This window comes from Aythya ferina (assembly GCF_964211825.1).
Source record: "Aythya ferina genome assembly, chromosome: Z".
Classification (NCBI taxonomy): domain Eukaryota; kingdom Metazoa; phylum Chordata; class Aves; order Anseriformes; family Anatidae; genus Aythya; species Aythya ferina.
In genome coordinates this window covers 4,593,613-4,665,701 of record NC_140299.1, presented here as the reverse complement: position 1 = coordinate 4,665,701, position 72,089 = coordinate 4,593,613, and positions in this window count along the sequence as shown.

The window sequence follows — 72,089 nt, the reverse complement described above, 5'->3', positions numbered from 1 at the left end:
CATTATTTATTCTATTTATGGTGAACTTGTATCTTATTACACTCTCTGAAACACTTCACATGAAGCTAAAAGAGCAATTAATGGTTTCCACATTGGCAACTTCATGCATGCAATGATAATGTGCTTCCAGCAGCTTAAAAATATGTTCTATAAATTAAGCATATATTTAATAGGTGTAAAATTGCTGTAGCGAGGTGGGGGTTGGTCTGTTCTCCCACGTGCCTGGTGACAGGACGAGGGGGAATGGGCTTAAGTTGAGCCAGGGGAGTTTTAGGTTAGATGTTAGGAAGAACTTCTTCACTGAAAGGGTTGTGAGGCATTGGAACAGGCTGCCCAGGGAAGTGGTGGAGTCACCATCCCTGGAAGTCTTCAAAAGACGTTTAGATGTAGAGCTTAGGGATATGGTTTAGTGGGGACTGCTAGCGTTAGGTCAGAGGTTGGACTCGATGATCTTGAGGTCTCTTCCAACCTAGAAATTCTGTGAAATTCTGTGAAAATAGGCAGAGAGAGTAGCTCTCGCTTTCTAGAAGTAAAAGGATAATTAGCATTTTAGCAAGATAAGATTAGGTGATTAAGTAACTGAAATGTGTCAAAACCTTACCTTCTCCTTTTTACAGAAAGTTCTGTTCATAGAAAGTTTTCCCCCACTGCAAATAGGGAAAGCCAAAGCAATTGGCACAGGAAAGCACCTGCAGTTAAGCTGAAATGCAGTTCTTTGTGAAAAAGGAAACCTATTACCAGAAAAAGATTTATTTGACTTAAATATTTTTTAACTCTCTCTGTGTTACCTCTATTTTTTTTTTTTTTTTTTTTTTTTTTGAGGAAATAAGGATAACAAGTTCTATGAATATATATGTAAAAGGAAAAAAAAAAAATCTATGGTCTTTAAAACAGATTTTATAGCATCAACCTGTATCAATAACTCAGAAATTTTACATTTAACAAACCTTCCTTTTTTTGCAACGTGTACAAAATCTGAAAACTTGATATTTCTCCCAGGTTCTGTCATGTTCAGAAACTCATGAGAAAGCAAACAAAACCAGCCAAACAAAGTAAACGAAGGATTTCACCAAATTCCTCATTTTAAATAATTAAAATACTCCTAAAACATGGGAAACCTTCAATCAGATTCCATTCAATACTTCACTTACAGGCCACTGAGAACTTACATTTCACTTGCTAATAGTTCTACCCAACACTGTACTCTAAGCACCTCCACATTATTTATTTTTCTTTATAAACCAGATCTTTATTAATACTAAGTAATTTTATTTTTTATTTACTTATTTATAGGAAATTAAATGATAACAAATAAACTTTATCTGTTTATGGCATCATGGAATACTGAGGTTACAACTATTCTGAGATTACTAATTAAGTCCCAACCTGGGATGTCTACTAATTAACTTTCTAAATATATCGAGCTACATTCATTTCTCAGACACCTGCATTGATTAGATTCAAAGGAAATGCATTTTCTCCATTGATACAGCTACAACTGTAAAGAATACTAGTGGTATGGATGATTCACTTAATTTCATTGGTAACCTCCAAGTAACATCATCTATGGATCCCTGTGAGTGAATTTATTTGCAACTGGTCCTACTGAAAGCAGGGAATAGAAGTTTATATACCAGAAGCCCTAAAAAAGCAATGTGTTAGGGTGAATGACTTATTGTCAATAGACTAACCAGTGACCTTTAATGGACAGACCAGGACAGCTGGCCCAGGATGGCCAAAGGGATGCCTTGTGCCATGTGGAATCATGCTCAGCAATGGCAGTTGGGGAAAAGAAGAAAAGTGGGTGACATTTGAAGTGATGGTGTTTGTCTTCCCAAGAAACCATTATAAGTGATGAGCCCTGCTTTCTTGGGAGTGGCTGAATTGAAGTAGTGAATGCATTCACTGTTTTGTTTTACATGAGTGCATGGCTTTTGCTTTATCTGGTAGACTGACTGTATCTCAGCCCATGAGTTCTCACACTCTTACCCTTCTGATTCTCTGCCCCATCCAACCTAGGGAGAGTGTATGAGTGTCTGGGTTGTGCTTGGCTGCCTGCTGGGTACAGGTGTATATATGCATTTTCAACATTTATTTTTTTCACTGAAGAGCTAAATTTTCTTGGGAAGGAGAGGGGGTCGTGCAAAGAAATGGATGACATAACATCTTACATGCCTTTTTTTTATTATTATTATTTTTTTATTTTTTTTCATTTTTTTCTATAGAAAAAGACATGAACCTTGTACATGACATTTAAATAAAACTTTATTTCCTTCCACAAAGGCTTTTATCTTCTTGTCTGCTAACTGCAATGGAGGGTGTGTCTTTGTGTGCATGAATGTAAGAGAGACTGAGAGAGAGTCAGAGAGATACATGAGCAAGAAACTTGTTTTATCATACATACCCTGAACCTTATTTTACAATTCACTGATTATTAAATCAGGTCAAGGAATGCATTATTTATTACTTTTCACTTGTTTGCACATACAATTTTCTAATACTACATTCAATTTACATTAGCTTTCCTTTATTTTTTAAACAAAAGCAATTACATTAATGAGTTAATCATCAGATCATATGTTATGATGTAATCTTTTTCCCTTCTGCTCCCATTTGCACCGTAATGCAAGAAATAGAAGAAAATGCCACATCATTTTAATTTCATTATCCTCTAAGCTCTGTGTGGGTGGAACTTTCTGAGTTGGCAAGGGGAAAATAATCACAGTTAGTTGTTCTCAGCATGACAATAACTATATTATCCAGGGTAAAATGAACCTACTTTTTTTTTTTTTTTTTTTTTTAAGAAAGAAAGATTTTTTTTTTTTTTTTTTTTAAAAAAAGGAAAAGGGCAAAGGAAAGAAAGAGATGGGAAAAAGGCACAGAAAATCCAAATGGATGAATAAATAGATTAAAAAATAATAATAATAATAATAATAATAATAATAAATTCTTCCAGTTTCTTCCATAAGGTATAATCTTACTATCCACATGATCTTCTAACATTGTTGGTGAGCCTATATTTTATTATCTGCAGATGTATATTCTTTCAGATTATCAGGAAATTCACAAGTACAATGTTACTTCTCTTCTCTTCTCTTCTCTTCTCTTCTCTTCTCTTCTCTTCTCTTCTCTTCTCTTCTCTTCTCTTCTCTTCTCTTCTCTTCTCTTCTCTTCTCTTCTCTTCTCTTCTCTTCTCTTCTCTTCTCTTCTCTTCTCTTCTCTTCTCTTCTCTTCTCTTCTCTTCTCTTCTCTTCTCTTCTCATTCTATTATTTCTATTTCTATTTTCTTTTAATTCTCTTTCTTTTCTTCCTACTTCTATTCCATTTCTGTTGTATAAAAATCTGACTTACATTTGCCTGTAATTTTCTATTTCATCCAATTGGATAGATCCTGCTCTTTCCAAGGGCTATAAACATAACATAGCACTCTGGAGAACCTTTTGTATATATATTTTTATGTTTTAGTCTCTATGGATATAAACCAACTTTCTGGTGTTACTGTGCTCTCTTTTGATTGAAGCCAAGACTAATTAAGTTAGTTATATAATTATTATTCTAAAGACTCTTCTTGTATGCCTCATCTGTCTTTATGTTGCTGAAAAAGACATATTCTTGTCTACACTTTTGCTGCCTGAGCAAATATAAACGTGCTCCTTAGGTCAGCTAACACTGAGTACAATTTTTCTAAGTTAATGAGTGTAGGAAAAAAAAAAAAAAAAAAAAAGTCCTGACAGAATCTGCCTACATATTCCCTAGCCCTCCCAATAAAATGCATAGATTTCTCAGGGTCTCCTTCATTAACACTGGAAATCTGAATATAAACATTATCATCTGCTGTGATATAGCATTTGTATTCTGTCTTGGTGAACACTGGCTTGGGACAGAGCCATATTAATACCTGCTAGGGGCACGGGTTGGATTCTGCTGTGTTTCCTGAGGTTCTACATAAGATAAACTCAACTATGCTGACTTTAGCTATCGCTATCAGCTATAACTCCTTCCTAACTTAATTTAATTTTGTGTAAAGTAACTGCAACAAGAACTTATGACTATTGACCTTCACGAACACAATAAATCACAGAATCACAGAATCGAGTAGGTTGGAAGAGACCTACAAGATCACCTAGTCCAATCTCTGACCTAACACTAACAAGTCCCACACTAAATCATATCACTAAGCTCTACATCTAAACGTCTTTTAAAGACCTCCAGGGATGGTGACTCCACCACTTCCCTGGGCAGCCCGTTCCAATGCATAACAACCCCTCCTGTAAAGAAGTTCTTCCTAACATCCAACCTAAAACTCCCCTGGTGCAACTTAAGCCCATTCCCCCTCGTCCTGTCACCAGGCACATGGGAGAACAGGCCAACCCCCACCTCACTACAGCCTCCTTTAAGGTACCTATAGAGAGTAACAAGGTAGCTCCTGAGCCGCCTTTTCTCTAGGCTGAAGAAGCCCAGCTCCCTCAACTGCTCCTCGTAAGACGTTTTCTCCAGGCCCCTCACCAGCTTCGTCGCCCTTCTCTGGACTCACCTGAGCACCTCCATGTCTTTCTTGTAGCGAGGGGCCCAAAACTGAACACAGTACTCAAGGTTTGGCCTCACCAGAGCCGAGTACAGGGGGACAATCACTTCCCTAGACCTTCTGGGCGCACTGCTTCTTATGCAAGCCAGGATGCTGTTGGCCTTCTTGGCCACCCGAGAACACTGCTGTCTCATATTCAGCCAACTACCAACCAATACTCCCAGGTCCTTGCCCACCAGACAGCTTTCCAACCACTCATCTCCCAGCCTGTAGCTCTGCTTGGGGTTATTGCGCCCCAGGTGGAGGACCCGGCACTTGGCCTTGTTAAACTTCATACAGTTGACCTCAGCCCATCGGTCCATCCTATCCAGATCCTCCTGCAGAGCCTTCCTACCCTCGAGCAGATCGACATACGCACCTAACTTGGTGTCATCTGCAAAATTACTGAGGGTTCACTTGATGCCCTCATCCAGATCATCAATAAATATATTAAAGAGGACCAGCACCAGTACTGAGCCCTGGGGGACACCACTAGTGATCAGCCTCCAACTGGCTTTGACTCCATTCACCACAACTCTTTGGGCCCAGCTATGCAACCAGTTTCCAACCCAATGAAGCATACGCCAGTCTAAGCCACGAGCAGACAGTTTCTTGAGGAGAATGTTGTGGGAAATGGTGTCAAAAGCCTTTCTGAAATCAAGGTAGACCACATCCACAGCCTTTCCCTCATCCACCAAGCACATCACTTTGTCATAGAAGGAGATCAGGTTCGTCAAGCAGGATCTGCCTTTCATAAACCCATGCTGACTGGGCCTGATCGCCTGCTTGCCCTGCAAGTGCCGTGTGATGACACTCAAGATCATCTGCTCCATGAGCTTCCCTAGTGCTGAGGTCAAACTGACAGGCCTGTAGTTTCCCAGGTCTGCCCTCCAGCCCTTCTTGTAGATGGGCGTCACATTTGCTAGCCGTCAATTGACTAGGACCTCCCCCGATAGCCAGGACTGCTGAAAAATGTTGGAGAGGGGCTTGGCCAGGTCCTCCGCCAGTTCTCTAAGTATCCTCAGGTGGATCCAATCTGTACCCATTGACTTGTGTACATCCAAGCGCCATAGCAGGTTGCCAACAATTTCCTAGTAGATTATGATGGCCACATTCTGTTCCCTATCCCCTTCCACCACCTCAGAGTACTGGGTATCCAGATAAGAAATGCTCTTGCCACAAAAGACTGAGGCAAAGAAGTCATTAAGCACCTCAGCCTTTTCCTCATCTTTTGTAACTAAGTTCTGCCCCACATCCAGTAAAGGATGGAGATTCTCCTTAGTCCTCCTTTTTGTCTTGATGTATTTATAAAAACATTTTTTTTTATCTTTAACTGCAGTAGTCAGTTTGAGCTCCAGATGTGCTTTGGCCTTCCTAATTTTGTCCCTGCACAGCCTTGCAACATCGTTATAGTCCTTCCGAGTGGCCCACCCTCTTTTCCAAAGATTGTGAACCCTCTTTTTTCTCCTAAGCTCAAGCCACAATTCCCTGTTGAGCCAGGCCAGTCTTCTTCCATGCCAGCTCATCTTTGGGCATGTGGGGACAGACCGGTCCTGTGTGGTCATTGAGATTTCCTTCTTGAAGAGTGCTCAGCCTTCTTGGACTCCTCTGCCTTTCAGAACCACCTCCCAAGGGAGTCGGCCAACCAGTGTCCTGAGCAGCTCAAAGTCAGCCCTCCAGAAGTCCAATATAGCATTTTTACTGGTCCCCTTCCTGGCCTTGCCAAGAATAGAGATCTCCACCATTTCATGGTCACTCTGCCCAAGACAGCTCCCGACAATCACATCCTCCACCAGTCCTTCTCTGTTTGTGAAGAGAAGGTCTAGCGGGGCACCACCCCTGGTAGGTTCACTAACCAGCTGAGTCAGGAAGCTATCTTCCACGCTCTCCAGAAACCTCCTAGACTGCTTTCTCTGGGCTGTGTTGTATTTCCAGTATATGTCAGGGAAGTTGAAGTCCACCATGAGAATTCGCGCTGATGATTTCGCAACTTCTGTCAGCTGCCTGTAGAACTCCTCATCAGTCTCATCCTGGTTCGGCGGTCCATAACAGACCCCAACCAGGATGCTTGCCTTGTTGGCCTTCCTGCTGATCCTAACCCAAAGGGACTCAACCTGGTCATTCCCAGCCTCGAGTTCCACAATATCAAAAGACTCTCTAATACAGAGAGCCACACCACCACCCCTTCTGTGCTGCCTGTCCCTTCTGAAGAGCTTATAGCCAGCAATTGCAGCACTCCAGTCACGAGAGTGGTCCCACCACATCTCCATGATTGCAACCAAGTCGTAGCCTGCCTGCTGCACGATGGCTTCCAGCTCCTGTTTGTTACCCATGCTGCGTGCATTAGTGTAGATGCACTTCAGCTGGGCCATTGCCTTATCCCCCGGCCTTGCCATTGTTCCCCCTGGCACACCTCCAACAAGCCTTGTTTCAGCCCCATCCCCCTTCTTACCTAGTTTAAAGCTCTCTCAATGAGCCCCGCCAGCTCCTGACCCAGGATCCGTTTTCCCCTTAGACATAGGGACCCATCTGTGGCCACCAGGCTGGGTGCCGAGTAAAGCGCCCCATGGTCAAAAGAACACAAAATTTCTGTGCTGGCACCAGCCTCTGAGCCACGTGTTTATCAGGTGGGCTTTCCGTGTCCTCTCTGTACCCCTCCCTGCCACTGTAGGGAGAGGCAAAAACACCACCTGTACTCCCACTCCCTCCACTAATCGTCCCAGCGAATTAGAAATGTCTAAATTAGAGGTATCTAAACAAATTAAATATCTACTTTTACCATGAGAACTGCAAAGTCTAATAAAGAAAAGATTAAAGTTCTTCATTAATTATCAGAGTCCATGCACAGAAAAGAGACAATAGCAAGATCTTCATTGGTTTTGTTAGGCAAGAAAGTACTGTTTTGTGGGCATTAACAATGTATTATCACCACTGGTCACTAAGACATTAAAATTGACATAAATTGATAGCATTCTTGTTGCCATCTGATTGTACAAGAATTAAAATGAAGGTAGCTCTACATGTCAGACTTAGCCAAACTTCTGACAGGATCCAATAAAAGGTACTGGAAAGAGGAAGAATAGTGTAACTTCATAGCAGTGTTACAATCAAAATACTCTCCTATGTTACAGAAAAATGCATTTGCTTCAATTCAGTACTCCCTTTACAAGATCATTTGTTATTGTCAGTAGAATTAAACCTAAACACAGAGACACAAATAACATAGACTAAAAGGTCTCTCTGGAGTCAGTCCTAGTTTCCTGGAGTTATAAATAGAAATAAATAAATAAATAAATAAAGCTAGTATATCTCAGTCTATTTCATTGACAAGCTTTTGAAGTAATCCAAATTTTTTTTTCAACTGCCAATGTTAGTTCATTTACTACTGAAATATTTGTTCTTGTAGTCACACTGATCTTTAGTTATAAAGCTGAGATCTCACCTGAGCTTTACCCTTGTAATCCATTTTCAGCTTCTTCATTAGCTAAACAAGCCACGTTATTTTATTTTGCTCTGTCTAGATGGACTTCTCTCTCTGACCTTCTGTTCCTGTCTTTCCTGGACAGGGATGTACAGAGTGTACAGGAGCAGGACTTAGCAGTACTTTTTGCAGAGGAAGTAAACCTTTCCTCTTTCACTGGAAAGGCATCACTTGAGATAACAAACAACATTAAGTGAGATTAATGTCTTTACTGAATGAAGGCAGAAATACTTTCTGTTTAAATTAAAATAATAACCATTGTCCTTAATACTAATATACTTAATACTAATATATTGATCATTCTGGCTGAAGTTGCAGAGAAAGTTAAAAAAATAAAGCCTCAAAATGATGGCAGATGTCCATCATATACCCCCTTTACAGGGGTCCATTTCTAGCCCTGAATTATTAATTAACTTCATTAACATGTTTGAAGAGGTGCAAATGTTTTAATGAATAATTAATAAATAAATAAGAGTTAACAGATACAAGAATTGTAAAGAAGAGAAAACATTAACTAAAAGCTGTGATAGGTGTACACTATTTATACAGGGAAATAAATAGCCTTCACAAAATAGACCCACTAAACTACTTTCAGGAAAGGAGCCCAGGGCCCCAGAACTGAGAAATACATTTTCAAGTAAATGCTATGTTTCCCTCTGCATTTATTGTTATTAAAGTGGAGAAGAGCTTCCCATACATCCTGATTACCTTTCAGCTGTGTCAATTCTACCTATGCTTTCTATCAGAAAATCCTTCAGAGATATCTTCATGTAGCTTCTGTATAACTTTCACTGTTGATGGTAGCCTTACTTAGAAGTTAAAAAAGCAGAAAATAACCTCTGAAAGACTTAAAGCACTACCTAAAGGTAGTGGAATCTACAAATACATTTACTTGTATAAAGTAGTCATATAATAATAATAATAATAATAATAATAATAATAATAATAATAATAATAATAATAATAATAATAAATAAGTTAAGAAATTTTAGCCAGCATCCTTATCTTAACTGCAACTCCAGAATACCACATCTCTAGCTTAAACCGAAAAATCCTCAGAGACCTTGCTTTGACAGGCCAATCACTCCTACTTAGCTTTGCAAGGCAACCAGGACATCAAGGAGCAGTTTAAAGAACTTTTACAAACCACCAGTTAGGTGTTGGCATCTTCAGGCAATTCGATTGCCTGCCGGCAGTATAAAATTCAAGTCACCATTTATTTGTTCCTCCTTTTTTTTTTTTAATTCTTTTTTTTTTCTCCCCCACAATGGAGGCTGAGTAGTACCTATACTTCAGTACTTTTCCTTCTGTCTTAAAGAGAATGTCTGTCCTCTTTACAGCTACATCTGAACCTACCAGGGGTGGTGCCCCGCTAGACCTTCTCTTCACAAACAGAGAAGGACTGGTGGAGGATGTGATTGTCGGGAGCTGTCTTGGGCAGAGTGACCACGAAATGGTGGAGATCTCTATTCTTGGCAAGGCCAGGAAGGGGACCAGTAAAAATGCTATATTGGACTTCTGGAGGGCTGACTTTGAGCTGTTCAGGACACTGGTTGGCCGACTCCCTTGGGAGGTGGTTCTGAAAGGCAGAGGAGTCCAAGAAGGCTGAGCATTCTTCAAGAAGGAAATCTCAATGACCACACAGGACCGGTCCGTCCCCACATGCCCAAAGACGAGCTGGCATGGAAGAAGACCGGCCTGGCTGAATTGTGGCTTGATCTTAGGAGAAAAAAGAGGGTTTATAATCTTTGGAAAAGTGGGCAGGCCACTAGGGAGGACTATAATGATGTAGCGAGGCAGTGCAGGGACAAAATTAGGAAGGCCAAAGCTCATCTGGAGCTCAATCTGGCTACTGCTGTTAAAGATAACAAAAAAACGTTTTTATAAATACATCAAGACAAAAAGGAGGACTAAGGAGAATCTCCATCCTTTACTGGATGCAGGGGGAAACTTAGTTACAAAAGATGAGGAAAAGGCTGAGGTGCTTAATGCCTTCTTTGCCTCGGTCTTTAGCGGCAATACCGGTTGTTCTCTGGATACCCAGAACCCTGAGCTGGTGGAAGGGGATGGGGAGCACAATGTGGCCCTCACTATCCACGAAGAACTGGTTGGTGACCTGCTATGGCACTTGGATGTGCACAAATAGATGGGGCCAGATGGGATCCACCCAAGGGTACTGAGAGAACTGGCAGAGGAGCTGGCCAAGCCCACTATCCATCATTTATCAACAGTCCTGGCTATCGGGGGAGGTCCTAGTCAATTGATGACTAGCAAATGTGACGCCCATCTACAAGAAGGGCTGGAGGGCAGACCCGGGAAACTATAGACCTGTAAGTTTGACCTCAGTACCAGGGAAGCTCATGGAGCAGATGATCTTGAGTGTCATCACACGGCACTTGCAGGGCAAGCAGGCGATCAGGCCCAGTCAGCATGGGTTTATGAAAGGCAGATCCTGCTTGACGAACCTGATCTCCTTCTACAACAAAGTGATGTGCTTGGTGGATGAGGGAAAGGCTGTGGATGTGGTCTACCTTGATTTCAGAAAGGCTTTTGACACCATTTCCCACAACATTCTCCTCAAGAAACTGTCTACTCGTGGCTTAGACTGGCGTATGCTTCATTGGGTTAGAAACTGGCTAGATAGCCGGGCCCAAAGAGTCATGGTAAATGGAGTCAAGTCCAGTTGGAGGCCAGTCACTAGTGGCGTCCCCCAGGGCTCGGTGCTGGGGCCGGTCCTCTTTAATATCAATAAAATATTAATTTAATTCTCTTTAATATTAATAAAATCAATGATCTGGATGAGGGCATTGAGTGCACCCTCAGTAATTTTGCAGATGACACTAAGCTAGGTGCGTGTGTCGATCTGCTCAAGGGTAGGAAAGCTCTGCAGGAGGATCTGGATAGGATGGACCGATGGGCTGAGGTCAACTGCATGAAGTTCAACAAGGCCAAGTGCCGGGTCCTGCACCTGGGGTGCAATAACCCCAAGCAGAGCTACAGGCTGGGAGATGAGTGGTTGGAGAGCTGCCAGGCAGAGAAGGACCTGGGAGTGATGGTGGATAGTCAGCTGAATATGAGCCAGCAGTGTGCTCAGGTGGCCAAGAAGGCCAACAGCATCCTGACTTGCATAAGAAACAGTGTGACCAGCAGGGCTAGGGAGGTGATTGTCCCCCTGTACTCAGCTCTGTTGAGGCTGCACCTCAAGTACTGTGTTCAGTTTTGGGCCCCTCGCTACAAGAAGGACATCGAGGTGCTTGAGCGGGTGCAGAGAAGGGCGACGAAGCTGGTGAGGGGCCTGGAGAACAAGTCCTATGAGGAGCGGCTGAGGGAGCTGGGCTTGTTCAGCCTGGAGAAAAGGAGACTCAGGGATGACCTTATTGCTATCTACAGATACCTTAAAGGAGGCTGTAGTGAGGTGGGGGTTGGCCTGTTCTCCCACATGCCTGGTGACAGGACGAGGGGGAATGGGCTAAAGTTGCACAAGGGGAGTTCTAGGTCAGATGTTAGGAAGAACTTCTTTACAGAAAGGGTTGTTAGACACTGGAACCGGCTGCCCAGGGAAGTGGTGGAGTCACCATCCCTGGAAGTCTTTAAAAGATGTTTAGATGTAGAGCTTAGGGATATGGTTTAGTGGGGACTGTTACCGTTAGGTCAGAGGTTGGACTCGATGATCTTGAGGTCTCTTCCAACCTAGAAATTCTGTGATTCTGTGATTCTGTGATTTGATAGGTGGGATCTCTATATCCATCCAACTTTTAGTTACTACCTTCTAAGTGTTCTTTGTGGTATTAGGTTTAACACCAAAGTATCAATACAACCAGATTTTGTATTTTTATTTTTTTATTTATTTTTATTTATTTATTTCATACCTATTACAATTATTAACTTTATTTATTGCTAGAATTGCTGGCAGGTGATTGAAAGAAATTGAAATAGTGACAAAGGATTGACTAGAGCATCATAATTAGGTTCAGAATATCTCTCAAACCTACTGAATTACTTGTCTCTTTAAACAAGCTCTTTTGCTATTTTAACAAATAAGAAATATGTCTAAATCTTCTTTATCTTATGGTTAACAACAACTGTAAAATCTTTGTAAATCTTATAAAATCTTTGATCTGATAGCAGTAGCAGAGCAAGTGCTTGCACATAACTCAGAATTAATGCTTATACTACTTTAATACAATTAATTACTTAGCAATTTGCTACATATTAGTATTTTTTCTATCAAAATATGTCAAACTTGAGAAAAAATAAATAAAATTAAGGAAAGTCTTTTCATACATCATGGCCTCATAGAAGGAAATAGGAGTGTTGTTCTTGCCTGTTGCATTAGGACTGTGTGTATTTTGAATGTTTATGTTCTCTTTCTGTATCCCCCTCTAAATAAATAAATAAATTAATTAATTAATTAATATATTTGCTTTACTTATAATAACCTCTAGGAATATAAACAATTATATTAATGATGTATAAAAAAAGGTTTACAGGCCCACTAAAGGAATCTTACAAATGAAAGATAAAACCTTATAGTATTAGAAAGTGATTAAAGAACCTTAGACCTCTGATGTTTTGAATAATAAATAGATTTCTTGCAATACCAAGATCCTTAGAAGAAAGGTTTCTACTTAATGGCTTTTCTTAGATGAGATGCAAATTTTTTGAATACGCTTTTAGCATATCTAATTTCAGCCTGTACTGAATGTTAACTTTAGCTGGAATATTAACTTTCCCTACAGCAGTCCATACAGAGCTGTACTCTGCAGTTGTAGCTGGAACAGCAGTGTTATCACAGCAGTGTTGTGTCTACTGCTGAGCAGCAGTGGCACAGCATCGGGCCTTTCTCTAACCCTCCTAGGGGGTGGGAAAAAAGTGAGGAGAGAAACATCACTAGGGCAGCTGATCTAAACCAACCAAAGGGATATTCCATATCATGTGATGTCACACTCAGCAATAAAAGGTGGAAACAGGAAGAAGAGGGGAGGGGTGGGCTCTTGTTGTGAAAACATCAGTCCTCCTCCTGAACACCGGCTACGTGCGTTGAGGCCCTACTTCAAGGATGTGGTCAATCATTGCTCATTTGCGGGAAGTAGAGAGTAATTTCTTTCCTCTGCACTTCCACATAGTCTTCATTTATTTTATTTTTTTGTTTTCCTCCCTTCTTTTTATTTTCCCTTTCCCCCTCCCTTTTCCCCTTTCCCCCTCCCTTTTCCCCTTTCCCTTTTTATTTCCCTTTAGTTAAATTGTTTAGTTCATAATAATCTTTATTTAATTATTATTATTATTTCCCTTTAATTAAATTATCCTTATCTCAACCCGTGAGTTGTTCTTTGCTTTACTTCTCCCTCTCCTCATCTAAAAAGAGGGGGAGTGAGAGAGCAGTTGTGGGGTTTAGCTGCCCAGCACAGTAAAACCACCACACAGGCTTAGCAAGAAGAATCAAAAAGTTTCTTGACCACAGCTCCCCCTTCCTAATAGAAAACAGTCTAAACTGACATTTGTTAAACTCATTCCAGGTATTCCTCTGTTATTCTTAAGGTACTAGTTAACATCCTTACATTTAAACCTCTGCTTGTATTTGAATGATTTTGCATATTCGTTCAAATATATTGTTTTTGCATAATAATTTTGATTTGAATGATTTTGCATAATAATTAATTTAGAGCTCTTAAATAATGTGAGACCAGATTAGACTGAAGATGGGTCTTTTCTTGGACATTTAGGAGATGCTTTTCCAAATACCTTTGTTTTTAAAAGATCTGTGTCCTTCCACACTGCTGTTTATTTATTTATTACATTTTTTTTCCTCTCTCCTGTATCCTATTCACTAATTCCTTGGTAGATTAAATTTTACAAGTGAAAATCTCTCTCTGAGATGTATTTGCATATTAATATAAGTTGAGAAACACTAGTCTGTTAGCTGTCAGTTTTGGTCCATTAACCATGTTATGCCTCATCTGCTTTAGGTAGATTAATGCTTCATACATTATTAAAAAGGTAATATTTTATTGTTGGGGAAAAAAAATAGAAGACTTTTTCCTTGACCCAACATACTTTCTATACATGTTTCTATGCCTTTATATCAACAAAACATTTTCCATGATTTGGGTTTCAAAGTGTGACATTGGAAAACTGACTGAAGATAGGAAAATTTTTGATGGCCCTTAGAGGGCAAATCTTCCAGCGTATTTTAAGATCTAAAAGTTTAACCAAGAATGTTTTCTTCACCTCTTAACATTTTGGACCCTGAAAATGGGAACTGAAATAACTGAGCATTGTGATGAATGCTTCCAAACTTTCCTCATCGTTCTAGAAGCCTGTCTCTTTCCAGAATATAAAGAAGAATCTTGACAACCATAATGACTAAAACACATCCTTATTTTCATGAAATTAGCCATTGATTCTTTTGTGACTTTGATTTAATTTGTCACCCATTTCTTATTTCATATGAAATATAGTGCCAAGGCTAGTAGATGTGATATATTCAATAAAAATCTCCTGACATGTGTATATCATTAAATTAAAATGTGGCACTTCGTCATTTTTAAATCATTTTAGTTCTAATGTAAATACATTTGTGGAAGGTTTGTTGGATAACCATAGCCATCACTCTTTATTTTTATCAGCCTATACCTCAAAATATTTGTGGTATCAGATATTTCAATTTGAGTTGTGTATTCTGCAATTTCAACAGTTGTGAAGCAGTTAATGACTTGTTGCATCAGTTACAGCATGGTTTAGATATTTTAGGCAGAACAGTTTTAGGCAGAACAGAACTTAAGTCTTATACCGATTTCTACCCTCATCCCCACCCCTTTTTCTTCATCATTTAAACAGATTATTTGACCTATGTAGGTCTTTTAAAAAGAGCTAAGTATTGCCTAAATGAAACTATAACATGCTGTATTTACTTTAAATGTAACATATACTGAATAATGAGATTGACTTCCTGATTTATCACCTAATTTAGAATTAACATCCATGTCCATTCTCCTGAGCAGCATATAGGTAGGTTCCTAGTTAACTACATTTTGTCTGCCAGTCTTCTAGGCAATGCTAGACAATATGCAGCTAGCTGCCTAATAGAAGGATGCAGAAAAGGAGGCAGACTCTTCTCAGGGGCAGACAATGTTATGTAGGAGAGAATGGACTCAAGTTGGAAAGTTGGAAAATGGGCAAATTCATTTTTTTATTATTATTATATTTTTTTTTAATAAAAAAAAAAGAGGGTGGTTAAATATTCCATCAAGGACTTAGGCTATGGAATCTCCATCTTTGAAGATAAAAACTTGATCTAAGAAGTCCACTGTAATCCTATGTTGAGCAGCAGATTGGGGCTGATAACTTTTGGAGGCCTCTTCCAGCCTGCAGGATTGTATGATGCTGTACTGGAGATTGTCAGATGCTGAGAGGGCATGCCAGAGAAATGTTCACATCTAGACATGTAGTGTTCATAGACTTACAGTACTTTTTCTACTAACCACTTGAATTAAGATTATTATGACATAACTTTTAATGTCTATTTGTCTTGTGTTGCCTTTGACCTAGCAGTTCAGGTTTCATTCCTGTACATGTCTTTTTTATTGAACGTCTTAGAAAAGAGTATACATCCTGACATATATTTAAAAGGAAGATATTCAAGATCAAGGGGTTACAACTTAAATTCAAAGCTGTTTCAAAATAATAAACATGATGATGAATATATATTTTTGACAAAAACAAACAACCACAGTGACTTTACTGTGAGATACTTCTCAGAGTTTTTTTTATTGTATATAAATACTTTTACATCTGTGGCACTTTAATAATTTTGTAAATACCTATGATTTTATATTTTATATTCATACACACAGGTACACTTTAATAGCCTGAGGGATTTCAAAGTCATACCTCATTTAACAATGGACATTTCTTACTTGTTCTCATTTGTTTACCTGGAGCCTTCCCAAGACAATCGACACAATTACACCTATGGAAAAACATATATGCATATTCCAGTCCAATTGCTTCAGTCCATTATGATTTAGAAAAACTAAAACAGTTACATGGAAAACTGTAGAGAGAAACTGTGTAGCAAACGACTTCACTTTCTGCTTGATATCACATTGAAAAAGGAATTTATTCAAGAACATTTAACATGTATGTTTACTCATACATTTAACATGTATGTTAAATTCTCCCATCTTGTTAAGAATAACATTCAAAGGCTGTACTGGGTCTCATCTAAGGAGGGGGAGTGAGAGAGCGGTTGTGGTGTTCAGCTGCCCAGCACGGTAAAACCACCACAAAGACTAAGAAAATTGCATGTGATATGTGGATATTCCCATGCCTCTTAAGCCACTACAAATAGAGGTATAGAAAACTGTAGTTGAACAGGTAGAAAAGCTTGGGGGATACTTGCCTCTAATTGAACACAGAACCATTTCAAGATATAGTAATCCAGACTTATATTTCATAGTCCTAAAAGCATGCATTTCATCTAATTCTAATAAAAGGTCATAAACAATATCTGGAACAGAAGTCAGATTTTAAATCTGGGACATACAAAAATACCTGGATTATAGTTATTTTTTGTCTGTGTTTCTCTTGTATGCAACTTGAAGTGAGGATTCCCCATCACCTTCCAATATAAGTAATGATGTATTTCTGATTTGTTTTGTTTTTCTGTTGTCTGCTCAAGTTTCAAAGTATGCAATTATTTATAGTATTATTAAATCTTTTATTTATTTGCACTTGTGCTCATATTTCTACCTTTACCAACATTTTATTGGATATCAGCAGGTCTTATAAATGACAGGACATTAATAAGGTGAGATAGTGTTATAAGGAGTTAAATATTCCATCCCTACCTAGGGAAAACATGCACTGATTTAAGTTTCAATGTTTTTTATTTTTTCCAGATGTTGTAATAATTATAAAGACTATTCACAGAACCCAGTGTTTTTAAATAAACTGCTTGATGTTTTGCAGTTAATTGCAAAACATAGACATTCACAAATGTATCTAATGACTCAGGTTGAGAGTGAAATATTTTAGACCGGCCAGTGGGTATCATGAATCTGAACATCTTTACAAATCAAAAGTAATTTTTGCACACCAGATAATAAACCTTGACCAGGGATTACATATAACTGGTTAACTTTTCACTTATTCCTAGCTCCATCACAAGCTGACAGATCCTTTCCATCATCTCTACACCATCTCTAATTTTGTATGATGATGTTCTGAAATTTCTTACATAGTGAATATGGTCTTTCAAGCAAAAATAAATAAAAGTGTAAATATGACCCTGGTCTGCTCCATTGCAGACTCTCATCAAGTCTGTGAGCTGGTGGGATATCATGTTAAGGAAACATAATATGTCCTTTTGCATGATTTTCCCATAAAGTTTATCTGAATGGTGGGTGAGCTGATCTTTTATCCTGGTTTAAGACTAAATTGTCAGTGCAAAGACAGAATGGATACTAAAATGCTTTTGTTAGATATTGACAAATTATTAGAGAGAAGAATAATGTCCAAAGCACTCTGCCAGGATCCAGTGAGGTGGTGGCCACGGTTCTCTCCACTCCATGCATGCATTAGAAAAGGTTTTCTTGACTGGACCACCAGGACTACATTTACTCTTCCAGACAGCTGAAAATTTTCTGAGAGAGAGAATATGAGGTGTCATCTCCAGATTTACTACAGAAGGCAGAGGTCAGAATAAAAAAAAAAAATAAAAACAGAATAATTAAGGTTGGAAAAGACCTCCAAGACCATCTGGTCCAACCATCACCCTACCACCAATGTCACCACTAAACCATGTCCCTAAGCACCAGGCCCAACCTTTCCTTGAACACCCCCAGGGACGGTGACTCCACCACCTCCCTGGGCAACCCGCCCCAGTGCCTGACTGCTCTTGCTGAGAATAAACGTCTCCTCATTTCCAACCTGAACCCCCCTAGTGCAACTTGAGGCCATTCCCTCTAGTCCTATCACTGGTTACCTGTGAGAAGAATCACAGAATCACAGAATTTCATTCTGTCATTCTAAAAGAATTTTAAATTATATTAAAGCTACTGTTTTAGATTGTATGCTATGATGAAAGACAATGTTTTTCAATAATATGTTTCTTTTGTTTCTTTATTTCCATGCTCTCCAGTTAAATTCCCTTGATTCCTGACTTACCACACATGCAACCTTCAAGCATATCAGTAATTCTGTGACTGCTTCTGAGGCACAAACATCTAATTTCCTTTCAAGGCATATATGTATATATCAAAACAGGAACTTCAGCTACTTTTAATACTTGTTTATAGACTTGTTTATAGACTGGTATAAGACAGATAATACTATGAAGACAGATAATACCTTTAAGAAGGGGTAACATTACAGAGAAATAAATGATGCTGGATGCTGGTATGTACTGTTTATTATTATTATTATTATTATTATTATTATTATTATTATTATTATTATTATTATTATTATTAAATATATTTTTTAGGGCAGTTGGGAGTGCTTGGATACATCCATTGCCACTGTGATTGACTCCAGTGATGAGTGAGCAAAGTTCAGTGTTGAACAGAGTGATGCTTCTGGAAGAATTGGGATTAATAAAGAAAATTGGATGGAGCACTCCATGGACTATTGTTTTGAAGGTTGTGGACCAGCACTACAGGTAATGGATGAACTATTCTGGAAACAGGCCTGTTTCCAGTGAGAGCAACTTCTTTCATAGGCAGAAGGCAGTTGAAAATGGACTGTACTTCCAAAAAACATGACAGCAGGTGTGAACATAATATCATTGTAAACAGCATTATGTATCTGCTTTGTTTTTCTTCTCCTCTGAGTTTATTAGGAAGTAGCAAGAAACTCAAGTACCTTCAGTGGTCTGTGGATGCTGGTTATGTTAGATTAAGGCAACCTTGTTCTGTTTACTGAAAGCCTCCCCCATGATATGCACAGAAACACAAAATATGGGAGCAGTCTGGAAGAGTTTGCTATAAGGATTGTACAGCTCATTATGGTTATTATCTTGGTTATCAGCTAGTGTGGTACTTATGTGTATAAGTTTACCTACAACTTCATAGATAGACTGAAAGCTTTCAACTCCATGTTTAAACAATTTTGTCTCTTTTGTCTCTTCACCTCCTCAGTAACACCCTCTCCTTTCAAAGTTCGCATACTAGAGAGAAACAGTTAGAGATTGTCTAGATATGTCTTCCTCCAACTCCTACCTCTTGTCAAAACACTGATTAACAGAATAAAATCCTCCTTGTCCACACTGCTTATGGCCTCAGGAAGACAAACAGGGAAAAGCTGTGCATCTTTGACAATAAACAATGAACAAACAGCTGTTTTCTGTAGCAGAGGAAAAGATGCTATGGGGGTGGCAGGACTGCCATTCTTCATAGGTACCTGTAGTGAACAGTGCAAGCACAAAGCATTGCATATGGTGATTTTGCACGTCCTCCAGGTAAAGAAGGGAACAGCTCTGTCCATAGAGTTTTGTAAACTCATCAGTTGCTACGCAGGAGATAACTTCCTTGAATCGTGGTTTCAACTCTAATGCTTTGATTAGTGCTACCATGCTATATTTCAAACACACGCTGTTGTTTACTTCCTGCTCCATAAAAAGTTAAATAAAACCATCTGACAAATCACACTATGATCATGCCCATAAGCATGAGTTGACCAGAATTCTTGGAGTACTGAAGGCCTGTTGCACGTGATGGCGGAAAGGGTTCCCCTGATAGGACAGTGACCATAGAGTTTTTGATGTGAAAAAACACATCAAACCTTGACAGGAAGATCCAGATGAATATCTTCAGTATGATCCAGATGAATATCTTCAGTCCTCCAAGTGAAAAAATCACCCCAAGATGCGTCACAGGGATGTAATTACTATATGCTGCTGAAGGACCCTTTTCCTTTGTCTGTCTTCAGGAATACAAGCTTCATTTTCTTATATCTGATGCAGCCCTGGTCCCCATACCTTTCATATCCTGCTATAATAATCTGCCTGGTAATTCCGACACACTGCTGTAGGGTCACTTGCTCTAAATTATCCTCTCTTATAATTTAGCAAAGGATTGGCTTTGATATGTTTCAGATATCTAAAATATCTGACCTGAATTCTGTCTCCTTCTTTAGTTGGAAAAACAAAACAAAGCAAAACAAACAAACAAACAAACAAACAGAATAAACCCCAAGGTTAGTAACAAAACATAGTTAATCTATTGTTAATCTATTTTGGTAAATTTTGTGATATTTGTTGGGAAGGAAGGACCCATAGATAGGACCCATAGATATTTTCAAAATTACCTGTACATTTAATCTCAGACAGTGCTGAAACATGTCAGCATTAGTGTGATCTGTACCATGCTGCATGACTCTACAGAGCAATTAACAGCTTTAATACAATATGGGTCAGACTGCTGGTCAAAGCAGTGGTGTGCAAAATTGTCCTCTGCAGCACAAAGACCATTATGTACCTGTAAAGAATTTATGTTGTATGCTACGCTGTAAATATAGATACATTTATATGTTACCTCCTCTTTCTGAGTCTGCGGTTCAGTCATGCATTTATAGGACAACTGAGTTCTAGGATATGACAATGAGTCATATCCTATATATAACATCCAATCCAATATCCAATATCCAATATCCAATATCCAACATCCAATATCCAATATCCAATATCCAAACACAAAATTCAAGTAAAAAAATGCAAGTATGGATCCCTGTTTACCTGAATGTATAATATCCGTTGATTTTTGAGAGTTAGCAACCTTACCTTCACAGATGCATTAAGCATTAGGTGATTGTTTCAATTCGGGGGACTTCAAGATACATATACAGATTTAGCCTAGAAGATGAGTATAGAGACATAAGTATTATACAATGCTGTCTTAATTTATGCATTTTGTCTTTATGTGTTTTTAGCTTTTCATAAAGTCATGCAGCATCTCTAATATGCAAATAGCATTTTTCCACCTTTAGTTCTCATCCTTTCAAATGGGGTTGTGAACCTTTTTGACATATAAATTAGAGCGTCATAATTATATTTTTGCTGAGTAAATGACAGGTGATGAACTACAAGCAGGTTTACATTAGAAGCAGCAGAAGATAAATCTCCACTGTGCTGATATTTTTAGTTGTATAAATTGTATGAGTATGTGCAGGGGAGAAGGAATTAATAATAATAAACTATACCAAAAAGTAGTAGGTCCTTCTGGGTCCCAGTTCTATAAGTTACTGAACAATGTTATTTTCCATCAATGTTAATATGAAGAAAAAGAATGCTTTGCACTTTGTAGGACCCAAAAATGTAGAGAAAAGAGATTGTTTTGAATTTTCAAATTCTCTTCCCTAATCAAGTTTTGTTCTAAATCCCTCAGCTGATTGAGTTTCCTACATACTTATTACAAAGCTTGACTATCAGGTCCACAGATGTTCTGAAATCCCCAGATTCCCAAAGAATAAGAATTATATTTCCTAGTTATTATTTGCTTTGTTGTAGTTTAGAGAATTTCAACAACTTTTTGTTGTTATTATTTTGCTGTTTTTAAATAGGCAGAAATTTCAGTGACAATGTGACAGGTTCATAAACTCTAATTAGAATGTTTTAGAGATTCCGCTTTTGACTATGTCTGTAGACTTGTATCTGTATTTTCAAGATGCTGAGGAGTCAGTACTGCATTCTGACTTCATTAGCCATGTGGGAGTATAGCTTCTTCCACAGAATTTTAATCCAAAGTACCTTTATGGAGTTAAACAATAGAAGACTACATATGCCATAAATCACAGAAAGCAGTAGTGTATAGACATGAGATGGGGAATAAATTAAGGCATTCACTTGTAAAGGCAATAACTTATGGAGAGAGAAATTAAGAAACAGTCAATAGGTTTCAAAATGAGATGAGGAAAAAAATGAAGTCAATGAGGCAGGATGCTCAATGAAGCCTCTTTTAGGTGATGAGAACTGAGGAGAAGACTTCTACATTGACAGTCTGCAGAAGAATGAAAAAGAGACCCTTGTTAAACACAGAGAAAGAAAGGAAAGGAGGAGAAAAAAGAAAGAAAAGTCAGACCACCTATGCTTCTTTGAATTCCTAACACTTGGAGGACCAAAGCTTTTTATAGTACTTGTATTGTGATATATTTACAAAGCATAATGCATAAACATTGAGAAACTCTAATGACATTTTGACAGTTTCTTTAGAGCTAATTGGCAGACTAGGAACAATCTGGGTTTTTCAATATGTATGTCTGGACTAATTTATTCTATCAATTTACAAAATACATCTACAACTTCTATATATTTGAGGACAATAAAAGGAAAATAATGACAAATTTTCAACACTATAGTATTGTGATCCTACCAAAGGGAAGGAATTCCATGGGAGAAAGTACACAACTGTTCAAAAGCGCAAGACAAACCATTCCTCATCTGAATCTTTCACATTCTAATCTGGACAAACATGCAGTGTTAGTCCTTGCACTTTATCTCTGGCCTGGAGTGAAACTCTTCCAATTAACATAACATCATTTACAGAAAATTTGGCTGTTGGTCAACTGATTTGTCACTTTATACACTGACAAAGGACTAGGTAAGTTGATTATTCAGACATTATCCCTTTTGAGTGTATTGGAGAGAAGAGTGATTCTCCTCTAAAAATAGTCTGTTCCATGAAACAGGCATTGAGTGATTTCATTTCTGTTTCTTTTCCTTTGTGCTACTTTAGGCAGGTTAATTGGTTACTCAGACTTTTCAGATTTTCCTTCAGCAAAATTAATTACCTCTATTATCTTCCAGAGGCATTATTTTGAGAATATTCATATAAATGTTCAAGTTACATATTATAAATAATCAAACAAGATCTAAAAGGTTTTAGCTTTGTTCTAGCAACGCAGATGTGAACTAAGTCCATAGACATTATTGTGAATTTACACTAACTTGTTATTAGTCAGATCTTCTGACACATTTAGATTTGATGTCCCATTTTTGTCGTATTTTTTCATTAAAAGACAATGTGTACCACTTTGACAGCATTACTGAATTAACCATTCAAGACCATGTCTGGGTTATGAAGAATCAAGTAATTGCTTATTAAAAGTTATGCATTACACCTAAAAGACACAATGACACCAGCAATGAAATCACTTGCAACCCATTTACAAGTGCATATTGATTTAATTAGGAAATTAGCTGACTATTTATTTATTTATTTATTAATACTTGTTTCTTAATTAAAAGTCTTCATGGTGTTTGAGTGCTTATTAAGTCCATTTGGAATAGATATATTAGCCATATTTTGGGATACATTTAAAATTGCCTTAATACTTTTTCCCTGTGTAAATATTCATATTCATTACATAAATATTATAAAAACTTCACTCCATTTACCTCAGACTCTTATTTCAATAAAGGAAAAATCAATGAAGAGGTGCATGTCTTCTACAATTAGACATGCATACAAAAGAAAAATGATCCTCGATGACAATTGTTTTATGATAATACATGTTTATCATTCTTTTGTTGAGGTATAACCTGAACTCATTTTCAGATGAACAGCATTTATTTATTTATTTATTTAGCTCAACGGTTTCATCGCTAACGCTGATGGGAAAGCTTGCACTGATTTCCTCTGACTTCCATGGACTTCCACTGTTCCCTGAGTAAGTTCTTTGAACCAACATAATTTTTAGCCAGACACGTAATTTAAAGTTTCAGATCAAGGCCAAAACTATTGAGGAAACATAATGGATATACAGCCACAGATATGGCTACTACTACTTGTAATTAATGGTCATGGATCTATGAAAATATAGATCTTACACCTAAAGAAAAATATAGATCTTACACCAGAACAGCAAAAGTTCTCGTGATCATCTCAAAATCCATGCTTATCAAATGAAAATTACAGTTAAATATCAGTATAGTATTTAAAAAGAATTGACAGAATCTCTTTGGCACACATTGATATGCTTACATATCTACGACCTCTAAGGCTGACTTTTGAGATACCTATGTGTGTCTCAAAACAACAAAAGCACACCTACTGAGAAGACTATATCTGACTATGAGCAACAAGATACAAATGCTATCTCTTGACTTCTGCTCCCTAGTAGATCACCATCCACATTGTGAACTTCTTACTGCTAATAGCTACACAGAAAATATGGTTAAGACAAATCCCTAATTATAATATTATTTCCCTGTTCCAGGGTTGCAATCAGGTCTTTTTTTTGTTTGTTTGTTTATAGGGCCAATAGTGACTGAAATAAAGTGTTAGCAATAAATTACTGGTATTACTCTTTGATAATGATAAAGAAAAAAAAATATTTCAGAAAACTAATTTAAGATTTTAATAGTAATATAACTGAGATTTATATGAATAATTTTTACACTCTTGACTAGTAACATTTTTATTGATGAGTTAATGGCGAGATAGATAAATTAAGCTCTGTCAGTTTCACCCAATGCCTTATAACAACTCACATTGGTCATTAACTGGTTGATTGGTAAAGTGTTTTATTATTGCTTTGGAAAAATTACCTAAAGTGAAGCACAGTAATTTCTGATACTTTATCATTTTTATTTTTATAGCTTGACTTTTTTTTTTTTTTTTTTTTTTTAAATAAAATATGTGATACACATTGAGAACCCCAAATCTAAGCAGTTAAAATGATTTAAACTGAAACCATCAAAGTTAGTTTTAAAACACAGATATTTGCACTTGAAGTAGTAACCCATTTATGTCTGGTAAAATCCCCTCTATAGAGGGTTTAAATCAGTTCTTTAGAATTCCAAATGTACTCAGTTGTAAATAAGCAGGATACATTTTTTAAGGTAGTGATTCTATAAAATGCTTTTGAATTAAGCTATGTAAATTTTTTTTTTTTAGCATTCACAATCTGTTTATCTTTTCTTACTCTAGATAAAAGTGTGTTTATCAGAAATATATGGTGGGTACATGTGTTGACTGCTACCTCCTCAAATATATTAAAAGTAATATATTACTTTCTATGGGTATTCCCACACACTTTGTGTTCAACACAAATTCAGAGTCTTGGAATTAAATGAATAAATTACAGAGAACAATGTATTCTTCTAATTATGAAAGATATAAAGTGAGCTCTCACACTGTATTGCATGTTAATAATTTGTCAGAAAACCATTTTTTTTTTCTTGATGGGAAGATGTTAACTTCTTTTTATATTTATTTAAAAAACAAATAATATTTTTGTCCCTAGCTCCTTAAATTCATCTTTAAAATTTTCTTTAAATCCATCTTTAAATTCATCTTGAGATGTTCAGGACATTGGTTGGCCGACTCCCTTGGGAGGTGGTTCTGAAAGGCAGAGGAGTCCAAGAAGGCTGAGCACTCTTCAAGAAGGAAATCTCAATGACCACACAGGACCGGTCTGTCCCCACATGCCCAAAGATGAGCTGGCATGGAAGAAGACTGGCCTGGCTCAACAGGGAATTGTGGCTTGAGCTTAGGAGAAAAAAGAGGGTTCACAATCTTTGGAAAAGAGGGTGGGCCACTCGGAAGGACTATAATGATGTTGCAAGGCTGTGCAGGGACAAAATTAGGAAGGCCAAAGCACATCTGGAGCTCAAACTGACTACTGCAGTTAAAGATAAAAAAAAATGTTTTTATAAATACATCAAGACAAAAAGGAGGACTAAGGAGAATCTCCATCCTTTACTGGATGTGGGGCAGAACTTAGTTACAAAAGATGAGGAAAAGGCTGAGGTGCTTAATGACTTCTTTGCCTCAGTCTTTTGTGGCAAGAGCATTTCTTATCTGGATACCCAGTACTCTGAGGTGGTGGAAGGGGATAGGGAACAGAATGTGGCCATCATAATCTACTAGGAAATTGTTGGCAACCTGCTATGGCGCTTGGATGTACACAAGTCAATGGGTACAGATTGGATCCACCTGAGGATACTTAGAGAACTGGCGGAGGACCTGGCCAAGCCCCTCTCCAACATTTTTCAGCAGTCCTGGCTATCGGGGGAGGTCCTAGTCAATTGACGGCTAGCAAATGTGACGCCCATCTACAAGAAGGGCTGGAGGGCAGACCTGGGAAACTACAGGCCTGTCAGTTTGACCTCAGCACTAGGGAAGCTCATGGAGCAGATGATCTTGAGTGTCATCACACGGCACTTGCAGGGCAAGCAGGCGATCAGGCCCAGTCAGCATGGGTTTATGAAAGGCAGATCCTGCTTGACGAACCTGATCTCCTTCTATGACAAAGTGATGTGCTTGGTGGATGAGGGAAAGGCTGTGGATGTGGTCTACCTTGATTTCAGAAAGGCTTTTGACACCATTTCCCACAACATTCTCCTCAAGAAACTGTCTGCTCGTGGCTTAGACTGGCGTATGCTTCATTGGGTTGGAAACTGGTTGCATAGCTGGGCCCAAAGAGTTGTGGTGAATGGAGTCAAAGCCAGTTGGAGGCTGATCACTAGTGGTGTCCCCCAGGGCTCAGTACTGGTGCTGGTCCTCTTTAATATATTTATTGATGATCTGGATGAGGGCATCAAGTGAACCCTCAGTAATTTTGCAGATGACACCAAGTTAGGTGCGTATGTCGATCTGCTCGAGGGTAGGAAGGCTCTGCAGGAGGATCTGGATAGGATGGACCGATGGGCTGAGGTCAACTGTATGAAGTTTAACAAGGCCAAGTGCCGGGTCCTCCACCTGGGGCGCAATAACCCCAAGCAGAGCTACAGGCTGGGAGATGAGTGGTTGGAAAGCTGTCTGGTGGGCAAGGACCTGGGAGTATTGGTTGGTAGTTGGCTGAATATGAGACAGCAGTGTTCTCGGGTGGCCAAGAAGGCCAACAGCATCCTGGCTTGCATAAGAAGCAGTGTGCCCAGAAGGTCTAGGGAAGTGATTGTCCCCCTGTACTCGGCTCTGGTGAGGCCAAACCTTGAGTACTGTGTTCAGTTTTGGGCCCCTCGCTACAAGAAGGACATGGAGGTGCTCAGGTGAGTCCAGAGAAGGGTTACAAAGCTGGTGAGGGGTCTGGAGAAAAAGTCTTATGAGGAGCGGCTGAGGGAGCTGGGCTTGTTCAGCCTGGAGAAGAGGAGGATCAGGGGCGACCTTATCGCTCTCCACCTTAAAGGAGGCTGTACCGAGGTGGAGGTTGGTTGGTCTATTCTCCCATGTGCCTGGTGACAGGACAAGGGGGAATGGGCTTAAGTTGCACCAGGGTGTTTTAGTTTGGATATTAGGAAGAACTTCTTTACAGGAGGGGTTGTTATGTATTGGAACGGGCTGCCCAGGGAAGTGGTGGAGTCACCATCCCTGGAGGTCTTTAAAAGATGTTTAGATGTAGATCTTAGTGGCATGGTTTAGTGTGGGATTTGTTAGTGTTAGGTCAGAGGTTGGACTTGATGATCTTGAGGTCTCTTCCAACCTAGAAATTCTGTGATTCCTTGATTCTGTGATTATTAAAGATACTTGATTGGAAAATGCTCATTTCAAAAGCTGTTGGAAAGTGAAGATTAATAGCTACACATATGTAACTGCAGTGTAATAAAACACATATCTTCAAGATAGTGTACTAAAATAAAAAAAAAAAAAAAAAAGAGAGAGAGAAAAGAAAACAACAACAACAAAACTCTTCCTGTCCCCACAAATTTTGTAATCTGGGATTGAAAGAAAATGTAACCAGTAAATGCTATGAAAAGAACAGAAAATCAAAGGCAGAAACCATATAGAAATATTTTGATGCATAAATTGACCACAGACACAGATTTGTATAGCATGTAATCTGAAAATCTTGAGTTTGAGGAGTTTACAAAAAATGGCCACATTTCTAAAAATGTTTCCTTAAGTGTATATTTACTGTAGTCTGTAAATCACATGATAAAATAATAACCCTTGTGCGTGGTCCTCGCAACTGAAGTTCTGTGGTAAGTACAAAAAATCATAGAACGGAGGTATCAAAAATGAGATTTCTGTTTGTACCTTTAATCTTCTGAAGTTGCAATTCTTAATGTAAATATAAAGAAGGGAATTTATTCTTATTCATTACTTTAATCATAATAAAGAAATACAATAATTTAATGAATGTGTATTTGTTCAGGTTAGCAAAAAATTATGATAATTATTTGAAGATAGTAATTAAATTAACAATGAAAGTGTTTGGTAATGCATTATTACATTTTATGGCCATATATTTATTCCATGTAATTCAAACAGTTTCATTGCACTCCATGAAGTAGAAAACAACAACAACAACAACAACAAAAAACTATTATGTAGGCACTAATTTTAAGATAGAGTCAGGTGCAGAAAATCAGTTTAACTAAATAAAAGACAAATTTGCTTGTGTTTAATAAGCTTACAGTAAAGACAGACTGATTAGACATCTTAATTGAGGAACATTTGACAGCAAAAATGTTATTTTACACAGCCACAGATTCAAATTCACCCTGAATTTCAGTCTCTCTCTCCACACTACAGCTGGATAGCTGGTTATTAAACCTGGAGAGTATTGAATCAGTGTTAGCATGTTAAATAAACAAACTGATCAAATTGTAGCTTCATAAGGTGATTGTTCTTGTCCTGTGTCCCAGAACAAGATCTCCAGTGTGTCTCAAGGGTAGCTGACTGATAGCAGAAGAAATTGGTTGTTTGATGTGTCTTTGAACAGGCACTACAGATTTCCTGAGATTCCACCAAAGAGCAACATTGAGTCTATTTCTGTCTCACATGCATGGAAGTTGGAATTTCTCCCTTTGTGCATAAAGTCGTTGGGCTCCCACAGCTTGTAACAATTATGGTTCTAAAAGGAGAATAATTGTCCTAAGGTGGAGTGAATGCAGCACCTTGCTGTAGAAACATACAGGATCTACAGCCTCTAACCACTCCGGATGAGGCAGAGGAGGAAAAAAGAATGCCAAACAACTTTCTGTAACTCCAGAAGATGGCATTAACACTATCTCCTACAGTGAGCTCAGGAAAAACAGTGAAACTCGTGCTAGGCTTGGGATGGAAAAAAAAAAAAAATCATTTAACTTTTCAATCTCAAGTTTTCAGTCTCAATTTTTCAGTGGGTCTGCTTATGGAAGAAGTGTAAATAACTGCAGAGTTTGTTGAAGGTCTAGAAAACATGACTTCTTGCTAGGCATTTTTGCTTCCTTAGGAAAAAATGTTGGTTTGGAAGGATCCACAAGCACACTGCCACTCTTACTCTAAATGTACTTTCATGTATTAACTTGCATATTTTCCTGTAGCAGATCAAATAATCTGTTATTGCTCGGAGAAAAATAGAATTGCAGTTTTTCATTTCATTCATGCTCTACTTATTTGGCTTGTATTGAATTATTTCAGTTTAGATAGCCATCTTTTCACACACTCTCTTCAGTGGGAAAAGTCTACTTGAACCAAACAATGTGACCTGCTTTTTGTTATAATGGTATGGTTTCTGTACATCGCTAAATGTTTATCCTATTCCCATAGGTGTTGTACTGTGGCCACTGGCATAAAGGATAGTGGACGAAATGAGGATTTGCTTTGACCCTCTGCCCACTCCTGGTGTTCTTAAGAATCAGCTTTGTTATGAGAATAATAATATCAAGGCACTGGATAAAACAAGGATGTCACTGAAGAAACGTGGCCTTTGTAGTGTGACACCATCACAGATGAGAAACTAGAAGTTACTTTCTTTCTTTATTTTTTCCAAGGAAGATATATTTTTGATGGTCCCATGAGACTTGTTTGAATAGAATAAAGTACATACATTAGACATAAATTATTTAGCTCTATAGTTGACATATAGTTGACATAACTGCATCTCACAGAGTACCCACACCTTTTTTTTGTTGTTGTTTCATTGTTTGTTTTTTTGCTGTTTTACTCTCTCTTAGAGGGAGAAGTTACCGACTTTAACTTTTCCTATTCTTTCCTTTTCCACAAGTGTGAAAGAACAGCTGCTGCCTGATATAATTATTTTAATTGTTTGCATGCTATAAAACTGTTAAAAGCAATTTTAATTTTAACAGTAAATAGGTTTTATTGCCAAGTTATGCTGTTGCTTATGGCTATAAGATGGCAACGGGTGGTTAAGAGTATATTTGATTCTGTATTATGTCTCCTGTATCCACTGTATAATCAATGAAGTGATATTATTTTGCCCTTAGGATATGAAAAAAAAATGCTAATGGAAGCAATTAAAAGTTATGAATAATACTGACACTTCTTTATTATCTTTCAGGTATGTTCAGAGTTACCCAACACATTAAGTGGTAATGATGCAGTTACAGTTATTTTCCAGTTGACATGATTAGTTCTGTGGCCTAGCTACATTTATCTTGTGCTTTGAAACCCTTCACACTAAGTTATTGGATTTGGGAAATAAAGTAAATAGATATATGAAATGACCTCATCCCTGATTTTTGAAAGACAAGGGTAAGTGACACTTCCATGGTCTACAGCACTAGCCTAAGTAAGTAATGACAGTTATTCTGGATTTAAAGCTGGATTCCTTAGACTGAGGAGTTGGAAACCAGAATGATATTAAAAAATAATAATAATAAAAAAAATTATAGGGCTATGGACACAGAAATCCTGACATGGTGCATTACATCTGACCTTTGTTTTACATGCCTAAAACCACATTTAGAGCCACAAAATATGTCTGTACCTACATCTGTATTTCAACACATTCAAGGAAGTGTTCCCAGATCTTGTAATGCTGATGTCTTCATCTGAGCTTATATTTTTCTATCTTCTAGGTCATTTCTGTTGTCTGAATGGGCACATAGTAAGACCCTTTTAGAAATGTAAACTCTAACCTCCAGAATCTAGTAATATCTGGACAGCAACCCTGAACAATCAAATACAAATCTGTGATATGTGAGCATAAAAACTGTGTTACTTGAATGAAATTTTGAGACTAATATTAAATGAAATAGTTATGAACTGTTTAAAATCACAATGAGGAACTGTGAGCCTGAACAAGATTTAAAATTGTGGATGAAACAGTAGGCTTGACTGAAAAAGACCTTGGTATTCCCTGAATTACTTTCCTTGTAACTCTTAGGAGCTTTCTGGACTTAGCAATTATGTGGAGCCTAGAGTATTGATTTAATAGAAATAGGAGCTTTGACAGGGACTGAAATGCAGCCTTTTTTTCTAGCTTCCAGGACAAACTTTCAGTATAAACTTTCAGTATAAAAAAGTAACTGAACACTTAAAGGTTAAAATATGTCTTTATATTGTATATCTTAATGTGTATCGTTATCTATAATGGTTGAAATGAAAGACGGCTTGAAGAACAACAAAGAACTGATCATTTCTTAAGAAAAAAAAAAAAAAAGCCAGTATTAAGACAAAATTGCTAGCATTTTGAATTCCTTTTATGATGATATATATAGTTTTCATTATTTTCTGTGCACATTAAATACTTATCCTAGTAAGAAATGGTACCTCTTGAAGAGGTGATGAGCTCATTAATAGCTACCATGATTTTGTATGCTGGAAGTCATTAGGATCCTCCCCCCGCCCCTCCTCCTCCCCCCCCCCCCCCCCCCCCCCCCCCCCGTTAAATGTAGAATCTTGGTAATAGCACTGCTTCATCTAGTTTAAGTGTGACGCCACATATTATATTGCTATTCTTTGTGGCTATGATCTTCTCTGTACACTAGATAGCTACATATATTTCTAAGCTTTCAGCAGCTATCAACATATAATTTATTTTATTCTCCTCATTATTATTCGTTTCACCTTCATAAAAGGCATTTTTATTGTGCTCAAATATTTACTTTGTTAGTCTGATTGGCCTATATGCATAACTGTTTACTCTTTGGTCATGCTGAAACCTGAAGCTTTCTGCTACACCTTCTATGTGATCAATCAGTAAATAAGGAGGTCAATAAGGAGGTATTTTCTAATATGCTTGAACATTTTGCTACACTGTATGATAGCTATTACCCACCAATTTAAAGGAAGTGCACAAAGGAATAATAAAATTCAGAAAACAAACCAATCTTCCTCCAAACTATATCAAGATAGTTGATTAATCATAGAATGGCTTGGGTTGGAAAGAAACTTAAAGGTCGTTTAATTCCCACCATAGGCAGAGATACTTCCCACCAGACCAGGTTGCTCAAAGCCCCATACAGCCTGGCCTTGAGCACTTCCAAGGATGGGACATCCACAGCTTCTCTGGGCAATCTGTGCCAGTGCCTTCTCACCAACATAATAATTTATTTTTTTTTTTCTTAATATATAATCTAAATCTACCCTCTTTTAATTTAAAGCCATTACTCCTTGTTCTATCACTACATCCCCTGACAAAGAGTCCCTCCCCAGCTTTCCTGTAGATCCTCTTTAGGTATTGGAAGGATGCTATAAGGTCCCCCTGGAGAAGGAAGGCTGCTGTTGGTTTAACAAGTGATACAAATAAAGTATTTTGTTCAATCAAAATTTTAATTTAAAATTCTTAATCAGTACTACCAATTACATTTGCACAGCAACATTTCTCTAAAGTTGATGAGCTGTTCAAGATGTCAGCAGCTTCGTAAACAATAAACCTTTAATGTAGGAGACTTGCAAATGAAACATGGAGTGTCAACATGAATCACAGAATTTTCTAGGTTGGAAGAGACCTCAAGGTCATCGAGTCCAACCTCAAGTAACAAAAGATAACAGGCATAACAACAGGATCAACAGGAAAGTTCTCATTAATTGAGAGGCACTAAAATCAAACAGACAAATAGGTAGTTTATATTTCAAAATTACCTGATTGCATCTTGGATGTGTATCTGGAGCTAAAACCCCATAAAACGTTTGGGGTTTACCAAGTTTCACCATTAGCCATGATGTGTTTCCTCTTGAATGCTTTCTCAATAAAAAGTCTTTTGATTTCAGTAAGTAGTTTACCCAAAGAATCCTATTAGGAAGTGTAAGGGCAGCTGAGATGATTTTGGATTAAAAGACAGATATGGTATGATATGAACCATATTGTTTACTGGAAACACATTCTGTCTCTGCTCCATGAATTATGTTTCGGGATAGTCCAGAAGAATGGTAATTGGAAAAAAAAACAAAAATTGTGCTAGGTAATATTCAAGTAGTAATATGCATGACTAGGACTGATATGTGTGACTAGGACTAGAGTTCAAGCCACGACCTTGGATATCTTCTCTGATGTGGTGAAGAGATCTGAATATATTCTCTGGAGCCAACACTCAGTTATTGGCTTTTTATTTTTATTTTTTCATATATTTTTATTATTTCGTTAATCTTATCATATAATATATTTATTTATATATTTTATATTTAATTTATATTTATTTATATGTTATATTATATTTATATATTTTTATTATTTTTATTATTAAATTAATTATTATTTTTATTATTAAATCTCTGACAGCTAACCAGCCCATCACTAGTCAGAAAGCAAGTCACAGAACAGCATTTGGAAATTTATGTTCTTCTAACAACATTTTCTTTGATTGGACATAGCCATTGACACATCTAGGCATATTTATCAGATGCTATGGACAAGTAGGGAATAAATAGACTAGTAGTGATTCTTTAAAAGAGCGTGTATGGGTACAACCATGGCAGTGTCATAAACACAAATCTTACAGTTTTCTCTGCTGAAGATAATTATTCAGAGACAATTCTATATTTATTTAAGAGGTTTCTCAAATTCTCATCTCATTTCTTGCTCTATGAACTTTGCTAAATTTATAAAAGATGCTAACCCTCTCCCCTCCCCTCTTTTCCCTCCATCCTCCCTCCTCCCCTCCCCCCAAATACACATTTATTCATAGGTCACATCTTCTTTAGATTACATAATGTGCTGATCTGGTTTCTCTATATAAATTCAACAGTACATTACTAAAAAACAAGAAGATATAAAAAATAAAGAAACCCTCAGTGCATCTGCTTGTATTTTATAAGTGAAGTTGTCCTGTTCCTGATAAGTAGAGACCTCACCCTGCTCTTCCTGATGTGCCACAGAGCCCTGTCAACACTCCTATAGCACCATGACTTTCTTTAGTGTTGGTGCTTTGCACTGACTTCTGTAGTTGCCCCTGTGCTGGCAGCACTGTCAACTTCATTTCTCTCCTATGATACCTGCAAATTTGAGATGTTTCTCCTTCAGCCTTATGAGAATGACAATTATTTTCACCTCTGTTACAAGGGATGCATGTATTCCCTTAGCTCACTGGATATGCTTGGGCTGTGATTTATCATTTGCGCCAGATGAAGTGCTTCCAGTGTCATTCTACTAGATCTATCAAAAGTAAAATGCATATATTTTTATACAGGTTCAACAAACCAGAAATAACCATCAAGTGTATTTCTCAGCATGATTCTTAATTGTAAGCAGTTATTTCTGGATTGCATCTGCCTTTGTGCATCATTTCTAATGCAACTTGTTTTTACCCCTCAAATAATAAAATCCAGCTCTTCTAAAATATGGGATAACAGCTTCATTTCAGCTTCTGAAAGAATCACAAAAAAAATGGAATATATAACCAGAACATTAATAATTGTCTACTTAGTATTTACACATTTTTCCCTAAGAAGTGTACTATAGTTCTCATAAATTCAAGTTTTAAAGTGCTCATGAATATTTACTTTTCTATTTATTGTCACAATTTGAGTTTTTTTTTGGTTTGTTTGTTTGTTTTTCTACCAACACAACTTGGCATTTCACTTGATGTTGTAACACCTGAAAATAAGCTACAGCAACATATAGACTATAAAATATATGATGATATCATAAAATAAAATTCATGAAATTAAATGAAAGAAAAAAAATAATTTACCCCGGGTGGGGGTGTGAGTGGGGGAATACAAAGAAAATCTGTTTTGAAAGGTTCTCATATTAGCTTCATCCCTTTGCTTGACACCTACAAAGAATTCAAACTTGAGGAACTGGAATAGTTGGACCATGTAAAGGTATGACAACATCCTCTCACAATGCTCTTCATGCTCATTTCCAGACAAAATTAAGGGATGTTTAACATCTCCTCAAAGTAGGGCACAACAGTTTTGTCAAGGAGCAGAGGGGACATACTGTTTGGTTTTGTTAAGCATTTGAGAAATAAAGTTTCTTTGGTGTCTGGATTTAATTTTGTAACCCATGAAATACAATGATAGTTTCTCATTTCATAATGGAATAGGAACAAAGCATATAAAAAAAGGAGAAAGTACGATGTCAAAGTGAGACTGTACACAGTTTGGGGCATGATATTTTAGTAGAAGGAAATTTGTAGAGAATAGATACACAGTCCAAGCAAATGGAAGTAAATATAAGCCAACAGAACTTCATTTCTCCCTTTCCCATCCTTCTCCATATCTTTATCGTTCTCCCTGTTTCCACTCCTCTTCCCCTTGAAAGTGAGCTCTCTTTTCAAGCAGCCACATCAAGTGTAACAGACTTTGAGCTAAGAGGAATAGAGGACCAGGACAGTGGAAACAGAATAGGTGAAGAAAACTTGGACTGAGATCAAATCTCATTCTAGAGTTGTTTATTTCTCATCCTTATCTATAACTAACTAACGTGACTTACTGAAGCATAGGCATATATAAGAGGTCTACGTTTAGTGAAGTGAATTCTCTCATGGAGAATCATAGTACTTAAACATCAGTAAAACACAATGGCTGAAAAGAGTAACTTACATTTACTGGCTTAAATAAATAAATAAATAAATAAATAAATAAATAAATAAATAAATAAAATAATAATCCTAGCCATCCTTTTTAAGTACAATGAATCTCATTTTTTCTTTTGTGCCAGCAATAACAAAGATGTTGTGCACATCTTGCCTAATCTGAGTCCCGCAACTACGACATCATCGGCATAAGCGAAACCTGGTGGGATGAGTCCTGTGACTGGGGTGTTGCGATAGATGGTTACAGGCTCTTCAGGAGGGACAGGCAGGGTAGGCGAGGTGGTGGGGTGGCGATGTATGTGAAGCAGGGGCTGGACTGTGTGGAACTTCAGGTCGGCGATGGCAAAGTTGAGAGCCTCTGGGTAAGGATCAAGGGACGAACGAATAAAGGGGATGTTGTTGTGGGAGTCTATTACAGACCGCCTGGCCAGGACGATAGCGCCGATAAATTATTCTTTACAGAACTAAGAGAGGCCTCGAGATTAACTCCCCTTGTCCTTATGGGGGACTTCAACTTGCCAGACGTTAACTGGGAGTGCCACACGGCTGACACGAGCAAGTCCAGGAGGTTCATGAAGCACCTAGATGATAACTTCTTGGTGCAGGTGCTAACGGAGCCAACTAGGAAAGGTGCCCTCCTAGACCTGTTGCTAGAAAACAGAGAGGGTCTGGTGGGAGATGTGGTGATTGGTGGCCGCCTCGGTCATAGCGACCATGAAGTGGTTGAGTTCAAAATTTACGGTGACAGAAGGAAAAGTGCCACCAAAACCTCATCCCTAGATATGGGGAAAGCGGACTTCAGGCTGCTCAGGAAACTAGTCAGCAAGGTCCCCTGGGAAACTGCTCTTGAAGGCCTCGATGTCCACCAGTGCTGGTCATTCTTTAAGCGATGCCTCCTAGAAGCACAAGATCAGGAAATTCCTAAATATCGCAAGTCAGGCAGGCGGGGCAGGAGGCCGGCGTGGCTGACCAGGAACATTCTAATGGAGATTAGGCGGAAACAGAGAGTGTTTCGCTACTGGAAGGAGGGCCAGGTGTCATGGAAAGAATACAGGGATGCTGTTCGTGTTTGTAGGGAGAAAGTTCGTGTGGCCAAAGCACAGCTAGAGTTGAAGCTGGCTGTGTCTGTGAGAGAAAATAAAAAGGGTTTTTTTAGATATGTGAATGGAAAAAGGAGAACTAAAGAATACATAGGGCCACTCCTTGATAGGGAAGGTCTCCTCACAGACAATGACATAGGCAAAGCAGAGACGCTTAACGCCTTCTTTGCCTCTGTCTTCAATGCCGATGATGGGCTTCGGGACCCAGGGTGCCCTGAGCTGGAGGACCGGGACGGTGGGGATGACAAACTCCCAACCGACCCTGAACGTGTGCGGGATTTGCTACTCCACCTGGATCCCTACAAGTCCATGGGTCTGGATGGGATTCATCCCCGGGTGCTGAAAGAGCTGGCGGACGTCATCGCGGAACCTCTCTCAATTATTTTTCAACGATCCTGGGAATTTGGAGAGGTCCCGGTAGACTGGAAGCTGGCAAATGTTGTGCCGATTTTCAAGAAGGGTCAGAAAGAAGACCCTAGCAATTACAGGCCTGTCAGTCTCACATCAGTGCCTGGTAAAATCATGGAGAAGATGGTTCTTGAACTTATTGAGGCGCACCTGGGGGACAAAGCAGTCATTGGTCCCAGCCAGCATGGGTTTGTGAAGGGTAAGTCCTGCCTAACTAACCTGATTTCCCTTTATGATAAGATCACCCGTATGGTGGACCAAGGGAAACCAGCTGATGTGATTTTTTTGGACTTCAGCAAGGCTTTTGACACGGTTTCCCATAGGATCCTACTGGACAAAATGTCCACCATACAGCTAAATAAAAACATCATACGATGGGTGAGCAATTGGCTAACGGGCAGGGCCCAAAGGGTTATGGTAAATGGGGCTGCGTCAGGCTGGCGGGCGGTCACCAGTGGGGTCCCTCAAGGCTCCATTTTAGGGCCGGTACTTTTCAATATTTTTATAAACGATCTGGATGTAGGAATAGAAGGTATTTTGAGCAAGTTTGCTGATGACACCAAACTTGGAGGAGCTGTGGACATGGATGAGGCTGGAAAGGCCTTGCAGAGGGATCTGGATAGGTTGGAGAGCTGGGCGATCACCAACCGCATGAAGTTCAATAAGAGCAAGTGCCGGGTCCTGCACCTGGGATGGGGAAACCCTGGCTGCATGTACAGACTGGGCGATGAGACGCTGGAGAGCAGTCTAGAAGAGAGGGATCTGGGGGTCGTGGTAGACAGCAAGTTGAATATGAGCCAGCAGTGTGCTCTGGCAGCCAGGAGGGCCAATCGTGTCCTGGGGTGCATCAAGCACAGCATCGCTAGTAGGTCAAGGGAGGTGATTGTCCTGCTCTACTCTGCGCTGGTGCGGCCTCACCTCGAGTACTGTGTGCAGTTCTGGGCACCACAGTATAAAAAGGACATGAAACTGTTGGAAAGTGTCCAGAGGAGGGCTACGAAGATGGTGAAAGGCCTGGAGGGGAAGACGTACGAAGAACGGCTGAGGTCACTGGGCCTGTTCAGCCTGGAGAAGAGGAGGCTGAGGGGAGACCTCATCACAGTCTACAACTTCCTCGTAACGGGGTGTCGAGAGGCAGGAGACCTTTTCTCCATTAACACCAGTGACAGGACCCGCGGGAACGGGGTTAAGCTGAGGCAGGGGAAATTTAGGCTGGACGTCAGGAGGGGGTTCTTCACAGAGAGGGTGGTTGCACACTGGAACAGGCTCCCCAGGGAAGTGGTCACTGCACCGAGCCTGTCTGAATTTAAGAAGAGATTGGACTGTGCACTTAGTCACATGGTCTGAACTTTTGGGTAGACCTGTGCGGTGTCAAGAGTTGGACTTGATGATCCTTAAGGGTTGTACTGGGTCTGGCTGGAATGTTAACTTTCCCGGCAGCAGCCCATACAGTGCCGTACTCTGTACTTGTAGCTGGAACAGTTGTGTTATCACAGCAGTGTTGTGTCTACTGCTGAGCAGCAGTGGCACAGCACTGGGCCTTTCTCTAACCCTCCTAGGGGGTGGGCAAAAAGTGAGGAGAGAAACATCACTAGGGCAGCTGACCTAAACCAATCAAAGGGATATTCCATACCATGTGGTGTCACACTCAGCAATAAAAGGTGGAAACAGGAAGAAGAGGGGAGGGGTGGGCTCTCGTTGAGAAGATGTCGGTCCTCCTCTCGAACACCGGCTGCATGCGTTGAGGCCTTGCTTCAAGGACGTGGTCAATCATCACTCATTTGTGGGAAGTAGAGAGTAATTTCTTTCCTCTGCACTTCCATATAGCTTTCATTCATTTTGTTTGTTTGTTTTCCTCCCTTTTTCCCCTTTCCCTTTTATTTCCCCTTAGTTAAATTGTTTAGTTCATGGTAGTCTTTATTTAATTATTATAATTATTTCCCTTTAATTAAATTATCCTTATCTCAACCCGTGAGTTGTTCTTTGCTTTACTTCTCCCTCTCCTCATCTAAAGGAGGGGGAGTGAGAGAGCGGTTGTGGGGTTTAGCTGCCCAGCACGGTAAAACCACCACAAGGGTCCCTTCCAACTCAGGATATTCTATGATTCTATGATTCTATAAGCTGTTTGATAGGAGAGCTTCACTGACAGTTTAACAAGGTTTAAATTGGTTGTTGAAAAGAAAGATGGACCAACACATTCAGATAATTGTTAGGAGCTTCAATACAGCTTGGAAAATGCTGAGTGGACTGACATTTTTATATCTAATACTTGCATTTCCTGTTCAGAACTACTGAGGTAAAAATAAATAAATGGGTCATACTCACATTACTCAGGTAATAGCAGTGACTTTTGGATGTAGTTCTCCTTTGGTATGCTTCAGATTTCTAAATTAACTTTTCAACCAAGTTATCTAACAATAGATCAAGCTCATTTTATTCCAAGTACTACCTGCATTAATAAGACCATCCACATAGGAATTGACAATCACAATTTTAAATACATGTGAAGCTATGACTTAAATAAAAATAAAATAATAAATAATAAAAAACAAGACTCCAAGAGATTTAGGGAAGGACCCTGAACCTAGGCTTTCTTCTCCCTGTCATTAGAGTTTTAACATGAAACTCTTATTTCTCAAATTGTAGATTCCTTCAGTACACTGGTCATTTTCAGAAAAATAACTCTGAAAGAGCATCTCTGGATTAATCTTTTTCCTGAAGATTAGTAAATTTTCCGTGGAGAAGTGAAAAATTTGAACCTATACCCTTAAAATGCATTCTGAGTACTTTACCAAAAAGGAGAAATGTTTTCTTTTCCTTTTCCATAAAAGAACAAGCCTGCTCAATTGTATGGCAGCAATAATATATGTGCCTGCTTTAAGTCTGGAAGCTTCTTTGTTTATGCAAGATTCTGCTTTCCCCTATGATTGCCTGAAGAAAATCATGTACTGACTACATGATCAGTTCTCCGGAGTGTACTGAAGCCACAAAGGTGGGAAATGGTCCAGAACAGCCTAGGTACTGAGAAGACTGCTCTGCGGACTACCTTAGGGTCCCTCACAGGTGACTTGAGGTTCCGTTCTGGGAATAAGGGAGCTGTAAGTAAAGGTGTCTATCTTTAGATGAAGTGTACAAAATTTACCCTATTCTTTAATGTGGTGTCTGGAATTCCTAGTGTATCATGTAAGAAAGTTTGTTGAAGCATAACCTGATAAGATATCACATCCTCACAATATTAGTGGAAAATATGACAACTAATTAGAGAATTCCCTCCTGCTGAATATTTTATCTCTTTATGCTCAGTATCCCCATGTTTCACTCATTGTGTGCTTTTTTGCTCTCCATGATTAATAAATAAATAAATAAATAATATAAATAAACCTTCATAACTGGTTACTTTGTTGGGTTTAAAGTTACAGAAAGAACTGATTTATCACCTACTGACTTCTCATTTCTGAGGCTGTAAGTGAAATTATTCACTGCATCTAAACAAACTCAATTTTTAGTTGAACAAGGGAATGTGTGATCTGTGTAACTTCAACTCAGCATGAAGGTTTGGTATGTGCTGTGAAGTGCATCATTATCCAAAATAAACAGCTGGCTCCATTAGGAGTTAGGAAAGAGGACTGATAACAAGCCTGCTCTCACTAGGATAATAAACACCTATTGACTTTTCAGGTAATAATTCAGAAAACCTAAATGGATTCTTGCCATTCCATCAAGACATTTTTAATGGTAACAACCGAAGATTAGTTTCTACTCCAAATTACTGCTAATTGAATCTTGTTCTCTCTGTTTCTGGCTTTATCTGACTCTTCAGGCTTATCTGATGCTCTGTAAATGTTTTGTGTTCGTTCCAACACAGTCTCAAGAAAATTAATTATTTCTAAAATCCTTTTCCATTACCTATATGTATGCTATTTCTTATTGATTGATAGTTTAAAAAACCTGATTCAATGATCCAAATTCCTAATGTAAAAACTTGATCCAAATTCCTGATATAAATACTTGCAATTCATGCAGTTATTCATGACCCAAATACAGACTAAAATCTGTTTTTTCAGTTCTCATTCATGCAAGAGCAATGCAGAAGTTGCAGTTTCCCATCCCAAGCAATGGACAGAGGAGTTCTATTGTTCCAGCAATCTCATTTGACATCAAAAACACAAAACAGCTGGCTTGTGCTAGTAATAGGGAGGGGGAAAAAAAAAAAAAAAAGACTAAGACTCTTTGGTCTCCTTTCCTTGAAAATCTTTAGCTGTTGTAAACCAGTGTAGAATTAAAGGACAGTTTAAATCAATTAATGTCTTATGTTACTCCTGGCACTTCTCATAACCAAAAAGGCACATAAAGATTAAAGTGCCTAAAGATAATCTCTTCCCTTACTTAAAAAAATAGGATTTCAGACCTCCCAAATTACACTTTATGTTATTTGTTATTGAACTTACCTGTGCATCCTTTTCAACTTAACATTTTAGTTGTTTGACAGGCTGTTCTTTTACATCAGTAATTGCTGGGATGGAACATGATGTGGTAATTTTATTCCATTAAATGGAAGCTTATCGAGTCTTACTAAAAAGCAATAGAGAGAGATGATGTAATACAGTGCCCTAGAATTCATGTCATATTCAATTAAAATCTTTTAGTATAGTAGATGTGAAGGCTTTCATTAAAGATTTAGGTCATATTACTCATGCCTCCCGCTTATCTCAGCTCATGTTTGTGTGGAATATGCTTAAATGCATTACAATATTTCCCTGTTTAGAATTTGATTTCAATGATGCTGGAGTCTGCTCCTAGGCCTACAGTTCTACAGTTGCATCATTCTGTGGTAACAAAATGATGGAAAGAAAATGACAGGAGGAAAATATTCACAACAAATGTTAACCCATTCCTTGAGCTTTTTTTTTTTTTTTTTTTTTTTTTTTTTTTTTTTTTTTAACTACAATCTTGTCCCCTATTCAAATAAAGAAAATAGGTTGTGAAAGACTTTAGCTTGTTCACAGTTACCAGCCAGTGCACAAACTTTTCTAGTATCAAGGCAAAGGAAGATTTTGCCAACATCACATTTTTCAGCCAATTGATTATAATGAGGTAGTCTGGCATTTGCTAACTTCGTCTGTTTTTCTTGTTTCTCCTTTGAATATTCCATTCATATGTGGAAACATATTTAAGCAGGATGGATTAATATCTCACTCTTAATCAAACTGTGTCAATTGGGATGTCATGTTAGATGAAGAAAAAACACAGCTTGTTAAGGTCTTGGTAACTGTTGAAATTTTTAGATGGATTGAAGTGACCGTGTGATAAAGTGGACAGAACAAACAACATTTATCAGCTTTTAATTGTTAGCCTGCTGTTGGTTTATTAATTTCCACCAGTGTGTATTCTTCTAATTCAGCTAGAGAAGTAAAATATCTGGGTAAAATAACAGGATTACTGTTTACTGTGTATCGATCTTACAGATACATACATTATGCTGTTTCTCTGCCACTGGCTTTGTCTGTGAAACCTAAATTCAATTACTCCACTCTAAAAAGGAAAAATCTTGAGAAGGGAAAAAGAAAAAATCCTACAATACGTCATTCTAAAAGGAAAAAAAATCTAAATCTATCTTCTATCAGAAAATGCCAAGAGCTAATTTAGCATCAGACTGAGTTTATGCAGCTAGAGACATCTAAAATTAGCTGGTTTTTTTGACTGCTTGTCTGGGCTCTCACCGTTAGAGGCAAGAAAGGGGTAAGATAAAAAATTATTCATTAGAACCTCTTGTTTTTCTCTACTCACTCTTATGTCTTTAAAGTAAATGGACTTTTCAATCACTGAAGGAGGGATGATTCCTACTAATGTAAATTCCTTCAAGTGAAGAAAATTTGAGCTTCACTAAACCCACCTTAGGGTGGGTTTCCCTAGGAGAGAAAATGACAAAAACTCTTAGCTGAAAGTAGACAAGTTGAGTATATCTCAGATATGCAGAGCAAGAATTGTCACTGCTGCCAACTTGTATAGGAATGAATAGATATCAGAACACTTTACAGAACTGAAGTTTATTGGAATACTGTATGCTTATTAAAATCCCAAGGGATGTTTTAGTATCATTTCCATACACAGTAAAAAGAGGAAAGTAGGACTTCAGGACATGAAGCCCATGACCAACTTCTGTGTTGACAGGACTGCACAGTTTAAACAAGCTATCTTGTTGAAAATATCTAATATCTCCCAATCTAATTGGGAGAAAAAAGCAAAGTTACTTCAAGTTAAAATTAAAGTATAAAACTTAACAGTGGGTTTGGCTGTTGAAAAAAATAATATATACACATGAAATTATTACTTGTCTTTACATTAAGTTTTCGGACAAAAATCAATTACTGATTTCCACACTCAAGTATGGAATGAAATCCTATGGCCTGTGACATAGTGGAGGTCACAGTAGAATTTTGGGAATGAAATATATGCATTTATATGCAATTCAGATGAATTTATTGAACTTCCGGTCATTGTGTTGTTGGTAATTTTGTTTGTTTATTTGTTTGTTTATTTTGGTAGGTTTCTTTGGGAATAGTCTTTTCTTGTTGAAAATAATGACCTTCTATTAATTATATATAAAACTTTCTAATTATATATGCAAAAAAAAAAAAAAAAAAAAAATCTGTGTTCCAGATGTTTATTCCAAATGACAAAGAGGTAGTTTTAGCACAATTATAAAGAAAGAAATCAACACATTGATTTCACGTTGATAGTCACGTTGTAGAGAATTTTTTTTGTCCTGCATTAATGCCTAATATTAACAAGTAATCCTTAGTATATCCTTCTTCATGAGAGTCTAGAAGAAACACTGGTTTAATCACAACAAGGTACAAAAGCAAGGAGAGATTTTTGTTTTTAATTTAAGTTTCATAATAATTATAAAGAATGTATAAAGTAAATATGGCTCATATGGCTCATTTTCATTTTTCTGGTGTTTATTTTATTTTATTTTATTTTATTTTATTTTATTTTATTTTATTTTATTTTATTTTATTTTAAACTTTTATTTTTCATTAGTCTTGTTTAGATATTTCTGGCAAGGGATTGTTTACTGCATCTGCTCTGCTACATCCTCTTCCTTGATTTGTGGTGATTAAAAAGGCCATCTGAAATCAGAGAAATTAAAGTGGGTTCCAACACCAAGTGAAATAGTATGTACCTTTGACGCATGGGAAGTAAAAAACCTAAGATTTTTCCAGCTCTACCATTAATTCAACTTTCAGCAATTTTCAGTCATGATTTTTAAACAAAAGAAAATTATAAGAGTTTCTGTAAAGTCTGAATGAATAATGAGCGTAAACTCTTTGACATTCTTAAGTAAACTGTGCTAAGAAGGCTAAACAAAGCAAAAGTAGTAGCATACCAATAGTATCTCTCATTTATGTCACATCAGCATTTGTCTGAAATATGTTTATTATGACCACTTTTGCAATACTCTCATTTTTACAAACCACAGCCTCGGCTGTAGACAGGTATTTTTGAATGGCTACTGCGTAACCTCAGGTATGTAATTCATATAAATTTTAATTAATACAAATTGTCTTGACTTTTTTCTCTAAGCAAGCTGTGTATTAACAGGCAAACTAGATGGTTTCAGCATACAAGTCTACAACTAGCACATGGATGTCTGTTTCCTGTTCCTCAAGGACATATGTAAATCCAGAAATGCAAGAAAACCCCTGTGTTTTTTTTTTTTGTTTGTTTGTTTTTGTTTGTTTGTTTGTTTCTGCTGCTGTGATGAATACACTGACATTTTTCTACTGCATAAACTTTCAGTAGCAAGACATTGAGACAAGACAGACACCCATTTACTCATTCTGTAAATGCTAGACAAGACTTACTTGAAAACACAGTGGCCAAGAGTTCAAACAAGGTTTTTGTGGGGTTCCTACATCTTTATTTAGGCATAAGTGTATTTTATACGTGATTTTTAGAACATTCTGAGCATGTTCACTCCTGTGAATATTCAGTACCTCTAAAACTCTTGTGTGACTGAAAGCTACCATGACTTATCGTACTTTATTAATAGGTTTGTTAAGCAGATCTCAGCTATTTAAATTGCAATAGATTGTCCTGGGCAGAGCCAATTGACATAAAGATAATCTTTTCAGGTATTAGCAAACACAAAATGTGACATAACAAAATTACCTTGTATGTCTTGTTTCATCATCATTGAATATTTACTGTCTCTTTCAGTTTGTAATATTTATGTGTAAACTTTAATCATGGAAGATATTAGAAATTTAGACCAGATTCATCATTCGCATTATTATGGTTAGCATCTCATAGTTATAAACTCTGAGATAATAAGGCAAGGACAGAAGTTGCAACAAAATGGCATTTTGATTAGGTATTAAGGAAAAAATAAAATCTTCACTATGAGTGTAGTCAAGCATTGGAGCAGGCTCAAAGATTGGCTAGCTATGATACTGAGCAGCCTTATCTAACATTGAAACTGGACCTAATATTAAAATTAGTTCTGAGCTGAGTGAGATTTGGATGAGATGACTTCATATATAGGTAGGCTAGAAATTTTAAATGTTTATAAAGATCAAATACTGGGGTTTTCATGCAGCTTTCAGATTGAAAAGGTGAACCACAAATTAATAACAATAATAATAAATATATTAATAAATTTCTGAAGAGGACTATATTGTATAGTTCTTTCCATATCAGGAGACTGGCACACAGGACTTAGGGAACATGATGCAGGATTCTAATCTTATTCTTTGTGTTCCAATGCGATTTATCTCAATCTTTTTACTAAATACATGAAAAAGAGAAGTTCAAATGCTCTTTAAAGTAAACGTTATGAACTCTCATTGGCTCCCATCTTTGACTCTGGCTTTTCTATCACTATCTTCTATATCACAGATAAGAGACAGGAATTTGAGTTTAAGGCAATAGAGATACTCTATTATATAGAGATACATTATGAAGTTGATGCTGAAGCAGAACTTAAATGTAAAATCAATATACATTCAGATGTATTTTTATTTTATGAAATAGTCCTGATATTTGTTTCATAGTGCTTAATTGAAGGCAAAAAGAAAATACAGTTATAGAATATGTAATTTATTTATCTTTTCTTAAATTAAAATATTTTGTTCTTTGACATCTAATAAAAATCTGTTTGTCATTGCATGTGCCAATTTATAGCAAAACGAAAACCTTTCTCAGTTAGCTTCATGCTGTGTTCTTCTATTCTCTTTGGTTGATCTGAATAGGATATTGAAATGATTTACTTCCAGAAAAGCTATTTCACACATGAAGATATTTTTTTGTTTAATTATTTTTATTTTATTTTATTTGTCAGAGGGAGAAAAAAAAAACTGATTGCAAATCCAACTGTGGGACGGGCTACTCCTCATTTGAAATGTAAATTGCTTATCTTTCTCATCACGTCTTTAATGTGTAGATACAGATCTCAGAGCACTGATGCTTTTAGAGCTACTTGAGGTGAGAGCAGAAATTTAATACTGTGAACCTTGGGTTAAGTAGTTCACATCAGGGTTTGGGGAAAAAAACTGCAAAATATTTCAAGATAACTAAAGGCAGTGACTTCATGTAGCACATCTGCTATAATTTTGATGTTTTTTTGTAAATTTCTTTAGAAAATATATAGATAAATATAGATTTAGAAAATATATAGATCTATGTGAAATGGTCAATGTCTCTCAATCTTATGAGTTGTCCCATCCATGCAAATCTGCAGCACCCTATTTTTGTTTTTATTAATTCAGTTGTGTTCATATACTTAAAGGACAGGATAAACTTTGAATATATCTCTCAAACCTTCTTTCTCTTTCTGCTATTTCTAACCTTCTTGTTCTCATATTTCTCATATAGTCTTTCTTCCCCTTCCCATCTTCCAATGAGGTATACTTACATAAATGTTATAGTGACTACTACAGGCAAAAGAAAACACAGGTCATTATTATATTCTTAGAGCAGAAAAATAAGATCTAGTGAGAAAAAAAAATAGTGATCAAAAACAATTAAAGTTTTGATATTGTTTATACATGGGAACTTAGACAACATACGCAGTCTTAAGGAAGCAAGAATTGCACCTTGAAGAAAGTCTTCAGACAATCTCACCTTGTAGTAAGTTGTCTTGGTTTCAGTTAGAACAGAGTTATTTTTCTTCCTAGTAGCTGGTAGAATGCTATGTTTTGGCTTAGGATGAGAAGAGTGATGATAACACCCCGATGTTTTAGTTGTTGCAGAGCAGTGCTTATTTATAAGCCAAGGACGTCTCAGCTTCTTGCTCTGTCCTGCCAACGGGCAGGCTGGGGTTGCAGCAAGAGCTGGGAGGGGACAGACCCAGGACAGGTGACCCAAACTAGCCAAAGGGATATTCCATACCATCTGACGTCATGCTAAACAATATGTAGGGGTGGCTAGCCAGGGGAGGGGAGCCGGACTGCTCGGGGTTAGGCTGGGCATAGGTCAGCAGATGGTGAGCAATTGCATTGTGCATCACTTGTTTGTACATATTATTAGTAGTAGTACTATTATCATCATTGTATTATTATTATTGTTATTGATATTGTTAATTTTCCTGTCTTATTAAACTGTCTTTATCTCAACTCACGGGCTTCACTTTTCATTTCTCTCCCCCATCCCAAAGAGGGAGGGGAGAGGTTGAGCGAATGGCTGTGTGGTGTTTAGCTGCTGGCCAGGTTAAACCACGACATAAGTCTACATAAAATCAGAGGCAGAAAGACATAAAGAAAATGCAGGAATAAAAAATGCATGTATGATTTATTATTTTTTAATGGGAAAGAATTAAAAGAAAAGGGAAGAGGAAAAGGAAAAGAGTAAAAATGAAAAGAAAAAATAAATAATAATAAAAAAAACTTTTCTCTCTCTTTATGTTATGGGTAAAACAGCACTGTGATATGCAATAGTTGTGTTTACACAATAACATGACTGTTTCCAATACAGTAAGGTGCCCGTATTGTTAGACCCAGTGCTATTGCTGGATTTAGACTGATACCATATTTCTGCTCCAAAATTTCTGATGCTTTACCACATACCAGTCACTCCAGTCTCTTATAAGAACCCATTTACTAGAAACCTATTTTGGCTTATCATGGGTGTTCCATCTGACCCAGTTCAAACCCATGTGGTGGTGCTGCTCTGAGCAAAGCAGACTGGGAATTTGTTCTGTTCTTTTCTCATTGTATATCACTCACCTTCTTGGCTTTCTTCCCAATAAGGGGTCAGTTTGTCAAAAGCCATAGTTTCTCAAATACTATCTGGATTCTGCTATGGCCACTCATTTAATTTTTTCTGTTCAGGAATCTTTAACTGGGTGCAGCTGCAAGCAGGATATACACAGTTTATAAGTATAAAACTCTCATTTAGTAGCTATCACAAGCAAAAGATAGTTGGGATTTAATAAGCTATGATATTAAGCATCAAGCGTACTTGCTGACCTGATATGGCATCTAAAGAGTCTTTGCTGGCTGGAGAGGCATCAGCCATGAGGAAAAATTCTTCACATCTCCCTGGAACAGGTCCTCAGTGATACTGAACTCAAAGTTTTCAACACTGTTCTTTGGGAAGGCCCAAAATAGACATAGTTCTCCTGGTATGGTGTCACCAGTATTGAGCTGGAAGGCATAATAACTGCCCTTGGTCTGATGGTTGTGCTTTTCCTAATGTAGTCCAGCATACAGTCTGTCTCATGCAGAATAAAAGCATATTTTTGTTTTGTGTGTGACTTGGTATCCACTGTTACCCTGCATTCTTTTCAGCAGAGCTGCCAGTTCTTTACTGGCCTGTATCAATGCACAAACAGGTCTTTTGTGTCCTGGAGCAGGTCTTTGCATTTTTCCTTGTTGAACATCAAAGGTTCCCTGATTACTGAACCTTCAATTCTAGCAAGGCCTCACTGAAACGAAGGTTTACCATTTACCATTTTCTCCTTCCTTAGATTTGAATCATCCAGAAATAAGCTGAAGAATCATACTTTGTCAGCATTTGGTAGCTGATGAAGATATTGAACAGTATTGGCTCAACTACTGATGTCTGTCATGCTCCACTTGTTACCAGCTGACAAACAGACATTGAGTCATTGATCGGGACTCTGCCCACATGTCTTGACAATTGTCAACTCATCACAGAATCACAGAATCACAGAACTGTAAGGGTTGGAAGGGACCTCAAAAGATCATCGGGTCCAACCCCCCTGCCAAAGCAGGTTCCTCAGAGCAGATGGCTTGATGCTCTTCCACAACAAATGCAGCACCAAAGGAGAATAGCACAAACCAAACTGAAAACAAAAAGAAGGTGGATTTTAACATAACGAGTAGCGGAGTACCCACAGAACTTCTTACCCATGGGTATTTGGGTGCTAGAAATTTGGATGCATGCAGAAAAAGGAAATGCATGAAAAAACAAAGCCTAGATTTAGAACAGCCCTTCACTGAAAATACTAGGGATTGAACGGATCCTCAAGGTAAATCTGATATATGCTTGCCATGTTCTTACTCTTCCCTAAGCATCCGTTCATGCTTACTGCTGGAGGAAGAACGCTGAAGGATCTTTTTTCCGATTTAATTACGGATTGAAGCTCAGGTAGGAGAGTTTTATGTAAAGTTTTATCAAAGTCAAAATTCTCTCATTCCCTCTTTTTTCATCTTATCCATGGAGCAGGTCATAGGTAGTCTTTTGTCATAGAAACCACTCAGATTGGTCAAGCATATTAAATCCATATTGGCTATTACTGACTACATACTACATTACTACATACTGACTTTATTAGTGTCCACACTCAGGTTATAAGGCTTGTAGTTAGCCAAATTGTCTCTCTTGCCTCCTTTGAACATGGGTTAAACATTTGCCTTTCCTCTGATCTGGACTTCCTCTGATCTCTGTGATTTCTCCCAATTTCATCCTTTTGCTCCCGAGAAATGATTTATTTTTTTTTATTTTTATTTTTTTTTTTAGTTCTTGTTTCTACTTCAGTGTCTAATGAACAAAACTAAGAAAATCATTTCTTAGTCAAGAGGATATTTGTGAATATTCTTCAGGAAGAGCAGGGTGTTTTTTCTTGTCTACAAATTCTCTTAACAAACATAAGTTTCTCTTGAAGGTCAATATCCCCCTCCCCTCTGTTTTTCCTCCAGATGCTGAACTCAGCTATCTTACGTACAGTGCCTGCACTCCAGACAGCCCTCTGTGACACATTCTCCACACTTCTTTCTCATTTATTAATAGTCTGACAAAATTTTGAACCAACTTTTACTCTAGCATCTTTGTTTTTTACCAAGACTATAAACTTCCACCTGTCTCAATTCTATATACTTCCAACTGCCATTATTATCAATAGGAAAAACAAACACATAACAATTTTTCCATAAAGAGAAAAAGGTGGAGAAAAGAGAGAAAGATCATTTTTCATATCATTCTGCCTATATATATATATATAGGCAGAATGATATGAAATATATATATATATATATATATATAGGCAGAATGATATGAAATATATATATATATATTATTTTTTTTCTGTTAGTAATGGATTGCCTTGCCACATCTATTTTCTTCTGACAGGTCATTAATTAATAGATCTTATGAAACTCATACTGATTGGTCTTCTCCATAAATTAATAAATCAGTCCTAATTTTCCTGATTCCTCTCAAGGAAGGAAAATGAAAGGCTTCTGTATAATTCCTTAATAGGATAACATCCAAATGAACAATTTTCTGAAGATTTAAATAGGGACTGTTCTTGTAGTGGCCTGTGGCAAAAAAAAAAAAAAAAAAAGTCTCTCACGTGCCTGTGGACCCTCAGAGGTTGAGCTTGAGAGTGCAGCTCTACTGAGGATAACTTCAGAGCTTCATGAGTGGTCTTCAGACCTCATTTTTTGAGACCTCAGCTTTGTACCAGGGCCCTGTGACATTTATATTAACATTTCAATATAATATATTTATCAAGGCATTACTGCTACTTCCATACTATTCTCCATCCTATTCTAATTGCTGTGTTTGACTACTCATTTGAAATATTTAGTCCCACATCTTCACTGATGTTCTTTATTGATTTGACAAAATCAGACATCTGTCCAGCCACTAAAATTATAGAATAAATAAAAATATTTGTCCATAAATTTGACTTACTAAACTGTTAAACTGCTACAGTGAGGAGTCATTTTTACTATTTTGCACTGAATGATCTGTTTTGGCTCAGTGACATTAAAATGTGACTAGAGGTAAAGAGAAGCATATTGCAAGAGACTTAGTGAAAAATATGAAAATTGGTATATTCCAATCAGATGGATATAAAGCTTTGCAAAGTAATTCTTCAAGACTTTGTACTAGACACAGGAGACAGCCTGGAAGAAAAAAAATAATAAAAAAAATTCATGTATGCTCTATAGAAAAAACTTTCCCCTCTAAAGACCTGTTGTTTTTGTTTGTTTGTTTGTTCTGTGAATAGATCAGTGGTTTGTTTATTTGTTTGTTTTCCCAAAAATAAATTTCATACATGATAGTTAAGACAACTTGATACAACTGCAGCACAATATACAGTAGTCTTTGGAAATGCCAAGATCACCCTTTAAAACCCTGTTCATACTCTAGTGAATATATATATATATATACTGAGAAAAACAAAATATATATTTGTATGATACTGAGATACATATATGTTGGCTTCTGCTCACTCCACTGTAATTTGTTCAAAATGTTTTCTTTTTGAAGGACAGCAGCTATTATCCAAGAAGATTCTTTTAAGAAGACATTCAGATGAATGATCTTGACTCCTTGCATGTTTAGCCCATGGAATTTGTGTTTCTGACCCCTGAAGTATGCTTGTGAAGTCTGAATTGCTATTTATCTTCAAAATTTGCTTTAAAGAGACAAAACATCCACCACATGCATCAGTTGTTAAAATGATTTCAGGTTTCAGATGTGGGGAACTCTAAAAGGATTAATCACTGCACCCTCCTCTCTGCTTTGCTTGAGAAGCAGATGAGGGCAGAGAATTACATGCAAAGATTAAAATGAGGTTGGAACTTCCCACAGCTTTCACTAAGAAAACCTGAAAAGAAGTGAGACTAGTGCTAGAGAGGAAAAGATCTGCTGATATTCAGAAATCAGAATGAAAGTGAAAAGGGCTCAATGAAGCAGTGACACATTGTCTTAATATAAGCCTATGAGAAGTATAAGAAAGGAGTTTTGCCACCATCTGTCGGTGAATATGGGGAAGACACAAAGGAAGCAATACTTTATGCATTTGTTCTGTGCCTTCTTACAAGATATATATATATATATTATTATTACTTTAATTCATTAATATTTTGGATGCAGAGTAACCAATGACTGATGTCCCTGCTACATGACAAAGACTCACTTTCTGTATTTAGTATGCCCACAGCAAAGATTCACACTAATCAATAAAATTTTAGTTTTAGTACGAGTAACTGCAAAAGGAACATAGAGAAAAAGAGCAAAGGACATTGATTCCATTAGGGGTTGTTTCACAGGCAATGCCTGAGTGGTAAATGGTGTTGCCTTCCCACCCTGAGCAAAGAAGTGGAGTTCAGCTATCACCTAGCCCTTCCCCAAGATGCTGGTTGACTTAATCTGTTCAGCCTGAGGTGTACCAGTTCTTTATTTGAACCCATGTTTAAAGCCATATCTCTGCACAACACTGGAGGTGGTATTGTGACATTAACATATCCAAAAATTGTATCTATATGTCACTACAAAAAGAGATACTTAACAGGAACACACCAATGCAAGCATACCTGAAAATTATAGTTCCTGAACTAAATTAAGTTAGAAAATAAATCAATAACAATAAAATCCTTGAATACTCTATAAATCTCAGGAGAATTATATGAATTTAGAGGACTGTACCTGCTTTTTTCTAAAACAGTTGTCATACTATTATTTATTCTATTACATGAAGACAGATTTTCAAGGGAAGAAAAACAACAACAACAACAAAAGTTTTTCTCGGATATTGTAAGAGAAGTTAACAAACATCACAGCTGTATTGCCGCTTTCTCCTTTAGACATCAGTACAGCAACCAAAATCTGCATAATATGTGCCTAGGTAGCTTCTTGAATCAGCTGGAGTTGGAGGGACAGATTCTAAGCTCCAGTGCTTTTATTCTCTGCTTCATTTCATAATCCTGACTTAAGTACCTAAGCTCTCCTAAACAATTCTAAATTCCTAAAAATAGGACTCAAAGAAAGCTGCATAATTTTGCAAGATGCTTCTGGTGGCAGAAGAGCTTTCTACATTTTTAGACTCCATTCCTAAACTCTGTCCCTCAGAATAATGAAGAATAATGAAAAAAAAAAAAAATCAATAAAATGTAGTCCCTCCAGTGCTTAACTCCAATACTCAGTCCCCTGAGCATGCATGTGCATTAGTGGCTTAGTATGCAACACAAACACCTTTTTTGACATACATCCTTAACATCTGCTCTTGAAGTTTGTTAGGTTACGTTTTACACTATCCTGGCACATAGTAATAGGTTTTCTTTTCAGAGAAACCAACCTGTACAACAGCAGCCACAGTAGTGTGTGGTATAGGAAATAATGATATAAGGTATTGAAAGGACTCGAGACCAGGAAGATCATCCATCTCATAAGTGAAGCACAAAATATAAAACTCTGGAATCTTGTATAAGACACTAACCACAGAGTTCAAGAGGTACCTGCGCAGGAGCAGTGGGTTATCAGTCCTTGGTCATCTGTGCATTATTTCTGTTATTGTTTGTTATTTGACTAAAATTCCACCCCGCTATACTTGTAAAATTCTCACTTTTAATAAAGTTATTCTTTTTTCATTTGTTGAGTTTTTACAGATATTTCCATGCTACTTGCATTTGAAGGTGTTTTGGTTTTGTTGTTGTTTGTTTGTTTGCTCTTAATTTTACTGTGTTTGCTAATATATGGAGGCAAACAAAGGAGGCACCTTGGAGGAGCAACCAGGTAACCACTGGGAACAACAACAACAACAACAACAACAACAACAAAGGAGTTGTAAAAAGGCACAGAAGTTTGTCTTTGTCAAAAGGCAAATACAACCTGAGAAAATTACCAAGCAACTACACACCATTGGGTATCAGGTGACAGTTGAGACGTTAAGTTTATTTGTACTTGTTAACAAACAGTGCTTTGGAGGTGCTAGGGAAAATGATGAGCATGGCTGTCTGATGCATTGTCTGTGTGTGTCTTTGTGAGATGATAGAAGTTGTAACATTTTTGTCTCTTCTGTTATGAAGAAAAAGAAAGGTGTTCTGCTGTTTCCAGAAAGAGATGAAGGTAAATAAAATATGCATGAAGACAGTGGATATATATTTTTTCAGCCTGGTAAGCTAGCACTCTTTTCTAGTCTATCAAAATGCTGTCTCCATCCAAATTTCAGTTACAAGAATGACTCTGCCCTCTTCCAGTCCACTCCTTTTGTAGGTTAAAGCAAACAGCTGGGAAAGAGGAAACAGACCCAAATTCTCATGGGTGTGAGGCAGATTTGGCTGTTGTAAGAAATTACAAATGCTGCATGAGAAATCAGACCATGAGGCTAATTCTGGGCAAAGATGGGAATTATGAGGATCCCACCTCTTCCTGTGTGTGCTGTGAATATGCTGTGGCTATGTTGATGGTACCAGGCTCCTGTGATTGTGGCAGAAGCCAAGAATTCAGTAGCTTCTGATGAGACTTGAGTGTCAGCCAGGGTTTATTTGCTCAGCGCTGACAGTGAGAAATAAATGGCCTTGTGGGAATCCAGCAGTGGGAATTTAAACTGCTCACTGTAGTTCCTCTGTGTACCTATGAGACCTTAATATTAAAGCCCTGTAGAGGCACTTAGATTCCTGACACCTCCTTATGGATCCAGATCTAAACAAGCAGTACTTCAATGGCCTGCTTCTAGCTTTTCAGGTCGCATTAGGAAGCACTGTAAATCCAATGAGCCAAAGCACTCAAAAAGCCACACTGAGACTTGTTGCTGGAAATGCCTCAGCAAATGCAAAAATAAATGAGAAAGAACTTTGTGGGACAGAAGTGTATTAAAAGAGCAACTTTGGAAAAAGGAGAGGCCTTCATATGCTTCATATGCAGTCTTTTATAAATAAAGTGAGGGGTAGTGATGTGCTCTGGCTGGGGTGCACCCAGCGACAGACCATCTTTCTTGTAGGAGCTGGACTGCTGTGAGGCTGTTGCCTAGAAAAAATGGTGATGTGCACAGGTTTTGGACAACCAAAGGTGTTGGACAGCAAAGAACTCTCCCACCTCTTCTCTTCCCCCATTTAACTTTTATTAATGTAATTGCAGATGGGACTCTGTGGCCTGGGATATTTGTTTGGTTATATACTGTACCCTTAGGACTACTTTGGAACTGGGAAAGAAGGATTTGCAGAAAGGATTTAAATATTTAAACAGCACTTCAACCCAGTGCCTAAAGTATTCTGTTTCTTTTAGAAGCTTAATAAGGCTGACTTCTGGAAAGCCAAACAACATTTTTTGCTGTGTGGTTTTCTATTTTTGAAAATCCATACCAAAACTGCATATATGCATTATAAAACATAACCTTAAATTCATCTAGAAAATGACTATACATATTCTGTGATGACATTATCTCTTATTAAAAGATATGTCCCACATTGTCAAATAAGCTTAAACATACACTTAATTTATCATATTTATTTTATTATTATTTTTTTTTTTGTCAGAATTTCCACATGTCAATATTGTCATTAGATAAATTTACAAAGACTGGAGATAATGAAATATTTAAGTAAGTTATCTTAACTAGATATTATAAATCTTTTCAGAGCTTATGAGCATTTATTATGGTAATGTTACTGACGTCTATCTCATGTGAAAGTTACATTAATTATTTCCATTATGTTAATTCTAAATTATTTTTTATTATATTATTTATTTATTTATGTAATGTCCTGAAACACATAAGGGTAGCCTTATTTCTTAAAACTGCTGAAGTCTACTTAAACTCTTAGGATGACAAGTACTGATGGCTACAATATTAAAATCATTGTCACATGGTATAAATTTTTAATGACCTTTTCTAACTTTAGCTGCATTTGTTTTTGCATTTTCTTCTCTTTCCTGATCTCTAAATTAAAACAAAACCCACATTATTCAGATTTCCCTAAACTCCAATATAAAACAAGCAATTTGTTCATTTTTGATTTTCTTTGTGAACTTCTGATGTGTTTTATGGGACTGGGCTGAAAAAAAAAAAAAAAAACTGCATGTTTTATTTTTTTTTTTAATTATTATTCAAGTTGGTAAGATGTAATGAAAACAACACTTATGGAAATTCATTTACAGCTGTTGGGACTCTTCATATTCTAATTTCATGACTGGGAGCAAAAACAGATATTGAAGTCTAAGCTGGGATATTCAGTAAACTTTTTGTTTTTCTGTACAGATGGATCCTTGAGTGTACAATGTAATGCTTCTGCACAGCAGGTGTTCTGATCCCCATGCTGGCAGGTATGCAAGACATTGCCAATGTCTCTTCCAGCCAGAGCTAAGTGTTGTGTTGTACTTGCTTTTCTTGATACAAGAAGCAACCTCTTGTAACACTGTGCAGAAATCTGCAATTAAAAGCCCTGTTTATTGTCACCTTCTCCCCTGTTCTGTTTAAAAATACCTTTTAACTACCGGGTTGTATTCAACAAACAGTCTCAAACAAAAGTATTTTACTCTAGATTAACTAAAATACAGAGAAGGCTTCATGCCTGGAATTTGTTCCTCCATGCACACAAGGTGTGTCCCTTCTGTTCCTTCCCTTAAAAGCACAAGTAGACAGATTATGTCATGGGAAAACTAACTGTTGAGAATATTGATGAAGACCAAATGCAAATGGAAATCAGGAGTTTTTGTTTGCAGAATGTAAAAGACGTCTTTTTAAGCAGAAGAAAGACTCATTAATCAAGAGAGAATCCATAAAGCAAACAACCACCCACATGTATCACTGCTCAGAGACACCAAGCTGATAAAGTTGCTAACCAGAATTCAGGAAGAGTTACATAAAATAATCCTTAAGCTCTTAATTTTATCAGTAAAAGGAAAGCAAATGAAGGACCACTTCAGTTGTGTCTGCACCATACTAGCTGCTGCTTTTCAATCTGAAAAAAAAAACTAGAGAAGAGGTAAATGTTTAAATATCAGTGACTTATTTGTTATCTTTGCTTTTCTATGTTTTTGTTTGTTTGCTTTGTTAGTTTTTGTTTGTTTGATTGTTTTTTGGTTGGTTGATTGGTTTGGTTTTATTGTTATTAATTATTATTCTAATATCTGAACTAAGACAAAAAAGAGTATGAAACTCATTATGGCATTGAATTAAAAATCAAGGTACAGAGTTGACATGATAGCATTTGAAATGGTTGACTAAGAGAGTATGTAACATACATTTTGGTTCTTTACTTTTACCTTTGAGTTTTTACTTGTAACCATGCAACTTCATTGTCAACCAGATTAGTTTTCAACTAGATTGGTGTTTTCAGTGAATTAATTTTCAGTTAAAGCAAGGAACTGTTGCAGCTGACAACATGAGCATATAAGGACCTCTACAAGGACACGTGAGGAGGCAGGGTGAAAGGAAAGGAAAGATCTTTAGGATGCACACACATGCACACCAACAGACGCACCTCTTTCAGCCTCTGGCTTGCCATTTGGTGTGGTCTTAATGTATATACTGATGAAATACGTAACATTTTTTTGCTTTGTTTTGGGGTAAGATTAAATTTGTTATTAGATTACTTATTGAAACACAAACAGAGTTCTGAGCTTAAACTGAGTGTCATAAAAATGCCCAGAGGCAAAATGTACTAATTGGTAAAATTTCAGTCAGAATCCAGTATAGTAGGTACCTTAATAGTAGATACCTTATAGTGGAGTTGAAGAGAAATGGAGCAGAAAGTGATGTGATGTAATGTGGAATTCCTATTTCCATCTTCCAAGTCATCTACAAGCAGTCACATAAACAAAAAATGAGATGTTTGTCTTAGCAGCCAGATAAATTGGGTGACTGGAAAAGTACCAAGGTGGTGCAATAACAATACAGTACATATGTGATAGAGATGGGCACTTCTCTGATGTCAAAAATCTGTGAACACCTGTCGTCTCCAAATCATACCATGTACAATTTAAAGATAAGACTTGTTTGGTTAAACATGTATGTATTGGGATATTTGAAATGTTCTAAGTGTCCTGCCTGGAAGCCTGACAGGATACAAGTCACTTCCAGGTCATTTGTTTTATCTGTCAACTTGTCGTGGTTTAACCCGGCTGGCAGCTAAATACCACGCAGCCGTTCGCTCACCCTCCCCCCTCCCTCTCTGGGACGGCAGAGAGAAATGGAAAGTGAAGCCCATGAGTTGAGATAATGGCAGTTTAATAAGACAGGAAAATAATAATAACAAAATAATAATAACAATAATAACAATAATGTTACAATGGTGATAATAGGAAAGTAATAATAATATGTACAAACAAGTGATGCACAATGCAATTGCTCACCACCCGCTGACCGATGCCCAGCCTAACCCCGAGCAGTCCGGCCCCCTCCCCCCGGCTAGCCACCCCTATATATTGTTTAGCATGACGTCAGATGGTATGGAATACCCCTTTGGCTAGTTCGGGTCACCTGTCCTGGGTCTGTCCCCTCCCAGCTCTTACTGCACCCCCAGCCTGCCTGTTGGCAGGACAGAGCAAAAGGCTGAGATGTCCTTGGCTTGGTATAAGCACTGCTCTGCAACAATTAAAACATCGGGGTGTTATCAGCACTCTTCTCATCCTAAGCCAAAACACAGCATTCCACCAGCTACTAGGAAGAAAATTAATTCTGTTCTAACTGAAACCAGGACACAACTTCTTTCCAAGTGTCCAAATCACTTCTTACATTTCAGATGAAGAAATTTTCTTGCTATATTTTAATTCCAAGCCATTATGTTTTCACCAACCATGTTTCAGAACCATCTTTCAGTAATGTTTTTACTAGGATTGTACCTTCAGTTTGTGTTCCACTGGATCCGCTATGAAACCAACAAGTGTTTTTGGAATAAACTGCAAATGTTATTTCTACATATTATCTACATAATATTATAATAAATATTATCTACATGCAAATGTAGATAATTATTAAGACAAATGAAAACTAGTAGAATGTTTTAAATGTTTTAAATGTTTTAAACAGTAAGATATACAATAAATGGCATACCTTACTTAAAATAATATTAAAAGATGTATTAATACATTACTATAGTAATCTGGAGAACCAAGGAAAAAGACTGTAAACTGTCCTTTGTCTTCCTTTGGAGACAGAGGAAAAAGAATCCAAAGTCATCTTCTCTTGAATTACAATCAAGTTCCAACAGGAAAGAAGTTACCCTTTGTTTTCTTTATCTGTCTTTCCTTTCTTTTAACTCATGGCAAAGTGGAATAACATGAGATATTGCTCTGGAAATGTTCCAAACATTGGTTGCTGAGAGTGAGAAATGAATAGGGCTGATAGTTACGATCCATCAGCTTCCCTACAGTAAAATTGTTTCTGCCTAAAAGTCGCAATAGTGATAGGTTTGGGGTGATATTTCATAATCTAGTATTAAGGTAAATTTAAGGTAAATATCAAATTAATTTGGCCAACCTGCAGATGACAAAAAAAAAAAAAAAAAAAAAAAGGATCATATTTTCATATTTCATGCCCTTGGTTGTTTTTTGTTTGTTTGTTTGTTTCTTTGTTTTTCTTTTACTCAAATCTATGGCAATAGTGTGATGGTGGGCTGCTCGACATCGCAGGCGACGTCCTCCCCTTCCGGCCCTGCATTCCCAGGTGCCCTTACACAACAGGTTTGAGGCCCTGGAGCTCGACAGACCAGTAGCTGAGGAAGAGGTAGCAAGTGTTCCCAGGAGGATGCCTAGGGCGAGGAGGTCGACTCCACACCTCAGGACTGCCTCCACCAAGAAAGACAGGAGGGTTATTGTTGTTGGAGACTCGATTCTTAGGGGAACAGAGGGCCCTATTTGTCAGCCTGACCCTACCCGTAGGGAAGTCTGCTGCCTCCCTGGGGCCAGGGTCAGGGACGTTGCCAGGAAGCTTCCCAACCTGGTACGCCCCTCTGACTATTACCCTCTTTTGATAGTCCAGGCGGGCAGTGACAACATCGAAGAGAGAAGCCTCAAGGCTATCAAAAGAGACTTTAGGGGACTGGGTCGGTTAGTGGATGGAGCGGGAGTGCAGGTGGTGTTTTCATCCATCCCTACGGTGGCAGGGAGGGGTTCAGAAAGGACACAGAAAGCCCACCTGTTAAACACGTGGCTCCGGGGCTGGTGCCAACGCAGAAATCTTGGGTTTTTTGATCATGGGACACTTTACTCAGCACCTGGCCTGATGGCCGCAGACGGGTCCCTATCTTTTAGGAGAAAAAGGATCCTGGGCCAGGAGCTGGCAGGGCTCATTGAGAGGGCTTTAAACTAGGTAGGAAGGGGGATGGGGCTGAAGCTAGGATTGTTGGGGCTGTGCCAGGGGGAATGATGGCAAGGCCGGAGGATAAGGCAATGACCCAGCTGAAGTGCATCTACACCAATGCACGCAGCATGGGTAACAAACAGGAGGAGCTGGAAGCCATCGTGCGGCAGGCAGGCTACGACTTGGTTGCCATCACGGAGACGTGGTGGGACCAGTCTCATGACTGGAGTGCTGCAATGCCTGGCTATAAGCTCTTCAGAAGGGACAGGCAGCACAGAAGGGGTGGTGGTGTGGCTCTCTATATTAGAGAGTCTTTTGATGTTGCAGAACTATAGGCTGGGAATGACAAGGTCAAGTCCCTTTGGGTTAGGATCGGCAGGGACAACAAGGCTAGCGTCCTGGTCGGGGTCTGCTATAGACCGCCGAACCAGGATGAGGAGACGGATGAGGAGTTCTACAGGCAGCTGACAGAAGTTGCAAAATCTTCACCTCTTGTACTCGTGGGGGACTTCAACTTCCCTGACATATCCTGGAAGCACAACACAGCCCTGAGAAAGCAGTCTAGGAGGTTTCTGGAGAGCGTGGAAGATAGCTTCCTGATGCAGCTGGTTAGTGAACCTACCAGGGGTGGTGCCCCGCTAGACCTTCTCTTCACAAACAGAGAAGGACTGGTGGAGGATGTGATTGTCGGGAGCTGTCTTGGGCAGAGTGACCACGAAATGGTGGAGTTCTCTATTTTTGGCGAGGCCAGGAAGGGGACCAGTAAAACCGCTGTATTGGACTTTCGGAGGGCTGACTTTGAGCTGCTCAGGACACTAGTTGGTGGAGTCCCTTGGGAGGCGGTTCTGAAGGGCAGAGGGGTCCAGGAAGGCTGGGCGCTCTTCAAGAGGGAAATCTTAATGGCGCAGGAACGGTCTGTCCCCACATGACCAAAGACGAGCTGGCGGGGAAGAAGACCAGCCTGGCTGAACAGAGAATTGTGGCTTGATCTTAGGAGAAAAAAGAGGGTTTATAATCTTTGGAAAAGTGGGCAGGCCACTAGGGAGGACTTTAAGGATGTAGCGAGGCTGTGCAGGGACAAAATTAGGAAGGCCAAAGCTCATCTGGAGCTCAATCTGGCTACTGCCGTTAAAGATAACAAAAAACATTTCTATAAATACATCAACACAAAAAGGAGGACTAAGGAGAATCTCCATCCTTTACTGGATGTGGGGCGGAACTTAGTTACAAGAGATGAGGAAAAGGCTGAGGTGCTCAATACCTTCTTTGCCTCAGTCTTCACTGGCAAGAGCAGTTGTTCTCTGGATACCCAGTATCCTGAGGTGTTGGAAGGGGATGGGGAGCACAATGTGGCCCTCACTATCCATGAGGAAATGGTTGGTGACCTGGTACGGCACTTGGATGTGCACAAGTCGATGGGGCCGCATGGCATCCACCCAAGGGTACTGAGAGAACTGGCAGAGGAGCTGGCCAAGCCGCTTACCATCATTTATCAGCAGTCCTGGTGATCAGGGGAGGTCCCAGTTGACTGGCGGCTAGAAAATGTGATGCCCATCTACAAGAAGGGCCGGAGGGCAGACCTGGGAAACTACAGGCCTGTCAGTTTGACCTCAGTACCAGGGAAGCTCATGGAGCAGATCCTCTTGAGAGTAATCACGCAGCACTTGCAGGGCAAGCAGGCGATCAGGCCCAGTCAGCATGGGTTTATGAAAGGCAGATCCTGCTTGACGAACCTGATCTCCTTCTATGACAAAGTGACGCACTGGGTGGACGAGGGAAAGGCTGTGGATGTGGTCTACCTTGACTTCAGCAAGGCTTTTGACACCGTCTCCCACAGCATTCTCCTCAAGAAACTGGCTGCTCTTGACTTGGACTGGCGCACACTTCGTTGGGTTAGAAACTGGCTAGATAGCCGGGCCCAAAGAGTCGTGGTGAATGGAGCCAAGTCCAGTTGGAGGTCAGTCACTAGTGGCGTCCCCCAGGGCTCAGTGCTGGGGCTGGTCTTCTTTAATATCTTCATCGATGATCTGGACGAGGGCATTGAGTGCACCCTCAGTAAGTTTGCAGATGACACCAAGCTAGGTGCGTGTGTCGATCTGCTTGAGGGTAGGAAAGCTCTGCAGGAGGATCTGGATAGGCTGCACCAATGGGCTGAGGTCAACTGCATGATGTTCAACAAGGCCAAGTGCCAGGTTCTGCACCTGGGGCACAATAACCCCAAGCAGAGCTACAGGCTGGGAGATGGGTGGTTGGAGAGCTGCCAGGCAGAGAAGGACCTGGAAGTGATGGTGGATAGTCAGCTGAATATGAGCCAGCAGTGTGCTCAGGTGGCCAAGAAGGCCAATGGCATCCTGGCTTGTATCAGAAACAGTGTGACCAGCAGGGCTAGGGAGGTGATTGTCCCCCTGTACTCAGCTCTGGTGAGGCCGCACCTCGAGTACTGTGTTCAGTTTTGGGCCCCTCGCTACAAGAAGGACATCGAGGTGCTTGAGCGGGTGCAGAGAAGGGCGACAAAGCTGGTGAGGGGCCTGGAGAACAAGTCCTATGAGGAGCGGCTGAGGGAGCTGGGCTTGTTCAGCCTGGAGAAGAGGAGGCTCAGGGGCGACCTTATAGGTACGCTCTCTATAGGTACCTCAAGGGAGACTGTAGTGAGGTGGGGGTTGGCCTGTTCTCCCACATGCCTGGTGACAGGACGAGGGGGAATGGGCTTGAGCCAGGGGAGTTTTAGGTTAGATGTTAGGAAGAACTTCTTTACTGAAAGGGTTGTGAGGCACTGGAACAGGCTGCCCAGGGAAGTGGTGGAGTCACCATCCCTGGAAGTCTTCAAAAGATGTTTAGATGTAGAGCTTAGGGATATGGTTTAGTGGGGACTGCTAGCGTTAGGTCAGAGGTTGGACTCGATGATCTTGAGGTCTCTTCCAACCTAGAAATTCTGTGATTCTGTAATTCTGTGATGCTGATTCTTATTCTTTTTGGATTTACACAATCAATTTTAATGCAAAAACAAGGATATTTTACAAAGGTGGTCTCCATAATATTAGGCTTCACATTTTCAGTAAAAATTATCCTATGTGCACATAGTATTAGGCAGTGGAAGATCACCAGAATGCATCTAAGAAAGTGTGAAGATGGGGTTAAATCCTGAAACTTTTATTATTATTATTTATTTATAAGATCCTCTAATCATTTTGGGACAAAATAAATTTTCCATGTTTATGAGAGAAAGCCAGGTCTGAAAAACATGTGGATATACATGTATTTATGTTCTTACAGTCCGTAATTTCTTTCTCTCTTTTAAGTACCAGCTTCATCTGTATGAAAAACATTGTGGAATTCTGGTAATGCATGCCAGTTTATACGTAGTTCCCAGTACAATGGCACAAAAGATCCCAGGTGTTATGAAAGAGTTTCTATGAAAACACATATTAATGGACAGTTCACCACTTAAGACTTTACAGTTTTGACAGAATGGTAGCGTAGGAAAGGGATGATGATGTTTATAAGATCAGGTTTTGATGTTGTCTCTCACTTGTTCTTGTCGGCTGCTGGTGTCTGTGAACTCTCCCTGCAGCTACTCTGGTGAGGGTAGATGGGTTGCTTTTGTAGTGATTGGTTTTACCACTTGCTGGGGATTTTCTCATGAATATTAGATTAAGCTTTCTGAATTCCTTGACCTCATCTCCCAGATTCCTCTTTTGTCAGGTGTTGCTCCATCTATTATGCACATTGATGCTGTTGTCCTGTATTTCTGGGCAGATACTGCTGTTCTAAGAGGCTGCCACAGTAGACCAGAGCCAGACCTGGGGATGGGATCCTACCTTGAGACTCTGCAACAGATTAAGATACCTAAATTTAGGTATATGTAGGATCTATCTCCCTCAATAGGATAAAGGAAGCTATTCAGCAGGACAAATCCAAGTGTCTGAGGTAAGGCAAGCTAGATGGCTCTCTAAACAGTCTTGACTACATTATATATACATTAGATTGTATCACCTAATCAACAGTATGCATTTAACAGTATAACATGCAGAGTTATAGGGCACTGCACCTTCAGATTACTATGCACAAGACTCTTGCAGGCTCTTGGTAGATGTTCTTGTCCCATCAGATCTTTTTGTTACACTAAAGCATCTCATGTCACATAGGAGAGTTATGTTTAAGTACTCTGTGCTGAGGCTTGCAGGCAGGAAATATTCAGCTCTTACTGAGCATCCTTTCTTCCCTACCTGCTGGATAGCACCTTTCAAATTTTTTTTCTAGTTTCATGTACTTACTAAACTTTTATGTTTGTCTGTATCAGCAAGACTCAGCTTTTCAGAAGAAGAAATTATTCCAACTACTTACAACATTCATAAAATCCAGAGACTACATGTACTTTCATTAAGAAATCTAAGTTTCATATTGTTACTTAGCTCACTGGAGCAAGAATATATCCATTACAATCACATTTTCTGTTCATTTTGAAGAATAATGTGTGGAGTAGTGAAACCATCCAGTTATTACCAGCAATTGCAATGTGCTTAATTTTCACTGCTCAGTTTACTGTGGTCAATGTCTGGAAAAAAAGAATTCAGCTTTAGCTCTTAGTGGTTTTATTTTACTTATTTATTAATTGTTTGCTTGTTTGTTTGTCATATGGGTAAAAATAAATACCTTATTGTTGGAGGAAAGTAGAAACCTGATGAATTATTATTATTATGAAAATGTAAGAACAGGAAAATGTGTGTTCTTAAAGTTGTCCATTTCTTATATTAAGGCAAAAAATATCTCAAAGCAGCAAATCCTTCAGTGAAAACATATAAGGAATAGTCCCCTTCAGTAAGATCATGACTTAGCCCTAGCATAACCTTGTTCTTCTACTAACTGATGTTAACCGACTATTTCATAGCACCATGTATGTCTCAGGTGATTTTTGTACTAAAAAGAATATTGTTGTAAAAGGTAGCCTGAAATACAAAGGTCTCATATACATCCCTGATCTTGAACTGTACCTGCAAACAGTTCCTACCCACACGTGACCTTCTGCTGACATCTCCATAGGTACATCAATCTGTCCAGATAAATTAATCAACAAGATCATGAATAGGAGATGAAATGTCAAAAGCATAAATGATAAGTGGGAACCATGAGTTGTACCCACATTTCCTTCTTTAGTAAGGTCTCTCACAGGAGAGACTAGATCCTGATCAGCTGAAGTCTGTTTTATAATGGAAATGCAGAAGGAATGACTGGGAAAGTGACCTCTGGGGCAAGCAGCCAGTCTCTGCATGCATGCCAGAAATGCTGGCTATGGTTGCAGCCTCTCTGAAAATAGATCTCTCACCAAAGAAGCAAAGTAATTTAAGCATCGGAGACACCTCATGTTGTTACCCATAAGCGGGTTCATGGAACATGGTTAAAGCTAATAATTTACACAAGACCTTTAGTAAAGTGAGCAGTGTGATTATGAACCAAAAAAGTCTGTACATAGAAACAAAGACATGCCACATTAAGATAATAGGGAAAATGGTATTTCTAAAGTAAACTAAACACAAGTAAACAGAAGCAAGAATATAATTTATATTTAGAGCTAACCTAAATTTACACTTAGGAGAAGCAGAAAGGAATGAAACCTTTATCAGTCCTCACTGGGAAACTCAAATGAGTTTCAGATAGACTCTTTTGTTAGAGGTAATGCACTGGACTATAGAGAAAGGAGTCTGGGTCCCGTCAACAAGGTAAGAATTTCATGAAACTGTGAATGATGGTCTGCATCTGTAATTTGAAAACATTGAAACTCCTATATGAAAGGTGAAATAACTTATGAAAGGATCTTTCCCTAAGTTTATGTTATAAGAGAAGCCAGTAGGGAAATTAATCAAACACAGCAAAAAATAGGTCCAAATCCTAAGGAAAGCTGAATTGTCCTATGAAAGGAAGAAGAAAGCTTTTTAAGAAGAATCTGTGGAGAGACGCAAGCTATAGGAGCAGGATAGCAGTAGATTAACAGAAATCCCCCCAAAACCACAATTTATTCTTCAAGTAACACTACGGGCAGTAAGAAAAACATGTGGTTCCTGAGAATAATGTGTATTATGTGGGGAAACACAATACTGCTTAGGTACCCTGCACCACTCTCAGTTATGTAATGTAAGCATTCCCCATGTATAATGGCTATACTTAAATTATTCTGTGCTTAGTAGGCAAATTAGAACTATTTATAAGAAAGCTGTGAGGATACACTCTGTTGGGGAGTGAGGAGAGAGGAGAAAATGGTATGGGTCCTATTTAAGATTGTAATGGAAGAGAAGGTAATATTTCATAGCATGTCAAGAACAATCTGAAGTTAAGAGAACTCCCGTGCATAGGCTACTGGACTATATTGTGCCAAATTCTATTACTCCTAATGGGGCTATGGAAGAAGCAATTAATAAATTCTGTACCAAAGAGATATTCACTGCAAGTTTCTTTGAGGATATCAGTGGTGGAAGCACATTTTTTTCCTAGTGCCCTGACAACTGTGACAGAGAAGCATGCAAAGTTGAGATAATGTAGTATTCTTTGAAAAAGAGCAATTTGCTTCACCTTTAGACCCAAAGTGGTTGCATAATCTGATCATCAGCTTCAGAAAGGATATTGAAGAAGATGCTGAAGATGCTAAGTGCACCCAAATGGTCTATAACGTGTGCTACTGAAGCTCAGATTCTGTGATGGTAAAAAATTGTCTGGATGAGATATTACCATTGATGGATAGGCTGAGCAAGGCATATTTTCCAGGACACAGCACAGACAGCTGTCTGGAGTAGGAGAGTGACTCCCATCAACATGCTGCTATACTTCTGCAGCTGACAAAGAGTAGGCGAGAGAGAGAGGGCCCTGTACAGATATTACACCATCAGAGGTAAGTGCCTTGAACTGCAGGGTAGGTCAGGGTGGAGAGAGACAATCCACACCAATGTAGTAGATGAAAACAAGTGTGAGCCAGCTCAGGATTTGAGTTGTTGGTGAGAAGTGCATTAGGTGCCCTAACCATTGTAATGCCAAGGGAATTCTATCAGCAGTTCTGCAACCTGTCTTTCACTTACAAATTGACAATCTTTCATCTATACACCCTGAAGTTGCCTTTAGTATGGTATTCCAAGAGCCATAATCATAATTGACTTGCAGTGAAGCACTGTTATGAAAGTGGCTTCCACTCAGTTGTGTCACCCTTCCCTTCTCATGCTCTGCCTTGTGGCTTTTTGCAACACAGTATCATGGTCTCTTTTACCTATAGTTTCTAGTTCACAGAATCACAGAATTGCAGGGGTTGGAAGGGACCTCAAGAGGTCATCGGGTCCAACCCTCCTGCCAAAACAGGTTCACTAGAGCAGGTTGCCCAGGTAGGCATCCTGACGGGCCTTGAATATCTTCAGAGAAGGAGACTCAACAACCTCCCTGGGCAGCCTGCTCCAGTTCTCCATCACCCTCATGGTGAAGTTCTTTGGCATGTTGGTACAGAACTTCCTGTGATCCATTTTGTGGCCATTGCCCCTGGTCCTGTCCCCACAAACCACGGTAAGGCAGTTGGCCAAATTCCTCTATCTCCCACACTTAAGATACTTGTAAACATTGAGAAGATCCCTTCTCAGTCCTCTAAAGCCTGAACAGAGCCAGGTCACTCAGTCTTTCCTCACAGGGAAGATGCTCCAGGCCCTGCATCATCTTTCTGGCCCTCCACTGGACTTTTTCCAGGAGATCCCATATATATATTGGGATATACATAGATTCCCTATATATATAGGGAATCCCCATATGTAGTTTCCCATAACAGATGTCAAATACATTCCCATTAAATATTAATAAATAATATGCATGCCCAAAGCTTAATAAACAATCATTACAGAACACCCAGACTTGCATGACTGTGCTCCAATTAGTGCTAGAGACATCATATACAGGAACTGCTAATGAGCAGGTACTGGTGGAAACTACAGGAGTACGGTGTGAAAAATGTCTGGGATGACCAGCTACCACCCTGGAGAGGATGCCAGAGAATCACAGAATCATAGAATATCCCGAGTTGGAAGGGACCCGTAAGGATCATCAAGTCTAACTCCTGGCACCACACTGGTCTACCCAAAAGTTTAGACCATATGACTAAGCGCAGAGTCCAAATACATCTTAAATTCTGACAGGCTTGGTGCAGTGACTACTTCCCTGGGAAGCCTGTTTCAGTGTGTGACCACCCTCTCAGTGAAGAACCTCTTCCTAATGTCTAGCCTAAGCCTCCCCTACCTCAGCTTGACACCATTTCAACAGTCCTATCACTGGTGATAAGGAGACTAGTTCGGCGCCTGCCCCTTCACTTCCCCTCGCGAGGAAACTGTGGACTGTAAGGAGGTCTCCCCTCAGCCTCCTCTTCTCCAGGCTGAACAGGCCCAGTGACCTCAGCCGCTCCGCATATGTCTACCCCTCTAGGCCCTTCACCATCTTTGTCGCCCTCTGGACACTCTAACAGTTTCACGTCCTTTTTGTACTGTTGTGCCCAGAACTGCACACAGTACTCAGGTGAGGCCAGATCAGTGCGGAGCAGAGTGGGACAATCACCTCCCTCAAGCAACTAGCGATGCTGTGCTTGATGCACCCCAGGTTACGGCTGGCCCTCCTGGCTGCCCATGTGGGAACTCTGTCACTGTTCTTCCACACCAAGCACTGAGGAAAAGTTTTCCTGTTGCTCTTGCTCACTCATTATTTCCTTGATTCTTTGTTCCAGCCCTCCCCATAGTACTTTTGAAATCAAGGTGTGCCATTAACTATGGAGCCCACAGACATGTCTCAGCTTTCTCTGTGCAACATGACATGTTTATTAGAGTGCGCCTGGTAAAGCATAAGGAAGAAATTAAATTAACAGCAGGAAGAAACCTAGGAAATAGTGCTTCAGAACTGTGGCAATAATGTAGAAAAGATCAATGAAACACTATAGGAAGGAAATGTGATATTATTTTTAAATTAAACCAATTCCACTCTCAAATTCCTGTAGATGCATACTTCAAAGCACATGCTCCAATGCACCCAATTGCATATATTCAGGTGTTCTTGTCTGAATTCCTTGCAATGACATTGAAAACAAAAAGCACAGTATATTTCATTATATCTCCTATGCTCTTCCTTTCTTGGCCTCCTCCTGCCTATTTTGGATATCTTTTATACACTTAAGAAGCTAACAGAGAGTGTGACGTTTTGTTGCTCCATCTTGTCATGCTACTGCATGTCGTTAAGGTTATCCCACTGTATTTTATCTCTTTATCTGGATATATTCTGACTCTGTTATTTATCTTTCCGCCATAATTTCTTAAAGGCTTGAGTCTTGCTTTAGACTGTGTCATGTTTCAGTTTGGGTGAAGGTAGTCCCTTGTTATTAAACTCTAATCATTTTCGTCTCAATATTTTCCAGTGAGTGAACAGTGTAAATAAGGATTTGAGATTTCAGCCTTAGCAGGATCCTCTCAGTAAAGGGTGTAAGATGATGAAAAGATATGAACTTGTCATGTTCAGGTGAGCAGCTGTGGCTCACAGTCCTCAAAAAAAAAGATAAAATAAAATAAAATAAAATAAAATAAAATAAAATAAAATAAAATAAAATAAAATAAAATAAAATAAAATAAAATAAAATAAAATAAAATAAAATAAAATAAAATAAAATAAAATAAAATAAAATAAAATAAAATAAAAATAAATGTGTCTCACAAGACAAGCATTAACTAGGCACAGCAGTAGTGGAAGGGCAAATGGAGAACACAGCAGAGAAATAGCACACCCAGAAATATAGAAACAACACCAAATAGTAAAGACATGGGAAGTGCTTCTGTCATAAGTTGGCTTGGCAAAGAAAACTCAGACTGTGTCTTGAGCTGTAAAAAACATTAGTGAGACACTGAACAAGTTAAGTCTTAAAAATGCATAAATCTCAAAACATTCACCTTCACCTCCAAATAGTTTTTGTTCTTGTCATTGTTATTTTATAATTTTGATGTTTCCATCCTAAATTGTTTCATTTCTTCTTCTTGTACATCTAAGCACTCTTGTCTTTTATCTGGCCTCCCCCTCTTCCCTCCTTCTTCTGCAGTCAACAACTTCTTCTCACATCTGTACTTTTTCTTCTGCAGATTCTCTTATTCATGGTCCCTTGAATCTGTTTGGTCCTTCAGGCATTCTCCTCACCACCTTCCTCTCCTAGGTTTGAACCATTTCCTTCTCCAATGCAAAATCAGTTGGATGAATCTTGTTGATCATAACAAAGAACAAGTAAGAACTTAAACTAATGCTTCAAACAGAATTGTGACCGTATGAATTGAATATCATGATCCTTGTGTGTTATGTCCAACTTGAGATATTCTATGATTCTGTGATTCTATAAAATATTTAAAGTATTAAGTATATTTAATGATAAGTATTGTTTAAAGGTCAAAAGACAGATACATTTTTCTCTGTATTAACTATCTTCATTAATCTGCATGGTGCTTGCATTCGGTATTAATAGGCTGTTATTCTCAGACAGGTTAAAAGAGGGAGTGTTTTATATTCCTTCTTAATTGACATTAAATCTGATGAGGCTGATTCTTGTACATCTCTAAATACATATCCTCCACTCTATACTAATAAGTCATATGAACGACCATTTGCAAGGATTAATGAACTGCACAGCTTCTTTGTTTAAAGCACTGTCAAGTTGAAACTATATACAAGGATATGGTTTGAGTTTGATGGGAAATTCTTTACTGAAATAAACTGGAATACCTTGCAGAAGCTAGATCAGGTATGTAACCCTTAAGTTATTTGCCTTTCTTTTCTTAGAATTGTAGTAACTCTGGTTACCTTTGTAAATTTTAAAGCAGGCAGTTTTATTTTCTACTTTCATTTTCTGTGTTGATGCATATCACTTTCTGTATATGTGGCCTATTTTGTAGAGTTCAAGTCTCTAATGATGTGGAGAGCTGCATCTGCCATTAAGGAGGTTATGAGAACGGTGCACTCAGACACTGGGGGAAAAAAAATAAAAAATAAAAAACAAACCCCAAGGTTTTTAAATATCTCATTGTAGGCCTAAAATAAGAAATCAATGTAATTCCCAGATATTTCTCACCAAGACAAAAAAAAAAAAAAAAAAAATCTAGTATTATTTTTAGCTAGAAATAGGTAAGTAGAATGAAGAAAGATTTTACTGCCAGTTGTTGTCCTTGGGTCTAGCCAGTGACCTTGTTCCAATAAGATGTGACTACAAGAAAATTTGCAAGCCTTTCTCCTCTGCTATCACTAAATGATGATAGGTAATTATGAGAAGCATATGGGGATTATCTAGTATTAAAAAAGTAGATTAGCACGCATGATCAGAATCTTAATACATTCATTCCCTATCTATTTTTCTTTAT